Genomic DNA, 58,880 nt, shown 5'->3' with positions numbered 1-58,880 from the left:
TGTAGGGTGTGTAGTCAGAAAATCTGAGTGAAAATTGAGTGCATAACTAGTGATGAATTGAGGGAATTCTCTAAGGCATGTTACTACATTCAAAATGTGTTTTAATTGATTAAGTGTGAATTAGTGAATGGTGACTATGATTAAGTATGTGCTCGAGGGGAAGGAAGACTAAAGGCTATGTGAGTAATGATCTTTGACATGTCATGTTTCATTGGAAATCCCTGAGGCAAATGTTGGAAGGGTTAGGTTATGTTTCGTTTGTTTACTTTAGTTGTTTTGTTTTGCTCGAGGACTAGCAAAAGTTAAGTGTGGGGGAATTTGATAGGAGCATATTCATGCGACTTAATTAGCTTGTTCTCGTGCATTTATGTTGTGTTTACTTAGCTATTTTAGTGTTTAAGGCTACTTTTGTGTATTTTCAGATTATAAGGCCAAAGTGTGCAAGAAGATGCAAATTGGAGTCTTTTGGAGCGAAAGAGGAATGAATGAGTTGAAGACTTGAAGAAATGACGAATTCCTACTCCAACGATGAATTCTTACCAAAACGAGGATTCCTACTCAAACAAGGTTTCCTATTTTAGGAAAGTTAATCCTAAGTTTCCCGTTTTGGTAACCTTTCCTAATCTTAAACGTCCGTATTTTCTAGCCACTTTGAAGTCCTTGTAGGCGCTTTAGGACACAAAACGAAGGCCCTAGCCACTTTGTAACCCTTTGCCGTGCCCTTTTATTTTCTCCCCTTCCCTTGCCGTGCAGGGGGGGCATTTGTGTCCAAAATCATTCACTTAAACCCTATTTCCTTCACCCTAACCTAACCCTAGCCGTCACCCCACAACAATCTCAGATTTTCACCTTTTTATTTCACCCTAGCCGACCTAATTGATTCACTTTAATTCATATTTTCAGCCACCACCCTAATTCCTTCTCTAGCCGTCACATTCCCATCCATTTAATTGATCAAATCCATTTATCTCCACCTTTTCCCTTGTGCCGCAGCCACCATAAGCCTAATAACCCTATTTACCAAAAGCCACCATCCCATTCTTCTAAGCCGTGGCCCCCCCACACTTTGGCACCCTAATTATCCACCAAACAGCCGCAGCATCCATAAAAAAAAACCATTTATTCACCCTAAGACACCTAAAAACTGTGGCAGCCACCACCATTCCAATATATATTATTTTACCCTAATAAACCAAAAAACCACGGCCGCATCCCACCATTCCATAATTCCAGCTTTTTCCCATCCAAGCCGTCACACACATCCACCCTATTTTTCCCTTAACAGCCGCCATATTTCCTCCCTAAGCCGCAAGCATCCCATCACCCTAAAATTCTGCCATTCCAGCCGCACTTCTCCCTGCCATTCCAGCAACTGCCGTGCCTTTTCCCACACCATTCCACCACCATTGCCGCCCACTTTAACACCCTAAATCCATCCCAAAGTCAGAAAAATCACCCAAATAAACCCACACAACATCTCTGCCGCAGCAAGGAGAAGAGGAAAGAGGACTTAGACGCGCAAAAATTCAAGTGGATTCGTTGGGCGTTCTAGGTGTAATCCATCCTTTGTTCTTTATGTTTAAATTCAATTTTATTTTTCTTGTTGTGAACATGAGAGGCTAAACCCCTATTTAGCTAGGGGGTGATTCGAAACCATGTTTATGCTTGCAATATGAATTGATTACATTTGGTTGGAATTTCATGAATGGTGAATTCAATTTGTTTAACTGCTTGATCGATAACTTATTTGTGTATGTTTATTGAGAGTGCACGCTTAATTTTCATGCATGAATATGACGCAAGAATATAAGTGAGTTTCACCTAATAGTTATGAACTTATATTCACAAGTAGTGGAGGTTGCTTATAAACAATCGCGTTAAATAAATTCTTGGCATAAGTTTCATGCAATCATAGTAACGAATGCCTCGTCAACACTTATAGTTTTCATGATGCTTAATGATTCTTGCTTGTATCTCTATTATGCAATTCATGTAGGGAACTTGTGGGGAATGCTTTGGGTTGTCGCATGCAATCATCCAATTCATTAACTTAAGGAAAACTTGACGGTTAATTTAAGCGGACCTAATTAACCCGGGGTGTTGAGTTTCATAATTTATCGAAAGACCAACCGAAAATCATCTTGTATGCAAGTGTAACATGTGTGGAGAAGAACCTTCTAGCTAGCATTCATCCCTATTTTCATCACATTCATATTTACATTCTGCCTTTAAATTACAATCTGTGTATTTAGTTTCATTTCGTCAAAACCTCAATCCCCCCTTTACCTTAGTGTCTAATTTAGTTAGAAAGTGTTTTAGGTTTGTTTAAGTGTTTTAACTTTTAGTTTTGCATTCTTTGAGTCGAGTTTAGTGTTTTAAAATTTGTTTTTGAGTTTTTAAGTCAGTTTCCAAGTGTTTAGCAATCCCTCCTAATCCCCGGTCTAGAACGATCCCTACTTGCATCTTTACTACAATTGTCAAAAGAGGGTTTTAATTTGTGTGCTTAATTAGTTCGCATCAATTAGCTGAGTTATTTATATCAGGGATTGTTAAATACCACGGGGTTTTGGTTAGTATTATTTCTGATCGGGATCCTAGGTTCACTTCTAAGTTTTGGGTGGCTTTCCAGGAAGCTCTTGGTTCGAGATTGTTCTATAGTACGGCGTATCATCCACAGACAGACGGGCAATTTGAGAGAACTATCCAAACACTAGAAGATATGCTAAGATCTTCAGTATTGCAGTTTGGCGACGTTTGGCATAAGCGTTTAGATTTAATTGAGTTTGCCTACAATAACAGCTACCATTCTAGTATCGGTATGTCACATTTTGAGGCACTCTATGGTAGATCATGTCGTACTCCTCTTTGTTGGTCAGAAGTTGGTGAGAGGGTGTTAGTGGGCCCAGAGATTGTTGATGAGACTACCCAGAATATTCAGGTAATTAAAGCTAACCTGAAAGCGGCCCATGATCGACAGAAAAGCCTTGCTGATAAATACGCCACTAATAGGGTGTATAAAGTTAGAGATTGGGTATTTATGAAGCTATCCCCGTGGAAGGGCATTGTACGATTTGGTAAGAAAGGTGAGTTAAGTCCTCGCTACATTGGATCGTACCATATCACTGAGCGAGTCGGTGAAGTCGCCTACAGACTTGAGTTACCTCTAGAATTATAATGGGTGCACGATGTTTTTCATGTTTCTATGCTTCGTCATTATGTCTTTGATCCATCACACGTGATACCTCCTCAGCCTTTGGAAATTAATCCAGACTTGACATATGATGAGGAACCAGTGATAATTTTAGACTGGAAGGATAAGGTTCTTAGGAACAAAACTGTACGCATGGTGAAAGTTTTGTGGAGGAACCACTCGGTGAAGGAAGCCACTTGGGAGACGGAAGATCATATGTGAGATATGTATCCACGCTTATTTTATGGATATTAGTGGTTTGTTATGTTAGTGTAAAGAAATTTCGGGGACGAAATTTTATAAAGGGGGTAGGTTGTGACGACCTATCCCGAATTAATATATATTTTATCCTCGATTGTGTGAAAATGATGATTAAACCCTCGAGTCGTAGTGATGTGAATGTACGTATATGGTTTTAAATTATTATTTTTGTTAACGTAATTAAATCATACTCGATGTCACAAGAGTGTTGACATGATTTAGAGCCGAGTTGGGTTCGTAACCAAAATATTACGAATAAATGATTGTGTAATTGGGCTTTGTGTGAAAATGACGATTATACCATCGAGTCGTATTGACGTGAATGTACGTATATGGTTTTAAATTATTTTTTCCGTTGATGTAATTATGATTTAGGGCCAAGTTGGGTTCGTAACGAAAATATTACGAATAAACGATTGTATAATTGGGCGAAGGAAATGAACCAATCACCACACCTCCTACTTTCTTGGGTCCAATTAGAATTTTAGGTTTGTTTTGGGGTCAATTGTTAGCCCTAAACATGCAGCCCAATTACGGCTTAAGATCCCTTTTATCTATGCCCAATCCGGACCACACGGACACACTCACACACACATACATACCCTCATCATTTCTCTCGATATTTCATTCGTTCGTCCAGTCCGTATACACACACACCCAACCATCTTCATCTTGCATAGATCGAACTAGTGGAGGTCACTTTCGAGTTCCTCGCAAGGTCAGGAACCTTATCATACGCTTAATTTTGTGAAAGAACCTTGAAAACCCAGGAACTCGCGAGCTCCGGCGAGGTGCTCTTTTACTCCATCATGATCGTGGATGTTTCATGGAGTTTCAGGGCTCAAGGGAGTCTTAAAACAACTTCAAATAGATCATAAAGAAGTTTTGGAAGGTTTTGGACGTCGGGATAGGTCAGTTCCTCGAGTTATAGTTTTGATCGGAATATCGAAGGATTTTTCGACTAGTTCTTGTCAGTTTTCGGACTTCAAAGTGGTAAGAACATGTTCTACACGTTCAGGGTTTCAAATCCATGTAAAGTTTGTGAAGTTTGGTTGAGATTTGAGTGAGATATTTAAATTTGAATTTTTTCCAGTTTTCGACGACGTAACGACGATCGGCGCCAGAATTCGGTGAACCACCAGAGAAGGAAGGGGAATATTCCGTCAACTTTGATGGAACATACTAACGGTGTTAGGTAAAGTTAACGGAATATTATATTATTTAGCGGAATATTCCCTAACGGCGTTTAAAATTTCGTCCGTGTGCCAGGCACGTGCCTGCGCGTGGGCAGCGCGTGGGACGTCAGAAAATTATTCTAAAAATATGGGGATGCTCGTGGTGTTGAGTATGCCATGATGGTATATCAAACACCCCAATTAAGCAATGTTTGAGAAGTTGTTACACGATTTTGGTTATGTACTTAAAATTAATGTTAAGATAGTGATTTCACATATAGGTAAGACGTTTTCGAAGGACGAGCCCAGTCAGGCGAGACTCGGGGGTTATGATCCAACTACATATCAGTGAGTGGGCTTTTGGTTTTCTATATATACGTATATATGCTTTGCGTTTTCCTAGAAATTTGTTTTAAATGAAATTATGTTTTAAATGCCATGTCAATTACATTATGCTTTAGAGTATGCATTAGTATAGATATGCATATTGTTGCTTGATGTTGCGGATGCTCAGGTAAGCTTTATGTGAATATATATATTGATGATAGTGGATGCATTGTTTGTGGTTATACGTAGACGTATTTAGAACTCATTATCCTACACCTCGGTGCTAGTGCTCCCGCCCGTGGCCAGGGCACAGTCCTTCACGTGAAGTTCACCTTCCACACCGCACGCCTACCTTGGATCCAAGTTTGGTGCACATCCTTGTCGTACATACCACATTAGGTTGTTTCGACTCGTAGGTGATCTGAAATTATTCGCACAACCTTCACATGATTGTACCACTTGAGCGTACTTATTTACACCCAACCCTGTCATGTAGACCATAATAGGTGGTTCCGACTCGTGTGCAGGCATATTTGATGAGCTATAGGTTCAGTCGTATAGGTCACGTTAGGTGACTCCAGCTGACATATCATTTTACATTGATTTATTTCACCTAGTTACTTATTTCCATACTGGGATACTTGACATGGCATATATTTAAGCTTCACTACTCTTGAGCGTGATTTTTATATACGTATGTATTTTTATTTTCTGGGAAACTATATGGGTTTTACGGTGAGGGGTTGTTACTTTTGGAAAGAGAAATGGTTTTGAAAAGCTTTGTTTTTGCCCACTCACGCTTTCTGTTTTGCGCCCCTCCAGGTTCTAGATAGAAGTACGTGTTGGTGGCTCACGAGGACTCTACGGCGGTTCTGACAGACATCCATCAATGTAGGGTTTTCTTTCATACCCTGTATAATTAGTATTTAGCTTGCTGGACTGTGTCTTGGCACCTACGCTCTGACTATGTGTATCTACACTTTAACACTTATTCCCGCACTTATTTACTTGTCTTGTGTGCATTAGTTAATTGGTTTTTTGATTTCTCGCATCTTCATATCACTGTCACTTTCACACTACGCACATGGCTACGTCACCATCATGTGACAGCTGACATGCCTCGATTTAGGTTGGGGTGTGTCATTTTCAATTGTTTTTTAAATCAAAGGCACTAGATTGTGCCACGTGGCACAATCTAAAAATTTTAATTTTTTAATGTCGAAAATTCAACGATTGTGAAAGCAAGAGCAGGGTGGCAACACCTCTAGGTTGTGCACGTAGGTGGGTCACACAATAGCAATTTCTGTAGCTAATAGGCGCAAGCCTAGGCAGCTTCAGCATGGGTAGTTGAAGGGACAACAACCTTATAGGCCCAAACGCCGTCCAATTTTTCCTCTGTTGGAACAAATTTTTTTGGATTTGGGGCAATTCAACATTATTGAAAGGACAATTGGGGGATAGGTGGAGATGCTCTTATAGCCTTAGGGGAAAACTTGTCATGTTATGGTTAAAAATCATGTGGTGTGAGGCATTCTTGATTATAGTCCACAAAAGAAGATATTTTGGTGAGGATGATGAAGGCTAGGGGTTTGTGGAGCACTATAAATAGAAGAGTAAGGGGTTAAAAAAAAGACACTCAATCCAACAAACAACACTTCTCAAAATCCAATAACGGCATCATCTCTATTCAAAGCTTTATTCAATTTAGCAAGCTCCTTTTCAGTTCATCATAGCTTATGTCTTCACAAGTAATCCTTTTTAAATCATTGCTTCTCTAATTTCCTCTCAATATCAAGTAGTAGTTTACATTATCTCAACTCTCTCAAAATCGAAGCAAGCCACCTAAACTCCTTTTTTTACATATGTAAAGTCGTTAATAAGCAAGGCAAAGAAAGAATCTAAAGTTGAGCCACTCTCACCTAATGACGCAATCTATTTGTTAGAAGCTAAATAGTGAAATTTCTATCACACACTCACCATCTATGAGTGAAAACTAGTATTGGCACGCTCGCAATCTCTAATTTCATGTTCATGTATTCCAACCTACAAGCAAGGCCCATAACGAATTTAAGGGGTGAACATGACACACCCTGATCGAAGTTGAGACGTGCTGGCCGTCACGGTTGTACAGTCGGAAAGAAGAATTGAGAAAGAATGAGAGGGTCAGGGATATGTGTGTGTGTGTGTACATGTATGTGTGTGGTCACGGATTGGCCAAAAAAAAAAAAAAAAGAAGTAAGGCCCTGATTGGGCTGCCTTGAGAAAAAGAAAGAGAGAGAGTTTTAGGTTCCAATTAGCCTAAGGAAATTAACAATTCAACTAAAATCTGATTGGGCTAGACATGACAGGCACTAATTGATTAGTGAATAAAATATAGTCAACCCAACAATATATTTCTACCCTAACTCATTCTTTAATTGTTGTAACATTTTCATTAGGAATCCAATTCGACCTTAACTTGCACCGACGCGCTCATGACGTTGGGTACGATTTAATTATGATAGCGAGGAAGATTATTTAAAACTGCATATGTACATCCACGTCACTAAGCCACTGAGGGCATAATCGTCATCTCACATACTCGGGGAGAAAATTATAATGACAATTGGGACGGGTAGTCACAGTACAACATATATGTTGCATGAGTTTCTTTCTCTGTTTGATTTGATCATTCTTCAAAATAGTTCTAGGATGATCAATTCTTTGTTTACAAGTTTGGGTTTTACATACTTGGATGCTGGTTAATTATGTTTATTATTGTTGCAGTTTTGTGCAAATGTATGTTGAACAAGATCATCTTACTGGCTGTAGGTATTCTTCTTTTTCTCTTAATTATTTATTGATTCGGATCAAATTTTGATCAAGTTCTAGTTCATTGACAAGTCTAATTTGGAACTTGATCAAAATTTGATCCGAATCAATAAATAATTAAGAGAAAAAGAATATTACCTATAGCTAGTGAGATGATATTAACATACTGATAGGAGCATATTCATGCGACTTAAATGGCTTGTTCTCGTGCATTTACGTTATGTTTATGTTTCTTTAGTTATTTTAGTCATTTATGCTTCTTTTGTGTGTTTTCAGGTTCTAAGGGCAAAGTATGCAAAAGGATGCCTTTTGGAGCCTTTTGGAGCAAATTAGAGATTGGAATGGATATCATATGCTTGGAGCCAAGAGGATGGACGAAATTGAAGGATTCCTCCTCCATTGCAGCCACATGCACATTCAATCATTCACACCAAAACCTTGCACATGCTTTCCCATTTCATTATTCATTCACCTTGCAGCCACTCCACATGCATTTCTAGCTTTTCCTTTGCATTCCCCCTTTAATCAACACATGCATCCACTCACCAAGAAATCATTCATTCCACATGCACCCAAAACACCACCAGAAATCATCATTGCCGTGGGTACCTATCCCATTTCAGATTGTCATTCCACTTCATTGCACATGCATCTTCATAATTCAACACATGCATTCATTATTTATTTACTTTGCATCCTTTAATTTAATCACATGCACATTCAAACAAACACAATCATTCCAGCCATACCTTGCATTTTCAGATTGTTCCTCCATCATTGCACCACAATGCAGCCATATGCACTTGTTCCTCTAACATTTCAGCCACTTGCACTCCCATTCTCTCCCAAAACCGTGCACATGCCTTCTCCTTGCATTTCCAGCCATTCCACATGCTATTTCAGCCACATGCACTCATAATCATTCAACCAACATGTGCACATGCAACCTAGCTGTCATGTTCCCCCCATTTCACCTATAAATACTCATTCATTCACACTCATTCATACACAATTCATTTCACAACAGAAATTGGTCCCTTGGGGCCGTGCCCTTCACAAGTCCATCCATTCCATTCATAAACACTCATCCATTGCAGAAATGTAGACCATAAAACTCCCTTGTGCCGTGCTCTCCCTTACAATCCAAACACCATCCTTCCATATTCCACCACTCCTCTTCCATTCCTCCACCACTCCCCAAACCATTCACACCATCAAACTATCCCTAGACCTTGTGCTACAACGAAGAGGAAGAGAAGAGTGCCTAAACGTTCATACAATTCAAGTTTGAGTTGTTGGAATGTTTAGGTGTTTCTTTGATTTCAATGTTTAATTTCAATGCTCTTTGTTTTGTACGAATGAGGAATGGAAGATGAGAGGGCCTAAACGTTCATACAATTCAAGTTTGAGTTGTTGGAATGTTTAGGTGTTTCTTTGATTCTCTTTGTTTTGTACCATGAGGAACTAAACCCCCCTTGGTTAGGGGGTGATTCGAATATATGTTTATGCTTGCATTTTGATTTGAATACTTCTAATTGCGTTTCATAAGTTGTGGATTCAATTTGTTTAACCGTTTGATTGATAACTTATTTATGTATGTTTATTGAGAATGCGCGCTTAATTTTCATGCATGAATATGACGCTAGAATATAAGTAAGTTTCACCTAATCGTTATGAACTTATATTCACAAGTAGTGGAGGTTGCTTATAAACAATCGCGTTAAACAAATTCTTGGCATAAATTTCATGCAATCCATAGTAACGAATGCCTCGTCAACACTTATAATTTTCATAGAGCGTAATGATTCTTGCTTGTATCTCTTCTATGCATTCATGTTGAGGACTTGTGGGGAATGTTTTGAATTGTTGTATGCGCTAACCCATCCAATTCAATAACGTTAGGAAGATTTGAAGGTTAATTAGTGCATCACGGTTAACCCGGGGTGTTGAGTTTCATGGTTTATTGAAATGCAATTGGAAATCATTTTATTATGCAAGTATAACATGTATGGAGATGAACCCCTTAGCCATTCTATCATCCATTCATTCCATTCCATCAAATTCGTTTTACAATCTGTTTAGTTTATTAACTTGTTTTGTTATTTCAATTCTCGTCAATTTAAAACCCCCCTTTACTTTCTTGTTCTTTAGTGTTTAGAATTTGTTTAGTTTATGTTTTAAAGTGTTTTGATTCAATTTTATTTCCCAATTTCGTCCAAATTCACCAAAGTGCTCAAAACTGCCCAGAAAGTGATTTTAAGGCAGTTTTGAGTGTTTTGGGTGATGTTTGAGTCTTTTGGTTTGTTTTAATGTTTTAAGTGTTTAGTTTTACATTCTTTGAGTTAGTTTAGTGTTTTATATTGTGTTTTTACGTTCTTGAGTCAAGTTATTACTTAATTTCGTCCAAATTTGTGTTTGTGCTCAAATCTGCCCAGAAAGTGGTTTTTAGGCAGATTTGAGTGTGTTTGTGTTGTTTTGAGTCTTTTGGTTTGTCTTAGTGTTTTAAAGTTTAGTTTTGCATTCTTTGAGTCTAGTATAGTGTTTCATATTGTTATTTTACGTTTTTGAGTCAAATCCAAGTGGTTAACAATCCCTCCTAATCCCCGGTCTAGAACGATCCTTACTTATACATATACTACAATTTGACGAAAAGAGGGTTTAATTTGTGTGCGTATAATTCTCGCATCACATACACTTGCGCAAATCTTCAGTAATAATAAATATAATTAACCAACATCCAAGTATCTAAAACCAAAACTTTTAAACAAGAATTGATCATCCTAGAGTTATTTGGAAGAATGATAAAATCAAACAGAGAGAGAGAAACTCATGCAACATATATGTTGTTCACCCCTTAAATTCGTTATGGGCCTTGCTTGTTGGTTGGAACAGATCCTCCCAATGCCAGATCTTTTTTGTGTAGAAAATAGAAATTGGAGTGTTTTGATTCATCTTTTTAGCTTGTTCTTCTTCACACCTTTGTTTGTTGATTTGTTGATCTTGGGTTATTGTATAATTACACTATTGTTGGTTTTCACATTAGGAACCCATTGTGCCACACAGGAAAAATAACATATATTCAAGTGGTTTAAAAGCTTTATGGGCACCCTTTCTTTACAAGCTGGTTTTTAAGGGCAAGTTTATGCATCGGCTCTTAAATTGGATCTACTAAATTGCTATTCTCCATAACCAATAGTAATCAGTTATGCTTACTATCTAATTGCGAATCAGCCTAGACCATTAGATAGTTCATGAACATTGGAATTTTTTAGCTAAAATATACCTGTTATAGTGTTACAATTTTGTTTGGTGGATAAGTGCTGTTATAAATCAAAAGGCATGTTTCCTTGACCAATTTCCAGAAGCAATCTTTATGACTTGATAGACAAATCTATTTTGTTCATGTTTGAAAGTCATTCAAGTATCTAGTAAGTAAAAAAGGAACTTACCCTAACGTTGTTGTGATGTGCTTGTAAAAGCTTTCTGATATCATTAATTATAGTTTAGGGTAAAGTTAACTTTCACATTTGATTACTTTGTTCAAATCTTTTACTTAGGAATAGGCTAGTCATGGTCGATTTGTTAGTTCTTTGTACCGCTGCAGTCATTGCTGAAGTAGTTTTAGGTTATAATTATTCCTTGTTCTCACATTTGTTATGTTGTCCTTTTTCAAGCAAGAGATTTATATGTTGTACTGGATGCATGTTTCTGAAATTGAAGCTTTCTATAAGCTAAGAAGTTATAAAAACATATGGATTTTCTCATACTTGTCTTATTTGCAATAACACTTGTAGAGCCAAAAATAATCCAAAAAATTATGGAGGTGATATGTGAACTTTTGGGTGATAAGGACAAAATTACCCTCGAGGCACACATGGATTCCCACGTGCATGCAATGGACAATAACGGCTCAATCGAGGAAGAGTCAATGGTGATCAATATGGTATTTATTCAAATACCTCTCATCACTCTTTATCAATCCCTTATTGATTTTATTCAAAATGTAACTCCCAAAACTTCCTATTTAATTTAGGAATAATTGTCATGTTAATTGCAAGATGTTATTTCACATAATATCATGCAATTATTCTCCAAATACCACCATATATGGCTGACCATTCTCCACCAAAAGGGCCAACCACCCTTTAATAAATACCCCTTTTATCCCACTAAAGTCTTAAGTCATTGGCTACACACAAACTCCTAACACACATTCTTTTCACAATTTTAACTTTGGCATCGGAGATTCTTCGGCCAAAGCCCCTTCATTCATCATGGGCGCATGAGGCTTTTGGCCTTAATCGAAGATCTTATTATTTTGTAGGTGTATTTTCGTCAAAGGAAGAGATGGAAAAATACGAGGCTTTGCTAACAACCCCTATTAGTGAAAGACTTAGCGGTGAAGAAGCTTGCAATTCATTCAGATTCTCAGTTGACGATCAACCAAGCCTTAGAAGAATACACGATGGTTCGGGAGCAGCACACCGTGCTTCCCACTTACATATTTACATGGGCTCTACAAGCAGTTCGAAGTCTTAAGCAGATTGTCGAACAAGACCTTACAGGCTGAGGATTATTTCAGTTGTCTAACAGTCTAGCTTTCCTCAGTTATGCTAACGACAACGACTTATATGCTCTTTAGTGCAAAAGGGTAAACTAATCCATCGACACCTATCTGGGTAAGCTCTCAAATGCGAGAAATTAAACTAATTGCTTTCCAATGCGATATGGTAAACCAATTCCCTGACACTCATCTGGGTATGCTCTCTAGTGCGAGAGGGTAAACCAATCCCCCGACACCCATATGGGTAAGCTCTTCAGTGGGAGAAGGTAAACTAATTGCTATCCAGTGCGAGAAGGTAAACTAATTCCCCAACACTTATTTGGGTAAACTTTCTAGTGCGATAGGGTAAGCTAACTCCTCGACACCTATTTGGGTTTTGTCCCCAAGGTGAGAGATTAAACCAATTTCCTGACACCCATCTGGGTAAACTCTCTAATACAAGATGATAAACCAATTCCTCAACACTCATCTAGGTCTGCTCTCTTATGCAAGAGGATAAACCAATTCCCCGACACCTATATGGGTCTGCTCTCCATTGTGAGAGGATAAACTAATTCTTTGTCATCCATCCGGGTCGTATATTTGAATGCCATGTGAAGTTGATTATTTTAAAGAAATATTACAAAAATAATTGTAGGTCTTTTGCTCCAACACCATGTTAAGTTGGAGTATTCACCTCAAAATTAGTTGACAACAAGTTGAAATGCTCAAATATTAAGACATTTGATGATCATTTTGTTTAGTCAGCTACCTTTAAGGTGGTTTTCTAGTGCTACCCAACTATTAGATGTGGGGTCTGCCCTATTAATCTAAGGGTTGAGGGTGAGTTGATACTGAATCTCTCACCTATTTGATTTATTCTCTATACATTTTTTTTATAAATCTACTACTATTCTCTCCCCATCTTTTTAATAGGATAATCTACATTACATTCATTTAAATTACACAATGGGGAGAATTGAATACTGAACCTCAGGAGCAAAGACAAATACTCTTAACTAACTGAGTTACTATCCACTTGCATTCTCCATCTATCATCAATTCCTCTATATACAAAGATGGAAATTAAGAACTAAAAATTAATAGTTTTTATTTTTTTATTTTTTTTAACAAACGAAATTATCTACACTAAGGAGGTCAGAGAGTGTGCTAAGCCTTACAATGGGTTACCAGTAATGTGGTTTAAATTTACCTTTGATTTTACCTTTGGCGAAAATTGAACCTAAGATCTCGTACTTACCAGTGAATATAAATACAATTAGATCGTAATACTAAATGACAAGAAGAAAAATTAATAATTAACAACCATGCCATAATAATTGTTCAATAAAAATGGGAGACTGAAGGAAATTAAACACTTTTAAAATACGAAAATTAAGGAAAGAAAATCGATCAATTTACTCTGTTCACACGTCAGATGAAAAGCATACCTGATATTTAAATCCAACATCAAACAATACGACACGTGTCACACATCATCGTCCCACCAATACCCATGCTTTCACGTGGCATCCAATCCATTAATCCAATATCAAATCAAATTTCCTTTTGTTTTGGGTTGGAGGATCATTCCAAAACAAACAAACAAACAACAAACTAGCGACGCCACTAAGAACTACGTCTAATTATATTTTATTTTACTTTATATATGAGATATGTTAAGTTCGATATCCCGTTAAAATAAATTTAAATTATATTATTGACATGTAATTTTGCAATGCTAAGTCTACTTTTTTTCCCGTTGGTATCGTTTGTTAAAAAAATAAAAATAAAAAATAAACTACTTTCTCCCTCCCTCGGGCCTCTGCCTCTAATTAGCAAACTGAATCGGAGGACTTAGCAACGATACCGCGTCGCATTGCAGCCATGGAGGCGGTACCCATCCCGACGGAAACATACAAGCTAGGGTTTATCGGAGCTGGTAAAATGGCCGAGAGCATCGCCAGAGGAATCGTCCAATCGGGCGTTCTCCCTCCCAATCGCATCGCTACCTTCCACCCTGACGCCAGTCGACGCCAAGCCTTCGAGTCCTTCGGAGTCCATCTGCACTCCAAAAACGACGACGTTCGACACCTTTCCCGCCCTCCCATTTTCCCTGTTTTTACACTTCTCTGTATCTAATTGGCCGAGTGACTGAAGTTGCGTCGTTGCAGGTGGTCGAAGAGAGTGACGTCGTCATTTTCTCGGTCAAACCTCAAGTTGGTATTTCCACTTTCCATTATCTCGGATTTGTTTGGAAAAATGATTTTAATCGGACGATTTGATTGTTCTTATATATTGGTTTTTTAATTTATTTTTTATTTTGGTGTTGGACGATTGAAATAATGTGGGTTGATTGTAGAGGTATATGGGCATGAATGTTTTGGTGGTGATTTTGTGATTGTTTACTAGATAATGATATCGTCGCGGTTTTCATTTCGTGCAGTTAAAGATGTAGTTTTGCAGTTGAGGCCGCTGCTTTCCAGGAAGAAGCTGCTTGTTTCAATTGCTGCTGGTGTCAAATTGAAAGATCTGCAGGTCTCTCACTTACAACTCTTTTTGCTTTTATCCACATTGACTGTATGGATTGGCCAAAAACACTCTGTATTTCATTTTTGAACCTCTATCTTCCAATTTTAGTGTGTCAATTTTGAATGTTTTCTATTCAGCTTCTGAAAGGAATCCGAAAGGAAAATGAAATCATTTTCTAAGCATTTTACATGTGTCAACTGCTGATTCCAGTGTTGCACATAGAATAACCAAGTTGTTGAATAAGCTCTATTCTGAGTACTACGTAAGAAAAGATTAACATGGTTGTCGGGCACAAAAAGGCAAGCGGAAACAAGAAAAATACGCAATGCAAGGCATAGCTAAGAGTTCGTGTGGTTATAACTGAATATTACATGTATAACTTTATTTTTTAACACATTATTGCAAGCACATTGGCTAGCCGTACCCCTTCTTCCAGTAAAATTAGCTCCCCTTATTCTCTGTTATTCAACACAGGCCAACCCTCTTTTGCATCCCTGCCCTTTTGCAACTCTCTAGATTGACTATGAGAGGGCTGGGTCAGAGGGTGTGGTCGCAGAATGGCAGAGAGTCAGAAATTAACTTTTTGCGAAGGGGAAAAGGGAGGACGAAAGAGCTGGGATGGGCTAATGTCAGTCTTTCATGCTTATGTAATCTTTTTGACTGCTGAGCGAATTCTTAGTTCTGCCTCTGCCCTATGGATCTGATTAGAAGATGACAGTAAAAGAGGACATTTGTTCCCAAAGAACATCAAGAGTCGCTCTTTTCTTTGTCTAGTTCCATAGATGAATATATCTATTGTTCTGTTCCACGTTTGGTTTCCTTGCAGTGTCAAGTGAATGGAAAATATGATGCTACTCTTCACCAAATTGTAGACATAGAAAACAAAGTAGGATGGGCTTTTTTATTTTGGAGAAATGTGAAGTCGGTTAACTATACAGAGGATGAAATAGCAATAAATAAAACAAAACATACACACTATAATTTGATGAACTGGAAGAGCAATATATCATGTGTGCATCAAATGTCATCACCTTATGATCTGTTATTGAATTAAATTTTGGGGACTTGTAGTTCTCCTCCTTTGCTTTCCTTGCAAGTCAGTGTCAATAACAGTGTAATAGTCATTAATCCCATTTTTGAATGTGCTAACAACCAGAAAGAGTATGTTGCTGTTTTTACAATAACATTGCTGACTCTGAGAGATATTGACAAGGCATTTCTCTCTTTCCACAACGTGAATCAATTGCCTACACTTACAACAGTTAGCCACTCCTAAATTTAACCTGTTTTCACCCTTCAAATTGTGACTACACAGTAATGAAAACTGAAGTTTCTTATCCCTTTACTTTCCAAATATCTAGGGCCATTTTAGTAATTTGGGGTTTCTACTTTTATGATTTCACGAACAGAATAATTTGTTTTGGTCCATTTATCTCTAAATAATTATTGGGTTGGAAGCTCTTAATGCTACCAGGAAGGCGTGATCCAGGAAATGACTTTGAAGTATCTAATTTGTTTGGAATAAATAATTTTATCTGTTTAAACTTTGCAAATAATAATGTGAATTCGTATAACTACAATATATTGCACCCACCATCTCTTGCTATTTCTTGACCTCTGTTCTCTAAGTTCTATAATACCTACCTGTATGAGAACTTCCTTTTCTGTCTTTCTTGATGTCCAGTTTTTCAACTATTTTTTCAACAAAATTGTTCCAACCTTTTCAGGAATGGGCAGGTCACAGCCGATTTATTAGGGTAATGCCAAATACTCCTTCAGCTGTCGGTGCAGCAGCTTCAGGTACTTCTGTTATCCTTTTAATATTTTAGTCTTTCATATTGAATGTTAAAAATGTATGATAATCGTTTTCCTTATGGCCTGTAAACTGTGCTTACAGTTTGATTTGTTTAAGTTAACATGTACAATGCTAACATACAATTATATGGTCCATATAGTTATCAGCTTTTCAGTGAAAGCCGGTAATTCCTTAATAGCAGCGGATTCGGTGCATCAATTCCTTGCCAGTGGCCCGTTTTGAAAAAAAAAAAACGAAAATTTAAGATATAGTGGCCGTTTATGTTGTTAATAGGTTGGTAGGATTTTTTTTTCTTTCTAAACTAATATTTTGTTTTTGGCGAGCCATTCTAAAGTAATATTTACTAAGCTTTATTGTATACTTTCTCTCGCCTATAGAACTCTCCCTTTATAAGCTTTATGTTAATACTTTTTCTCTCCTTTAGAACTCTCCCAATGTAAGCTTTATGTTAATACTTTCTCTCGCCTATAGAACTCCCTATATAAAATATCAACTTTTTGCATACTAAAGAGAAGTATATTTTTAGTATTAATTAGATAAAAGCTTGGAATATGATATCTGGCCACTGTAGATGATGCTGCTATGACATGTGATCGTGACAAGACTTGTGAAATGCTGATTAGTTATGTTTAGTCAATGTATTTTAGAATTCCTCAAGTCTCCCTCTATCTTATGTGCATTTTCCTTGGTTTGTTTTCATATTATTTGTAATTTGGTGTGCCAATATTTGTATAATGGATGAAAAATTTCACACGCCTCTATCTTCTGGTGAAATAGTTTTGAGCTTGGGAGGAGGTGCAACAGAACAAGATGGGGACCTCATAGCTAAAGTATTTGGATCAATAGGCAAGACATGGAAAGCTGATGAAAAATACTTTGACGCAGTTACTGGCCTGAGGTATGTGACTTTGTCTATCATAAAATGATTCTGATCCCTTCACCACTGTAAAACATTACTTATCTTCTACTGAAATTAGAGTCATTTTTTTGCCTTTAAAGTACCCTGGCACCCTAGCTTACAGAGAAGTTTTTAGGTTCGTCAACCATTAAGTTTTGTCCCAATAATTGTACCTGTAACGTGAGAGGTGGACTCATAAATTGTGGGTTGATTAATACATTTTATAAACATACAGTGGCAGTGGTCCTGCATATATATATTTGGCGATAGAGGCTTTGGCAGATGGAGGAGTTGCTGCAGGTCTACCTCGAGAACTTGCATTGGGTCTAGCATCTCAAACTGTAAGTCTGTTTGTATTGTTTGCTGGTTTAGTAATCAAGAAGTCATTTGCATCATCAAACCATCACACAATGTGTCTCTATTTCTCACAAACTTTAACAGTATAGATCTCGGTTTCATCAACATTTTGTCCATTTGTTTCTCTTCAATTCTGAGTTGTGAGGAGGTCCGATTCTTTGCGTCTTTTGCCAGGTATTCGGAGCAGCATCTATGGCTTGTCATACTGGGAAGCATCCAGGTCAGCTAAAAGATGATGTAACATCACCTGGTGGAACTACCATTGCCGGCATTCATGAGCTGGAGAAGGGTGGATTCCGTGGAATATTGATGAATGCGGTCGTCGCTGCTGCCAAGCGCAGCCAAGAATTTTCGAAGAGCTAGACATAGATAGTGACATTCTTATTTCAGCACGTATTCCTGTCATCGCAATGAAAACCAGTTTTTGTTCTCTTCCATAGCTTGGGGAGAAAACAGATCGTTTCCAGAGGTAAAATAAGATTAATAATAATGAACTCATCTTATTGATTTTGTGTTCATTACCGTAGCGCCACGGATGCAATTTCAGGCTCATGTCAGCGATTAGAGTCGAGATTTTTTCCGGCCAACATGTTATTTCATGGCCGACCCTAGGTTGTAGTGCCTAAACCAAGATAGGGTCGGCCATGAGATTTCAAAGGTTGCATCTTGGAGTTATGATTGATTTAGCAATGAGGAGTTATGATTTATTTCAAAGGTAGTTAGCCTTGAAAATCTTGCATTCAATATGGCGTTGTATTTGTTTCATAATTTTTCGTTGTCCTATTAACAAAAACATTGGTTTTAAAATATTTTAGTCTGAGGCCTAATTTAGCACTGTATCAAACACTTTACTGTTCTTATCTTGCTTGGTTTGAGCTAGGTAGGCCTAACAATTTCGTACACGACCATATAACTCGATACGAAATAACACGAAATTAACAAGTTTTGGGTCTACACGTTAACAAATTGGGTTGTTATCGGATAACTCGATAAGGACTTGTTAAGATAACGGGTTGGTTTAGGCATACACATGGGTAACCCGTTAACGATAAGAAAAATATTAATTTAATAATTTTAAATTACTAGAAAAACACACTATAAAATATATTTATGTGGCAATTTGAGAATAAATTGTGTTAGTACATGTCAATGTTTATTTTTAAAGAACGGTGGTACATTTCAGTTTAATCATACTTGAATTTATAGAGACGACAATAAAGAATGAGAAATAACCATTAACGATAATAGTGAGATATAATGAAGAACAAAGTTTGAGACGACCCTTTAATTTTAATTTTCTATTTTCTTAACTAGTCCTATCAGGCCGGGTCATTTTACCTGTTAATTTTAACAGGTAAAATGATATGACCCTTTAAGAATCCGTTATGATAATGAGTATGACACGACATGACCTGTTCAAATAACATGCATTACACAAAAATGACATGAACACGACAAACACGACTCGTTGGCCAGTCTTAAAGCTAAACTAATCCAGCTTGATTGATTTGTTAGTTTCTGTTGCCACATGCACTCTAATTATACACATTCCCTTTGCACTCAAGTTGAAATCTATGTCCTTTAATCGAAATAAAAATGGCTGAATGTAGTCCTGCTCAAAATTATAGCCTTGCAAAAAATTATTTTTAAATGAACAGTGTCAAGCCATACTCATATACTATCTCAAACCGAGGAAGGTAAATAAAACCCCCTCAATAAAGTATTAGTTTTAAGTTTATACTTTAAATTTTTTGATTAATTGAATTAAACTACCGTTCGATGTTTTCAACTCTAGTTGTTGAATTTGAATAAATTATTGCAATTGAGGAGTTGAACCCCAAAAAAGGGCTAAGTGGGGGCTACATTTGGTCAGCTTGATGCCCCTTTGGCCAAATAATGGTCTGATGAGCTCCATAAGTAACAACCTAACAATCGATTAGAGATGAATTTTTAAACAAATCAGACTATGTTTTGGTTTGAAGACAAGACCTTTCTCGATTAGAGATGGCCCCTAAAGTATTAGAGCTCAAATTGAGGAGGGAAATTTAAGGACCAAAATGAAAAAACAAGGACCAAACTAGGACGGAAAAAAGTTTAAAGGGACCAAAATGAAATAAATCCCAAAATTGTCGAGTGAAAATCATGCAAAAACCCAAAATTATAAGTATTCCCCAGCCCTCTCCCTTCAACCCGGTACCCTACTCCTGCAGCCTCCTCACTCGCTGCCTCCTTCTGTCACAATGGCGCCAGCACCTCTCTCCCGCGGATTGAAGAGAAAAGCCAAGAAGCAGCAAATTCAACAGCAAGACGCAGAGCTCGAGCGCTTCGATTCGCTCCCATGGAACCCCTCTCTCCCCAACGACGACAACGCCTTCACTCAACTGGTCGGCAACAACGAGCTCGAAGGAGGTTCGTCGTGCCATCTCTCTATCCTATTCCATTGATTGAATAGTGATAACGACTTGCGTTTTGTTTTTCTGTTTGGTTACTGGGAAAATTTGGAAAAGAAGATAGGGGAAAGTTGATTTCTAGGGTTTATGGGTTTAAGTTTGCTGTTGTTATATGAATGAATGCAGGTTTCCTAATGCTTGAGGAGATTGATGAGGCCGCATATGGGTTTCAAATTCCTGAACCACAAGTAGCAAATAGGAATAGCAAGGAACACTGTAAGCAAAGTGAAAAGTCCAAGAAGCGGAAGCGCAGCAGCGGAGTTAATGGGGGTGCTGGTGATGGGGTTGAGGTGGATGGAAAAGAGAGATTGGGCAAGGATGATAACGAGCTAAACAAAAAGAAGAAAAAGAAACAGAAAAAGAAAAAGAAGCCCGACGAAGCTCAGAGAATTGAGAATGTTGATGGAAATGGTGACAATGAGGTTGAAGACAAAAGTAAGGATGAGGATGTGAAATCTAAGGAGAACAGGAAGAAGAAGAGCAAGGCCAAGAAGACCCTGGAAAATGTGGAGAGTACAGCTGGTTAGTCCTGTATTTTTTTACTTATAGAAAATTTAGTGCTGATTTCGTTATTTTATTTGTTTATGTTTTGTTTTCTGCATTGGTGCCGTGCTGTTTGTTAGAGATTTAGCACTGGGCATGCCACGACAAACTTGATCGAATTTGTATGATTTTGGAGCATTATATGGTTCAAAATTGTTTGTGTTACTTATGTTGGGAAGGAGAGAGTGAGATGAGAAGGTAAAGAAGAAACGGGCGAAAGTACTTAAAACTAAAACTAAACAACTATTTGAAGTTGGTTTTGGTTTTTATTTATAGACCTTCCAATATGGTGTTTCTCCTCTTCCCCTCATCTTTGCCATCACTCTTTTTACTTTCTTCTTTTATCCATAATTTAAATAACAAAGAATTATGAAATGTGCCCATAATATGTTGATGGATTGGTGATAATCTCAATTCAATGTTATTGTCAAACATCACTTCATGCATATTAACTGCATTAATGATTATGGAATTAGGGATTTTTTTTTTTCAGAATTTGAACTGCACTTTCATTATCTTTTCTTTATAAGAATTGCACCTTCAAATTTCAATTGATTGATTTTTCAGGCAAATGCCATGGAGAATTTATTTCTTCTGTATAAAATTTGATGTGTCTTATACTAAGGCTAAACCTACATGCTAGCATGTGTAATTTATTTACTTTCTGGTCGTGGTTAGCCAGGTTGGGTGGTGAACCACCATTAGGTTGATCACTTTTTCCTGCCACTCTCTTCACTCAAATTAAAATATTCACACGTTTAGTTCAATTTTTGAACTTATTGTATATTTTCTTGAAGCACATGTAATTTTGACAATGCTTGTTGGACGTGCTATGTTAAGATACTCTCATCACTTTCTGCATTGAAATGTGATTCTAGATGACGATAGCAAAGGAAAAAAAGAAATTGACGAAGAGAGTTTCGATGAAGATGAGTATTATGCATGGCATGAGTTGAGACTCCATCATCTGATCATGAGATCAATATATAGGCTTGGGTTCAAGAACCCAACGCCAATACAGAAAGCTTGTATTCCTGCTGCTGCTCATCAAGGGAAGGTTGGTTAAGGTTGTTATGTAACATTTTTGATGGGCAATGATCATTTCTTGTTTGGTACTCATTAAATTGGTTTATATGACAGGATGTTGTTGGTGCTGCCGAAACAGGGTCTGGAAAGACCCTTGCTTTTGGTTTGCCCATTTTGCAACGCTTATTGGATGAAAAGGAAAAGGCTGTAAAGATGTTTGATGAAAAGGGGGTGGAAGCAGAGAAGTTTGCTCCAAAAGGTCTTCTACGGGCCCTTATCATTACTCCCACAAGAGAACTTGCACTTCAGGTAATTGCCAGTTGATTCTGTTCATATAATTTTCCACAAAACAACAGTTTTCCTTTTCTGGAAACTCTTTTTATTAAGCATTTGGTTTCTCTAATAAATGAAAGTCCATTCCTAGTGAATGAATGATTTTCATTCCCAAATCATGAATCAGGAATCCTACATATATGGCCGACATGTACTCCATATGTCTTTTTATTTCCTTATTTCAAGTTAACATTGAGGGCATGTTTACATACTTCTTTCTTTTATAATAAATGAGAAGGAAGGGATATATGATAAACAGCCCACCAACCTACCCTGACCCAGCCACTTCTTCATTCCGTGGTTGTCAGTAATTCCATGTAACTAAAACAAGACATGAGTGTAGGAACTACAAAGGCTTGTATATCAAGTGCCTGAAGTTCCCCTAAATTGTATATCTGAACTAAATGTCCGACGATATAGAAGAAAATGATAGTGTAAGTCCTATGTGCTACATGTGCTTGGTGGAAGAAGCAGACATAGTGGCTAAGTAAATTTGAAGAGAAGCCAATACAATTCGAAGACCCTTGATAATGGCCAAACAAGAAGTCTACAATTCTGCTGCACTCATGTTTAAGCCCAACTTGTGAGCCTAAAAACTTGAAAGAGATGTATCTCCTTAATAGTGTTAGATTTGATAACATCAGCCCTTACAATCTGTCATTCCCTTTGTCTTAATTAAGCCACCTCCATGACACAGGTATTGAGGATTTTGTTATTAGGACTAAAATCTTCATGCAAGCAAAGGAGAAGGGCATTACTGTGTTTTGAGGATTAAAGATTTTAGATGCCATTTGAGAACTAGTAAATACACTAAGCAGTAACCTCATATAATTTCTGTAGCTCTCTGTCCCCATGTCATTTTTAGTGACTAGAGAGCATATAAGTTTACCCTGTGAGCTTTCCAAGAGGGACTCTTCTGTATGGTAGCTCCTAAAATATTTCCTGATCTATGCACAATGTCTTGGCGAAATTTTTTCGCATTGCTCAATGCAACAGTGGGAACATGTATTAGCAACCGAAGAAACAACAAACTACTACACTGTTTGTTTTTCTTGCCACTGGTGTTCTTGTGTGTATTTTCATATCAGCATGTAAGAAAATGCAAAGTTTGGCTGCAGCCAATGTTAGGATTGTTTGGCACTTATATTAGCATGGCCACAAAAGTTTGTTAAAGGTTCTGAAAAGTGTAATGTATCACATGGCTATTTTTGCATTATTTGGGAAGCAACAGTTTACTCATGCCTTGCCATATTGTTTTTTAACAGCAATACTGAAATTTCTTTTTGAATCAGTTGAAAATGTGGGTTTTTGTGAACCTTGTTCGATTCAGAATCTGCATGTTGAGATTTTAATGTGAGATTTTTCGATTTTCCTTTTCCAGGTCTCTGATCATCTAAAGGCAGTTGCCAAGGATACTGATATTAGAGTGGTTCCAATAGTTGGAGGGATGTCAATGGAAAAGCAGGAGAGACTTCTAAAAGGTAGACCTGAGATTGTTGTTGGGACGCCGGGGAGATTATGGGAACTTATGTCTGGTGGAGAAAAGCATCTTGTCGAGGTCAGTACTGAACGAAGATTAACATTTGCTTAATGCAAGACAAGATGTTGTTTCTCACAATAAATTTTGCTTTTCCCTTCATTTTTTCCCGTTTTGATGCATGTCAGTATTTTCAGTTTCTGAATTATCATTATTGTGCAATGTGCTGTTAGTATTCATGTCTTGTTTTTGCGTGATGATTAAAATAGTAATTTCATTCTCTATAAATTGGACTACTAAAGACTAGACCTAGGAGTTCAAGATTAGTTAGACTTGTTTACATGTGTGTACTGATTGTATCTTCCAGTTGACCAGGCATAACTATGTTACCACGAAGACAAGTTTACCACTACAAAAAAAAAGGTGGAAGTAATTACTGAATAAGAAAACTGGAAACATCTTAGGAGGATTGTGAACTCTAGCAGAGCTTGTACGACGTTGAAGTTTTTCATTTGTTTGATCACTCTAAAGTAACTTGTGATGTCATACATGTAAGCTAATATTAATGTATATAGCCTTGATTGGAAGAGGCTACCCCGTTCTAGCTTTTTCACTGGTCCATATTTTAGAAAAACAATATGATGACTAGTTGCAATTGTGGTATCAAGTAGTGCTTGTGCTCAGGCTCATTCATGAGCTACATGCATGCGTACACCTTTGACATGTATAGATAAACTGATTTTTGACTAATTTTTTCTGCTTTTGCAGTTACATTCGTTGTCTTTTTTTGTGCTGGACGAGGCTGATCGAATGATAGAAAATGGTCATTTTCATGAAATGCAGTCAATAATTGACATGCTTCCAGTGAGGAATACATCAACTGAATCTCATTCTGAAAATGCACAAAATTCTGTTGCGATCTCCAACTTCCAGAGGAAGAAAAGACAAACATTTGTTTTCTCTGCTACTATAGCACTTTCTCCTGATTTCCGTAAGAAGTTAAAGCGTAGTTCACAAAAACCCAACCAATCAATGTCTGATGGGGTGAATTCTATAGAAGCTCTAAGTGAGCGAGCAGGGATGAGAGACAATGTTGCCATCATTGATCTGACAAATACATCCATTTTGGCAAATAAGCTTGTGGAGTCATTCATTGAGTACGTGCCTTTCACCTCTCCATCTATTATCTGACATGAGGAGCTCTTTTTCATGAGAACCTATCCATCTATTGTTTGACATGTGGAACTCTTATTCATGAGAATACATTTCACCTTACCGACTTTGTCATTTTAGAGTAGTGTTTTCAATTTATTTTTTTCCATTCAGCTCTCTCTCTCTCTCTCTCTCTCCAATATATATATAATAGTTATGTATATACTTTCATGCGTACTTCCGTAACATATGCACATAGGCCTGTTGGTGGTTTCGTTAGTAACTAAGTTAATGGTAGGACATCTTACACCTTAGATCCAATATGTAGGTTAACATACTCGATCCATTGTGCATCATAAGTAATAGATTGTAGTTTTTTTCTTGGTACAAAGTGGGGGGAGTGGGTTTGAGCTTTTACTGAAGGTATTAGGATATAAGTACTCACTCCTCTGGAGCTACAAATCTCCACGTAGTATCGTGTACTTAGTTATTAGATGTTTGACCAATAATAAGAACTTCGTTGTGAGATGGCTAATATAGTTTCTGGAAGTGTCTATTCGAAGTCGATTCACTTTATTAATTCAGCCATTTTACTTTTTGATTTTTTTGAAATTTCTGTTTGTCCATTGAATTATGTGAAGCTTAATATGTTTGTGTTTTCTTTATACCTTAACTTGTTTTCTAGTTATTCCGACAAAAGTTGGTCACACAATTTTTAACTTTTCCCGGAACACTAGATATCTGGTAATTTGTCCCCAAAAAAATATGTGATTGTACAATTGATGCCATTTTATTTCTTTCAGATAGGGCTAGTGCAAATCACTTCTATACCTTAGTTTAACTGGTTCATGCTTGGTGACTAGCTCCAGCTAAGGTTCAATGCCTTCATAATGGATGCAAAGAATGAAGGGAGTTTTAACGAAAAGCCTGCGGTATTGTTCACTTTAACAAAAAACCACATTTTTACACTAAAAAGTCAATCCTGTTACTATTCACTTTACCCTTTATTTTGTCCTTATCTTTAAAACTCAAAATTTTCAAGCCCTTTTTGTTAGTTTTCCTAAGAATGAAAGTATAGTTATTTTAGGCCTGAGCACAAACTTAATCTCCACGTCACAATTTAGAGTTGAGTCATTTCTATTACTATTTGTTATTGTGTTGGCTTTCAGTTGTCATGTTGTTCAAGTATTCCTTTTGGTGTATTTTTGGTGTCTTATTATTTTCAGATTGCTTGTATAAATTGTAGTAGGGTTGATGATTTTCACACATCATTCAAATATTGGTTTGAAGTTACTTATCCCAGTTTTTCTGTCTCCTTGTATTATTTATCTTTTTCTCATTCTGCCTTTTTTGTTTTCTCCTCCTGTAATCTTTTTCTCTTTATTTTTTATTTCCTTCATTCTCCTTTAGTTTATCTTCCTTTCCTGCATCCTTGTTATTTTATGATAGGAAGCAATAATATATTTTCCTAAATTACAAGAAGATATGGGCAATAGGTCTTTCAATGATCAGACATAGATGCTCAAACAGTGAATTCCTCTCCCTGTTTTCGTTCATTTGTACATGTGAAGCCTGGTCATCTTTTGCCTTGTTGCCTTCCTGTCATTTGCTGATATCCTACACTAAGTTTGCACTGTATGTATATGCTTAATAGTAAGATTGTGAATCCCAAGAAAAGGTCCTTGGAAGGCGAGGATTGCTCTTTCTGCTAATGCAGACCTCGGAAAGGTGGCTCCCTTTTTGGCTAAAAGAGGACCTGATAACAAACAATGATATCTCAGAAAGCTAATTCTCTGTACTTTCAGTCTGCTCTTGGCTCGCTATGATGCCTACAGTTTATGTTTACCTTTTCCTAAAAAAATAAAGAGATTTTTCTTCCAATGTGTTACCTAATAGCTTTAGTGGCAAAGTAGTGGTCTTCTTAAGACATGGACTGCTGTTTCCTCCAATGCAGGCCTCAGATTGTCTTCTTTCCTTTTTTAAGAGAGGACATGATAACAAATATTGGCATCTCAGAAAGCCAGTGCTTTGTATATTCAATCTGCTCTTGGCTCACTATGATGAGTACACTCTTTAGTAGTTTCCTTCATCTTAAAACAAGGGAAGTTTTGTTACACCAAGTTACTTTGTAAAGGAGTCTTCACAAGATACCGAGTGTTGTTTCCTCTAATGCAGTAATGCAGACCTAGGAAGAGTGTCCCTTCTTTTGACTAAAAACAGTGCTCTCTACTTTAATCTGCTCTTGCCTCACTATGATGCCTAGACTCTTCATATTTTCCAAATGTTTATAGAATAAAGAAAATTTTCTAGTACAGACATACGCAAGTGTTAAATAGGTCCTCTTAGGACACTAAGTGTTGTTTCCTCTAGTGCAAAGCGTGGAAGGGTGTCTACTTTTTTGTGGAGAGGACCTGATAACAAACATTGGCATATCAGAAAGCCAGTGTACCTTCAATATGCTCTTGCCTCTCTATTGTGCCTGCACTCCTTCGTGGCTTCTTATTGCCTATGAAATGAGGAAACTTTATTACTCAGTTGCCTAATAGTTGTATGTATGTAGTTAAATCTTGTATTATAGATTCATTTACCTAGGTGAAATTGTCAGATCTTGATAAGTGTCATGGGAGATTAATAGATTATGGATGTTTATGTTTCACTGAAGTCATATTAGTTACAAAGTCAAGTGATTATTTTTTATTTTATTGAAGTATTGTTGCACCCTTTTGCAAAATTTGGGTAGGCATTGGCTTTTGTTATGATACATCATGAAGTTTTCCTCAAAGCTTTTAACTCGGTGTTATTGTTAGCACCTAATCATGTGGTTGATATTCCAAATATCAATTTGAGTGAGATGACTACTTGGATTGTGCTATACAGTTGCTTAGCCATTTCTTTTTGTCTCTCCTGGTTTTAGTTCATGAGCCTTTCAGTGGAATGTTACTTAATCATTTTAGAATTGCAGATGCAAGGAAGAAGATAAAGACGCCTACCTGTATTATATTTTAAGTGTTCATGGACAAGGTCGCACAATCGTATTTTGTACATCAGTTGCAGCTTTGCGACACATATCATCACTCCTGCGCATTCTTGGCATCAATGTCTGGACACTTCATGCTCAGATGCAGCAGCGAGCTCGCTTGAAGGTTTGACTTTCACTTTTCCAATTAAGTTAAATAAGGTTGTACCAGATATATATTGCGAAGAAAAAGTTATGTTTAAATTTTATTGCTGAGAGACAAATTCAGATTTGCAGTGTAAGTTTTGGTGATGTGAATGCTTGATAAAGATTGTTTGTATTCAACACTACTAAAATGGTTATTTAGGAAAGAAAATTTGAATTTCAACATTTTCAGTTCAAGTTTTTGAGGACCTGAAGGCAGTAGGTATTTTTTTAATTATTTTGCATTTACTATTATTAGGGGAGGGGGAAGAGTTCGAAACTATTACAATAATTTAGGGGAGGGGGAGTTTCGAACCCGGGACACATGGGTAGAAACCCAACATCCTATCCACTAGGATATTGGACCACATGCCACTTGGTGTAATTTAAAGAGAGCAGTTATATGAATAAACAAATACCTATTTTAAATTGGTATAATTCCAATGAATCAAACTATGAAATGCAAAGGGATTCTTCTTTTGTTTTGTTTTTTTTTTTCTTTTAGGTACTTTTACAATCATCTTACCAAACCTGCTAGAGTTCGATCTGAAATGTGTAAGTTTTTGGCCTAGCCAACATGACTACGGACAGATCTGATGGCTTTTTTCCTTTCTCCTTTCTTTATGATAAACGATCGTACACGAATAGTAAACTGTTACCATTTGTTTTCTTTTTCATGCTTGGTAAAGAGAATGAAAATTTGAAAGGCTTCATCGAAAAATGTTGTTATTGTGAACTTCCTACATTGTACTGTGCTTGGAGCCACATGGAGATGCAGACATAATTTCTGTTTAGTTATGATGATGTGGTATTTTCTTTCTTTGGATACCTTTGATTTTGTGTCAAAACTCGAAAAGTATATCCTGATTCTAGATCCCTGGTTATGGACTTGAAGGCTTACCGCTCTTGATGGTGCTGAATGCAGGCAATTGATCGTTTTCGTGGAAATGAACATGGTTTACTTGTGGCCACTGATGTTGCAGCAAGAGGCCTGGATATTCCTGGTGTTCGAACTGTTGTTCACTACCAGCTCCCACATTCCGCAGAAGTAAACATCTGGATGCTTTTTGCCATGTTTGATGAGGTCCTTACATTTTCTGACTGGGCTGTTTTGTTCTTTTTCTGTTCACTAGGTTTATGTTCACAGAAGTGGTAGAACTGCTAGAGCTTCTGCTGATGGGTGCAGCATTGCACTAATTGCGCCAAATGAGACCTCCAAATTTGCTTCATTGTGCAAATCATTTTCCAAGGTAACATTACATCAAGGAAAAATTAAGGAAAAATTAAGTGCTACTTTGAATTTAGCAGTGACAGCACTTAATGTTTTCAGTCTGGTTTCTGTCCACAGTTGTCCTTATTATGTTTCTTCTTCTGTACCCAGGAAAGTTTTCAGCGATTTCCCATGGACAGTGCATACTTGCCTGAGGTCATGAAACGGTTATCTCTTGCACGTCAAATAGACAAGATTATGCGAAAAGATTCCCAGGTATTTACATCAATTTAGAATTTTACTGTGCAATTCTAGTGTTCAATGGGGCTGCAAAATTGGTTGGTCCTGTCTGACTTGGCCTGAGGCATGAAAGGCTAGGCCTTACCCACCCTAGATTTCCACCCCTAAAGACTTTGCGTCAGCACCCAACGCATTTATCCACTCAAGTGAACAGTAATAGACCTTAATGAATAGTAATAGGCCAAAGTATCTCCACCCCTAAAACAAAAAATAGGCTGGTCAATTTTATTAAAATATTATTATTTTTTATTATAAAATAATAAAAATTAATTATTTTATTTTTAATTTCTGTCTTAAATTTTTTTTTTTTTTGGTGAAAAAACATGGACCGTTGATGTGTGATCGGACGGTTCAGTTTAAAAGTGAAATTCAAATTTTTTTTACCGTTGGAAATCCAATGGTCTAGAATAACTAGCCGTTGGAAATCCAACGGCAGAAATTGGGCCACGTCGCCCACCCGGGGGAGATGTTAGTGCGCCTGCGCCGCTGGGCCCCGCCTCTAATTTTGTTGTCTGCTACTTGTGCCCACGCGCCACTCGTCAGGTGCAACAACACAAATGGCCCGGTCCCAAGGTCTGTCAAAAATGGGCTGGTTTGGAGACCAGCTTGGGCTGGGTGCCAGGCAAACGCACGGGCTGGAGTGAATTGACAGGGTGCCAGCCTGGTTTTTTGACTGGGTGCTGGGCTATTCCACCTCCGGTGGAACTGCTCTAAGATTCAACACCCTGTTCAGGCTGAAATTTCTGACCCAGATGAGGAAAAGCTTGGCCAATGCCCTAGTCCAAACGATTGAATGGGCCATAAGAACAAGCCTAGAACTCACAAAGCTTTACCTGACTTTTTAATATTTTTTTAATTAAAAAGTCGACTAGTTAAATAGTTAAATAATCTAGATTATTACTATGTGAACTCTCCTTAAACACCCACCCCCAAAGAAAACGTGAATCTTTTTTGTCAACCTAAATATCGAAAATGTCAGGTATATCATTTGTACATTAAAATTTATTAAATGATATTATTTTAAGATGAAGGCTAATATGGTATTAAACAAACTCTTTGCATTACTATCTCACATACCATATCCTATCTCTCTCTTATTTGTAACTTCCATCTCACTACAGAAACGTCTATCACATTGCTCATTCATTACATGGGTGTGAATGTGATGTTTCTAGTCTAGAAATAAGTTACTACTAATATTTGTTGAACAAATACAAATAACTTAAGGTATCACTGTAGAATAATTTATTCTTTAACAAAACTATATCTTATAATCTAAGGATAACGTAAATATAACATGTTGTAATGTAAGACTCAACCCAATAGGCACAACACAAGGCCCAACCAAATAGGCCTTGTGTTGTGCCTAATGCTGTTTAAGCTGGCTCTAGCTCAGTCTCAATCAACTCGATATGGACTGTCCTGCTTTTGTATGCCATTGGACCGGCTCCATGCATCATTCATGCCTGATCAATAAAATAACGTGGGTTGGAAATCATACCTTGGGTTAATTTTTAGTCCTAATGAAACCTATTATCTCGTAACTGGACACTGGTTGCGTTGATTGAAGAGGGTATTGAAGCATTGATTAGTTATTCCCACACAAGCTTCTTAACCGGTATCATTCTATTGGTCCTTTGACTTGCTGGGTGTTTGCTGTTTTTCTTTCTTAGATTAGAAGTTATTAATCTGCTAATTCTTCTTTCTTCTTTGTGCCTTACCTGCTCTGCTGTATCTAAATCATTACAATCATATTACTCTCTCTCTTTTTTTTTTTTTTTCCTTTCCTGTTTCTCTATATTATGTTTCATCTGCATGGCCTTAATTTTCGAGTCTGCTCTTAATTCCCCTTCATGTCTTTTATTAAATTTTCTCGTGATGACTTGTTTATTTTATTTTTCAGGAGAAATCAAAGAAAAATTGGTTCGAAAGAAATGCAGCATTGATTGAATTAGTTGTGGAGTATGATGACAGTGAGGAGGAAAGGGTGAAAAGTCATAAGCAAAAGAAAGCCAGCTCTGCGAGTTTAAAGAAGTTGCAGCAGGTTGCTAATAATATGAAGATTCTGATTTCTGAAAGTGCCCCTTATGATTGTTAAGTATGCATAGTCTACAGTTTGGAGCTATATCAGCTGATCTACTTTTGTTTGGAAACGCAGGAGCTCAAGATGTTACTTTCGCGCCCATTACAACCGAAGTCATTTTCACATCGTTATTTGACAGGGGTAACTATCTCAGGATCTTAAATGACTTTCTTCCTTTTTGATGGGAAATGATCTTATTCACTTTGACCTTTTCTAGAAGCAGTTGTTAATCTTGCCAGAATGAGTTTTTCCTGCTATCATTTTGTTTAAATGTAGAAACAAAAACTAATATCCATGAAAAGAAAGATGAGTTACAAGGAAAGATAGGATATCAGCCTAAAGCTTGACTGACAGCGAGAGCGTAACATTCAAATCAAAACACCCACCTAATAAGATTAATTGCATTAAATGGAGTATCCTCGAAATGGTCTGAAAATGAGTAGACTGTTTCGCGAAGGTTGGCCAAATAATGGTGACTCATAATTGAAAGGCCATTTAATGTAGAATTAATCACTTCTGTTTGTAACCTGACATTTCTTAATAACTTTCTTTTCCCCATTTGGGGTTTTCGAGAGCTTTGGAATTGAACTAATGATTGGTTGGCTCGACCAAATAATATGAGTATGATCTCCACCAAGGGTATTTTGATTGATACATATATAACTTTATAAGGGGATTCAGCATTGTTGTGTTTGCACCTATGGCCACTAATCACATTAGTTTTGAGCACATGAGATTGATCCTTTGTTTTATTATTATTTTCTTAGGCTGGTGTTTCACCTTTCCTGCTACATCAATTCGAAGAATTGGCTAAGCAAAAATTTGGCGATAGCAGTGACTCGGGAGATAAGAAAAGAAGCAAATTGGTAGTAATTGGTCAGGATTGCGTGGAACCACTCCAGGCACTTCGGAGTGCTGGGCATGAGGTAGTACCTAGATGCTATAGTCTGTACTTATTCTCCTTGTGATCTGATTTTAAAGTTTTATTGCATGAATAGATGATGCATGATAAAATATAATTACCATAAGATTATCGGCAGATGTATGAGAACGTGATATTGAAATTACTACATGAAAAATTATTGGAATTTACTTTCATTTAACAAACTTTATTGCGGTGAATAATAAGCCTTCAGAGTAAGATCTTTCATTTTCTATTTTATGTCCGTTTGGTTCCAGTATTTTATACTCTCTCTCTCACTCAGGTACACATTGATGGGAAAGAGGTGGCTCAAAAGCGAAGAAACATGGTGACTTTGAGGAGGAAAAGAAAAGAGGAGAAAACACGTACATTCTTCTTCCCTTTTCTTTCTGTGTGTTTTTGGGTGGAGGATGTGAGGGGTGGTTGGTGTTTAGCTTCTGTGGGCTCTGTTTGACTCTGTTGATATTGGTACACCTTTCAGGTTTGAAAGATCAACGGAGAAAGCGGAAGAAACAGATGAATGAAGGAGATTGAGCTGAATGGCTAATTGAAATTTTGTAGCTCTGACGCTGATAATCTAGGTCAAACTACGTATCGTAATTGTAAGTTCAGGAGTAACTTCCTGGCCTTATATCCTAGGACGAGTTATCATCTCAAATTTGTTCTAAGATTGTGAATTAAGAATAATGGAGCTCCCAGTAAACGACGGCAATTTCCTCATTGTGTTTTGGTAATGTAACGTGCTTAATGAGCATGCAATGCAAGCTTTTCGAAAGGCGAAGTGCTTTTAATGTCGCTATTCGGGTTATCATTTCAGCTTTCAGTTAGGTATTTTTCATGCTGTTACTTAAAGAGTTGTGGTAACAAAAACTCACGGTTCACAAAGGGACGGCACTAGAGGTACATCTCAACTGGATCTGCCAAAACTGACCCCACGAACAAGGTTCTAAAAGACGGTGCTAGTCAGGCGGTGGGTTGGGGCCTAGCGCCTAAGCGGGTTTAGGGTTTAGGATTTAGTGTTAGGCGTAATTTCTTAATTTGCAAACGTCTAAGGATTAATCGAGATAATGCCCAGCCGTCTAGGCCCCGCCTAGGCGAGCTTTTTAGAACAGTGCCCACGAACAATCAAAGACCTGCCTTCTTATGTTGCGCAAATCCTACCAAAACTTAAGGAAAAGATGAAGGTAGCTCACCCAGCCTTGCCCAAAGTCTAGGAACAAGAGATGACATTATAAGGCCTCGTTTGGTGTTTAGGTAGTTGATATCTTTCATTTTCGTTCAACAAATGAGTGAGTTATCCAGTTTAATCCTAAACACCACACGTCACCTAAGTATATAATGATATTTAGTAAATAGCGTCTTTTGTCATGTTGGAACTTATCAACAGGCTTTACTAGTACTTTAGGACAGTACTTGAAATTGAATAGTACTTGACTAGTCAAGAATGAGTAGGAATTTTTACTCAAAAAATTTTGTGGCCGATTCACAGGACTTTGTATTTATGATTAGAACCATTCATATTATAAATCACTATGTAAAGATTATCTTTGCAAAAAATTAATCAAAAGACTTTGTGTTTAGTCAATCAATTGTAGCAAATAGTTAGATACTTTGTTTGAAAATCGAGTTCACTAAGAAATTGATTATTTTCCTTCTCCAGACTTCCTTCGATAGATCATCAAACATCGTGAGCCGATTTTTCCTTGCCAACCATTCACAAAAGATTGAAAACTCAAAACATAGGACTTTGGGTGGAGAAATGTTTTTAATCACTCAAGAGAGCTACAAGCCTTTGTCGCAATAAACTGAAAATTATGCACATGTTTAATAGCTAGCAATTTTAAAAAGGTAATGCTAGAGAGATCAATTTTTTTAAGCTAAATTTGCAAACCTAATGATGTAGTTGTAAATGATTGAATTATTAATTACGTGTCGATTAACGTGATTTGTTTCTTATTGGTGACACTGACATATCATTTGGTTTATAAATTTGGTTTAAATTTTCTGTCTCCCTATCATTATTCATTTTAAAATTCCCAACATTATGCACATTTTGGGCTTTTATTTAGTTTTGCAAGAATTACGAGTAATAATAACGTAGTAATGTGGAAATAATAATTTATATTCCAAATTTTCACTGTAGACACTAGTATTTATAGATGCATAATTGCACCATCCATAAGCATACTTTTCTCCGATGTGAGAGTCATTCTCACTGCTTTTGTGAGACTTTCAAATCTAAGCATCTTCGGTGGAACCGACCCTAGCTTCGGTTGGGGTATGTTGCTGTGTCCTATTTTCCCTCTTTTCCTTCTTTTCTCCTTTCATCTACTGGTGATCCTCCCAATTTTTCAATATGGACTATACCTCTTCCCAACTCTTCCTTGCTTCAATATTCAACCATGTTTTCTGTTGAGTTCATGTGTAGAGTTCCAGCACTTTCACCAGCTCGGGTGTTTCCAACACCACCACGTTTTCCTTGTCTGCCGTTTCTGGCAGTGTCGCTCAGGGATTTCCCTGAGCTTCATACAGGTGGTTGGCTTCTTTCTCTTGGTTGCCGACTTTTTCTTGCTTATAGCTATGCACGGGTGGTGTCTGAGGAGGTGATGATCGGCTGTGGATGAAGACCGAATGGCTAGATGCTTCTCGGATTGGCGATGGAGAAAGCAGTGGATGCTTCTCGGAAGTTCTATTGTTTCTGGGCCTGTTGTTGGGCTCACTTTCTGTTTTTTCTTTGTTTTTAGGTCCTTTTTTTTTTTTGTCTGTTTATAGGTGTAAGTTGGGCCTTTATTTGTTTGTAAGTGTATGTTTGGTGTTTTAATAAAATCTTCCCTTTGACCCCAAAAAAAAAAAAAAGAAAAAAAAAATTGCATCATCCAAGTGGTGTATATCATTATGGCTTTGAGTATAGGGTTAAGTACACATAACTACTCAACCTTTGGGGTTGAGCCAAATTGGCACCAACCTCTAAAAATATTTAAAATACTTACATAACGTTTTGAAAATTAGACATTATTTTTAAATAGTTACATTCATTAAGCCATCAACGTTAAGGGATGATGTTACCACGTCAAGCGATGATGTCATTATTTTTAAATAATAACATGGACAAATTATTTTTTATTTTTTATTTTGTCAAACGTGGACAAAAGTTGAAGTTTGTCTTCATTGATAGTCATCTTTGAATCTCTAAATCCCTAAATCGGCCCCTTTAGCCAAGTTAAACACTAATTTTTGCTTGGCTAAAAGGGGTCGATATTGGGATTCAAAGCTCCACAAGTGAGAGAGTTCCAAAATGCTTCAGTATTTGTTTATATCATCATTAATTTAACGCTAATGACCTAATAAATATTCATTTTTCAGAACGTTGAGTAGTTATTTTACATGTTTTAAAATGTTTGGACTAATTTGAAATCACCCTTAGAAGTTGGGTAGTTATACTTCCTTAATCATTGAGTACAATTAAAAGACTACGTGTGGGTAGTTATTTTATGAGAAGAGCGATAATACTAGGGGTGGACACTTAAAATTGAAAACCGAAATCGAAACATGGACCAAATCGGACCGCACCAAATGGTTCGATTTTGCGGTTTTGAAACGGTTTCGGTTTTGGAACTGAATCACAAAGTAGGAAACGGTTTGGTTTCAGTTTTGGTTTTTAAAAACTGCACCGAAACCGAACCGCACTGTAAATATTAATAAGCATTTAATTAAATGCCCATATTAGATGTCATGTTTTAATTGGTTGTTTCTTAGAGTCCATACATTTAGTATGAACTGAACCACACTAGAATATCATCATTTATCACTTTCTGTCTCTTCTACATAATATCATCACTCATCAGTAGGGGTGGGTATTTGAGTGCATTGTCCTACACTGGATATGCGATCAACAGGTAAAATGTTCCACACAAAGGACGTTGAGAAATCGAAATTGCAAGGGAAATAATGCATAGCTTCCTCATAGATTTGAGGGTGCAACTATGCAAGTATGTTTGCTGGGCAATTATAATATATATCTGCCATGAGTCCATGACATTGGATCATTCATACATGTTATCTACTGCACAGAGTATGCATGTAAAGTTGCAAACTGTTCATTCATTTCTTCTTCCCAAGCCTTAAATTTTTGCATGGCAATTGGTACCTAGCTAGCTAATAAGGTTGCTCTGTGAGGACTTTTTACTGGTTTTTAATGAGGGATTAGTTTCATTTTATATATATATATATATATATATATATATGGATTTATGACATTTTGTAGCTGTTCTATTAGCTACTACTTAAGTTTAATTTATACCCTTTCAGATTACTCTCTAACATGTCTAGATTGGGAAATGCTTAATAATATGTTCTAATCTTTCATTTCAAGTTATGATTCATGATCTTACTAGAAACTACTTTTCTTCTAGATAAGTTTTCTTAAAAAAAGTTCTTTGTTGATTGTGTTAGACAAATAAGGAATATGATTGGAGTCCTTGTGTAATTGTATATAATATTATTATTGGAAGAATAAGCCGTCCTACAGCCGTCAAGCCGTCCTACAGCCGTTCCCATGGCTAGTGTGGCTGACTCTTCTTCTTCCGATGGTGTTTTTTCCCTTCATCATTCCGACCACCCGAATCTTGTCCTTGTATCCAAGAAGTTGAATGGTGATAACTACACATCCTGGGCCCGTGGGATGCAGCTTTCCTTGAGTGCCAAGAATAAACTTGGTTTCATCACTGGCGATATCCAAGAACCTTCTTCCTCCGACGACCCTGATGCTCACTCGGCTTGGCGTCGTTGCAATGACATGATTCTCTCTTGGCTTCTGCATTCCTTGGAACCTGACCTTCAAGAATCTGTGCTTTTTTCCACCTCTGTCCAAGCTGTATGGGATGATCTTCGCGAACGCTTCTCTCAGAGTAATGCTCCACGCATCTTCCAACTCAACCGGGAACTTGCTACAATTTCTCAAGGTTCTTCTTCTATCTCCGCCTATTGTACTCGCCTGAAAGCTCTCTAGGATGAGCTTGCTTCTTATAATGATGGCTGCACGTGCTCTTGCAACGCCAAGCATGACCGTCAACAACTCATGCAATTTTTAATGGGCCTCAACGAATCCTTTGCTGCTGTTCGTGACCAGATTCTTTTAATGAATCCCCTTCCCACTGTTCGTCAGGCCTGTTCCTCGGTGTCTCAAGCTGAAAAACAACGCTCCCTGGGCGTCCTCCGTTCTGTCGATCAACCTGCTGCCATGGCTGTTCGTGGCCCGTCCCGTCCCTCCTCTGCTCGTCCTCCCCTCCACTGCACCTACTGCAATTTTGATTATCATACCCGAGACACCTGCCATAAACTTCATGGCTATCCCGTTGGCCATCCCCTCCATGGCACGCCGTGCCACTGCTTCCAGTTCTTTCCGCAGCCATGCACCTTCCAGTCCTCCCCGGCAGCCACGGTTTTCTGCTTCCCGGCCCCATAATTTCACCCAGTCCCATCACGTGCAAGGCACCCAGGCCCCCGCCTCCTCTTCTACTCCAGCGACCTACCAAGTGCACGGGGCCCAGCCCACTTTGCATGACTTGTAGCTTGCCATGCCTGACCTCTCTGCTGAGCAGCATTCCCGTGTTCTAATTGCTCTACGTGACACCACCACCCCTCCTCAGGCCAATGCCGTGCTCACTACTGATTTTGCCCAAGGTTTGTTACCTGTCACCTCTCGTCATGGTCAATGGATTCTTGACAGTGGTGCTACGGATCATATTACTTCTTCCGCTTCATGTTTGGTTAATCGTTCTCCTTCACATTTGCCGCCTGTTTCTTTGCCTAATGGTGCTTCCGCTCCCATTACTTTTACCGGCACTCTTCCTTTAAATTCATCAGTTACTTTGAAGGATGTTTTATGTGTCCCTAATTTCCGAGTGGACCTTTTATCGGTTGGTAAACTTACAGATGGATTATCGTGTTCCATAACCTTCTTTCCTTCTTGGTGTGTTTTGCAGGACTTGGTTTCGAAGGTGATGATTGGTGTGGGTAAGCGACGTGGCGATCTGTATTACCTTGTGTCCCTTACCTCTTCTCTCCCCACCCGTCAACCTCTCTGCAACATCATTACCATCCCCTCCTCCTTCTGGCATAGGCGTCTTGGTCACCCCTCCTCCACTCGTTTGCAAGCTTTAGCATCTAGCTCTCTTAATTGTACTTTTGATTCTAGTCATATTTTTGATGTTTGTCCGTTGGCAAAACAAACTCGTCAACCTTTTCTCTTGAGTTCAATTTCATCAACTTTCCCTTTTGCTTTAATTCATTGTGATATTTGGGGCCCGAATCGTTAATCTTCTCTTTCTGGTGCTCATTATTTCTTAACCATTGTGGATGATTTTTCTCGCTTTACGTGGGTCTTCCTCATGAAACATAAATCCGACACTCAACAATTAATTAAGGATTTTTTTGCTTATGTCACTACCCAATTCCGCACTACCATCCAATGCATTCGTACTGACAATGGTGGTGAATTTTTATCTCTTCGTAGTTTTTTCTCTGATCATGGGGTGCTTTTACAAACTTCTTGTGTTTATACCCCCCAACAAAATGGCGTTGTTGAAAGAAAACATCGTCATCTTCTTGAAACCGCTCGCGCCCTTCGTTTTCAATCCCATCTTCCTATCAAGTTTTAGGGGGAATGTGTTCGTACCGCTACTTATCTCATCAATCGTCTCCCTACCCGTCTTCTCCATCATAAATCCCCATTTGAGGTTCTCTTTTCGAAAACCCCATCTTATGACCACTTCCGCGTCTTTGGTTGTCTGGCATATGCCACCTCTGTCACTCCCACCACCAAATTTTCCCCTCGGGCTCATCGTTGCATTTTTCTCGGTTATCCTCATGGACAAAAGGCCTATACCCTTTACGATCTCGTCAATCACCGCATTTTCACTAGTCGAGACGTCATCTTTCACGAAACTACTTTCCCTTATGCCGTTTCTCACCCTCCTATCCCATCCTCTTCGCCTACCCTACCCATCCCACCCCCTCTGGACTTTACATATAACCCACCCCTTCCTGCCCCGACGCCTCACCCTCCTCCACCTTCCTCCCCTTCCACGCCTCCCACAGATTCCCTTGCTGCCCCATTACCCGTTCCTCCCCATGCCCCTGCCCTCTCGGTATCCCCTTCTCCCCCCCCGCTACTTCCTTACCTTTCACCCTTTTACCCACGGACATCCCTACCCCCCCACTACTTACCAATCCTCCCCTTCCCCGCACCTCTTCCCGTGCCCATAAACCTCCATCCTATTTAAAAGACTACGTTTGCTCGCAGGTGATTCTGCCATCCCACCCATCTTCGACTTCGCAACCCGGTTCTACACAAGGTACGTGATATCCACTTTGTAATTTTCTCTCTTATCACCGTTACTCTCCCAGGCGTTTTTCTTACATTAACTCTGTCAGTCGGACTGTGGAGCCTTCCTCCTTTGCCGAGGCTGCCACTGACCCCAATTGGCAACGTGCTATGACTGAGGAGCTTCAAGCTTTACATGCTAATGGTACTTGGACTTTAACTTCCTTGCCCCCTGGCAAAATTCCCATTGGTTGTAAGTGTGTTTACAAACTCAAGCACAATTCCGACGGCTCTATTGACCGCTACAAAGCTCGTTTGGTTGCTAAAGGCTTCACTTAGGCTGAAGGTATTGATTATCATGACACTTTTTCTCCTACTGCTAAGATGATTACGGTGCGTTGTCTTCTTGCTCTTGCTGCTAGTCAGTCTTGGTCTCTTCATCAGCTTGATGTTAATAATGCTTTCTTACATGGTGACTTACATGAAGAAATCTATATGTCTCCTCCTCCCTGGTCTTCGGCGACAGGGGGAGAATCTTGTGTGTCGCCTTCACAAGTCACTTTATGGTCTTAAGCAGGCTTCTCGCCAATGGTTTGCCAAATTCACTAGTACCATCATTTCTGCCGGTTTTCAACAATCCAAAGCTGACTATTCATTGTTCACTAAAAAGTCTGGTATTTCTTTCACAGCTTTGCTCATTTATGTGGATGATATTGTGATTACAGGCAACGATGCTAGTGCCATTAATTCTCTGAAGTCTTTTCTCCGTGATCATTTTCGGATAAAAGACCTTGGTGATTTAAAATATTTTTTGGGTATTGAGGTTTCTCGTTCCAAACAAGGGATTTATATTTCTCAACGCAAGTATGCATTAGAGATTCTCAAGGACTATGGTTTTTTGGGAGCACGACCCATTGCTTTTCCTATGGATGACACAAAATTATCTGATAAAGGAGAACTTCTCAAGGATCCTGAAAAGTATCGACGATTAGTAGGTCGGTTAATATATCTCACTATCACTCGGCCGGATATCACCTATTCTGTGCATGTTCTAAGCCGTTTTATGCACGAGCCAAGGATATCTCATATGGATGCTGCGCTTCGTATTGTTCGTTATTTGAAGGCTACTCCAGGTCAAGGTTTATTATTTCGTTCTGACAACCAGACCAAGTTAACTGCGTTTTGTGATTCTGATTGGGCAGGTTGCCCTATCACTCGCCGTTCGACTACTGGGTATTGTGTATTCTTGGGCGGTTCTTTGATTTCTTGGCGGACGAAACGACAGAAAACCGTTTCGCTCTCTTCAGCAGAGGCAGAATATAGGGCCATGGCAGGTGCTTGTTGCGAGATAGTTTGGCTTCGTTTTTTGTTGAAGGATTTGAACATTCCTTTGGATGGTCCTTCCATTTTATTTTGTGATAATCAAGCAGCGTTACATATAGCTGCCAATCCTGTTTTTCATGAACGAACTCGTCACATTGAGATGGATTGTCACTTTATACGAGATAAGATTGTAAATGGCACAATAGAGACCAAGCATGTGGGTACGGCACAACAGTTGGCAGACTTGTTTACCAAACCTCTTGGGAAAGAAAAGTTTTTGGGTATGTTACGCAAGTTGGGAGTTCTTGACATCCACTCTCCAACTTGAGGGGGAGTGTTAGACAAATAAGGAATATGGTTGGAGTCCTTGTGTAATTGTATATAATATTATTATTGGAAGAATAAGCCGTCCTACAGCCGTCCTACCTTGTCCTACCTACACACTAGCCGTCCTACAGCCGTCAAGCCGTCCTACAGCCGTCCTACCTTATCCTACCTACACACTAGGACGACTACCTTGTCCTCTACAGCCGTCCTACCTTGTCCTACCTACACACTAGGACGGCTACCTTGTCCTACCTACACATTTGTATCATGTATATATATCCTTGTAATCTTGTAGAGAAACATAATGAAAAAAAGGCATTCTCTTCCATTTTTCCACATTCACGTATCAATAACAAATATATTTTTTAGCCTACATACCTTTTTCTACAGATTGCATTCATGGAAAGCTTGAGATAACGAGCGTTTCTTATTTTAAATTGTATATTTTTTCTTAAAAACTGAACCGATACCGTTTGAAACCGCACCAAACTGAACCAAACGGTTTGGTTTCATTTCGATTTTAACTTCAAAACCGCACCGCACTGAACCGAATCGTACCCACCCCTAGCTAATACCACACCATTCACATTATAATTAACTCGGTGGTAAACCAAATAACAAATCATACAAGTAGGCAATAACATAAAAACTATGAGAAGGCAAAGCATTTTCATGTCTTTATGGGAATAAGACGTGAGCACATAGCTGGTGAAGAAGAGATGTATAAAACAACAATGCCCTTATGCAAAGCATTCAAATAAATCAAATAGACTACTACCACGATGATAACGAGTTATGAATTAGAAAACAGAGAGAATTTTTACTGAGAATTTGTAGTGAGTGTGAGTATTGCTTTCTCAATAGCAATTTTTCTCGTACTCGTAGAAAAATAAGAAAAATTCATCACTCTTTATTGTTCTGGTGCATGCCATAAAGCGGAATACAACAAACTTTTCGAGTCAAAATATTAGTGCTTCCTATTTCTTCATTGTTTCAACGTGGATCATTCACATTAATTTTGATAAATTTCAGCCCTTCTTTCAAAAGACAATACCTAAAGACCTCTAAATATCTAAATTAGAAAATGATTCGAAAATATCTTTGGGGAAACCTATAGATAGCAATCCAATCCAAACCAATCCCCACGAAGTAAGACCATGCATGCAAATTGAGAGTCGACCATTTTTCATCTTTGACGTTCTCACAAAAATGGAACAGTTGTTCGACAAGTTCTTCGACTCCGTCGCTAACCTTTTCAGCGGTGGCGGTGGCGATGAGATCCCCTGGTGCGATGGCGACGTCATCCACGTGAGTTCATACATTACATTGCTCATTTTCCGTTTGTTTCCCGAGAAAATTCCCAAAGAAAATCCAATCAGAGATCTGGGTTCCTCTTTCTTTTGATTGTAATCTATTGGGTTCCTCTTTGTTCATCCAAAGTCGTTTGTTCTTTTTTATTTTTCTGAATTGATTAAAATTATTAGGGGTGTGAGAAAGAAGTAGCAGAGGCCAACAAGGGTGACTCGGATGAACACAAGAGCGAAAGCATTATGCGGTTGTCATGGGCGCTTGTTCACTCAAGGCAACCGGAAGATGTGCAGCGTGGAATTGCAATGCTTGAAGGTAACATTTTTGCTTATAATTATTATTTTTAATAGCCATAAGCCGCATTTCATCTAATTTTTAATTTAATTCTGCAAATTTGGCTTAAGCTATTAGCTTTTGTTAATTTAATTTTCTGGTTTTGAGCTGGTGTTTTCGATTTCTTCTTCGACCATTGAATTCATGATTACTTTCACGGTTGATCTCTAATTGTTTAAAAGTGTTTCCAAGGGTATACAACATTTTCCTGGGTTAATTTTTGGGCATGTTTGATAATTATCTCGTTTTCAGTTGTTGTGTTTGGGATATGAGAAAAGTATACGGGGGGAGGGATGAAGAGGGGTGATAGGAGAGTGGGGAAGAAATAGAGAACAATGAATGAAAACAAAATCTTGAAAAGTGAAAATAACGTAGAATAATTTATGGTTTTTTAATAATGTGCATTTCCTTATGTATTTCTTATTCATCTCTCGTACTATCCTTCCTCCACTCTTCTATATCCCTCATTTCTCCATGTATTTCCTTTGTATCTCAAACACAGAAACAAAAACAAAATGTTCATCAAACGGACCGGTTGTCTTTTGTTTTATGATTATTGAAGAGGGAGAGGGGAGATGGAAGATGAAAACGAGAAGAGAGGTGTGAAGGAGAAAGGGGGAAGAAGTTTTTTGCCTCGTATTTTCTGGATATGTTGGACCATAAATTAACTATAGTAATGTTGCTTTTTGCTTCTTTCTGTCGTAAAAAATTGGAACCCAACCATCCATGACACAACAAATTTTATAAACTACAACAAGCTGAGCCTTTCCCCGTTTCTTGTAATTGATAACTTCTGCATACCAAAATTCTACCAATCTATTATTTCATTGATTGTACTTTTCATTTAAAAAAAAAAAAAATTAAAGTATTATATATGGGTTAGGAGACACATTTTGACAATCATTTTGTTAAGCCCACTTTGCAATGTTTTTCAGCGATCCGAGCAGTTTATATTTTTATTTATCATTCATAGATCATTTTTGCAACAAATTAGACAAATACAAAACCATTGAAACATTCATTTGTAGTGAAAAAAATAGACGAATACGATTTTGCAAAGAAATGCTAAAATGACTATCATTTAATCCAACGGTCATATGATTTTGGATTTGGGTGATTTTTAGTAGACATGATCTTTGAAGGAACATTTAAAAAGATAAACGGTTCAGATTGTTGGAAAAAGTTACAGAGTGGACCCTACAAAAATGGGTGTCAAAATGTTTGTCATAAAGTGTGTCCTCCAATCCTGACCCATTATATAATTTCTCATATGACCTGATTATGTTTCTGTTAGTACAGCTTCATTGGCCAACGGTAGCTCCCCTTTGCATCAAAGAGAGAAGCTTTACCTTCTGGCTGTTGGATACTTCAGAACCGGGGAATATTCAACTTGTCGGCATCTAGTGGAGCAATGCTTAGAGGTTTGTTCTTAACTTTCTTTGGATTGCACCAAATTTTACTAGAAAACTTGTAGGGACATAGTCACCTCTCTTACCTGCGACATGTTCATGTGTCTTGCATTGATCATATGATTGGTGACCATCTTTAAGTGAAAGTCTGGCCAGAACAATGCTATTTGTACGTAGGATCTGTTTATTGAACCATCAATAAAAGTTGACATTTTGAAGGTAACCTTCAAATGCGTGGTCCGTTTCTGGAACGTTGAGTGTGCACTGTGTTTGAGCATCTTTAGTAATTAGCGGATTATTAGCATGGTGACATTTACTTGTCGTTTATTATTTAACTCAGTCTTGTAGTTAGAAACTTTGTGACTTTGACCTTTTGCTGGCTTAAAAATGAGTTTCCTGCATTTTCCTGCTTTTTTGATTTCTAACGTTCGTACAATATTCATGCTCGATTTGCAGATTGCCCCTGAATGGAGACAGGCTCTGACCCTTAAGAAGACCGTCAAGGATAAAATAGCTAAAGGTATTAACTAGAATTCCAGTTTATATTTTTGTGGCTGCATTGTAGCGTCAAATCAGATGGATCGTAAACACATTGTTTTAAATGCAGATGGCTTTGTTGGAATCGGCATTACTGTTAGTGCTGTTGGGCTTATAGCAGCTGGGATTGTTTCCGCATTGGTTCGCAGGTGATACTGATAGCCATAAGCCAATAGTGTTCATAATGACTTGCTATCAATTACCCTCATCAGACTGAGAATAGGGTAACAAATTCTCCAGCTCCACACCTTTTATTTTCTGTGGAAAAAATAGCTTTAAATCCAATGTATTTTGTGGGGGAATTAATAGGTTCTTTCCCTCCTGCTATGTTAATCATTTGATAATGCTTACTATGTTTTGCCATCATTTCGGCAAGTTTACACTGCAAATATATATGGAAAGTTCTGCTATCTTGTTATTTTGGTCAGTTGGCTGGTTGCTATTGAAGATGTCCGATTAATATTCTTTTATGTATGTTGGCGTGAATCTGGTTACTCTATCAATCTAGTTCAATACTGTTAATCATCTGGTCTTCAACGGTTATAATGTCATACCGGATGGAGGTCGATAAGTTATCTCGTACGTTTGTGGGAAGCTTGGTAAAACTTGGTTATGCGGCATGAGGGGACTGGCTTAGTCGGCTCGAGTTAAATCAAACTTTTCCAACATTTCTCCCTTTGTGCTGCTTAGGCATAAGCTCATTACTGTATATAGCTTGGAAGGAAGGTTACACCATGAGTGGATCATGTAGGAAATTTTGTTTTGCTTGATCGAAAAGAAAAAGAATCGGTTACTTAGAGGTAAATGAACATTTTTGTTTTTCACATTGAAGGTTGGGAGGTATGTGTCTCTTATGAGAAAGACTTTCTTAGCATCGATAAGTGGTGTCTCATGTGAATCATTCGTCACTTATGAGTTCTTCACATGATGCTTGATTGACACGAGATGCCACTGTTCGAGGCAAAAGGATGGATGGCCCCTCGCATAGCTCCCTTGGGGTGAATGGCACTTGGTGTGTTTGTGTTGGTGTCTGTTGGCTTCTTGCTGCTTGGTATGTTGCAAGAAGGGTACAAAGTTAGTTTTGAAAGGTGCCTTTGTGGGGCCTTAGGTATAGGCCTTAAGGCTCACAATCAAAACTAACAACAAGCTTGGCATGCCATTGTTATCTCAGTATAACAGATGTAGAACAAATTTGGTTTAAGTCGATTACTTGCGCCCTAAGTTACTCAAACTTCTTGTTATCAAAGGATTGTTGCAGATGGGTTAGGTTTGCATCAAGTTCTTTTTTTTGCCTTGTAAACAAGGACTTTTAGTTCATGATCTTGTATGTTCGAATGAAGGGAGTCCAGAGCCATTTTATACCATTTGGTTGATTCCAGATTGTTCTTAATGAAAACAGGTTCCTTAAGTTAACCAGATCTGGATGCAAATGGGACACTTAGGTAGAAAATAACTAGGAATAACTTGAATACATGCCGAAAAGTACATTTAGATGATAGATCTACTAATTTAAAGGACAAACAAAGAGACTCGGGCAAGATTTCACCTTGTCTGGCAAGGTTGAACCTCCTGTAGCCACTTCTCTTTAAGTTTACAAAGGTTGTGCACTAAAAGGCATGGATGGTAAACAAGTTTTACACAAGGGATTCGATACTACAACACTAGGGAATGTAGCAGAGCTTTTACACTAGACAAAAGATAGCTTTTCTAAGGAAACTATTTCTAGAAGGACTGAATCTGGGTTAATTTCAGCTTTCTGGATGTAAATCTTGCTTGAGAGCAGAGTTTGTATGTTTGGTTGTTTGATTGGTTGAGTGTCCTTGTCTTAGATGCTTGCTTCCCATTTTATAGGCAATTTGGCCCGACTTCTCTTAGCTTTGCTCTTGCCCGAAAGCTCTTGGAGGGTAGTGAGTCATCATCTTTTTACTTGTAGTGCCACTAGAAAGTGCTTTTTGGCTGATAGTAGGTTGAGCTCCATCATTTGTCACTTCAGTCATAGGCACATGGCCTATGCCTTGGCTGAGAAGGCTTTTAATCCGCATTAGGCTTCAAGGTTGGGCTTTGAGCAATTGTGACCCCGTTTTAGCGCCCTTGGGTTTCATTTCTATTAAGCCCAATATTCAAATATTAAACCCAAACAGTACCCGCTTTAATCATTGTTAAGTCTGCAATCCAAGGCGTTAATAATGATTAAAACGAACTGCATGCTTTTACTTAGGACTTGCACCATTTTAAATAGCCTTTTTAACTAAACCTTTGCATTAACCCACGATCCTTAACGTTTACCATATAACCTTCACTTAAATCCTTCGGCTAAATACCTTAGCCATTCTAATCATTCGAATTTCCAGAACTTCCTTGCCTTCACAGTTCTTCTTTCTTTTTGTCTTCGATTCTCTTCCATCCTCTTTTCACAAATCATCCAATGGCTCCAAAGACTTCTTGCCCTGCATATGAGTTTGGCGAAGGCATTGTTAACATGCGTCGCCTTCTTAATGGCCTTCATAGCCCTTGGGTAGGCCTAAATACTTCAATTTTCTTCGAAGAGGGATGAATACACTCCCTGGGGCCTGCTTGGACTTCCAGGGTCCCTATTGCTAAGGAGAACAATATGCCCAAAGCTGATTGGTTCACCCCTAACTCATATTCGGCCAAATTTGGCATTTCTTCTACCAAGTGGTCATCCCACAGAAGAGGCTTCCCTCTTATAAAAGATGAAGCTTGGTCGAAGTGGGTAAGTGAACTCAAGCCTATCTTAAAAAAAAGTGGATGGACAATGGCATCTACGAGCTCATCTTGCTCTCTAAAGTCACGGTGGTTGCCAAGCTTGAGCTCCTTACCACATCTATCTTTTTTTAGAACACTGGGACCAACACATTTGACTTTCAAATGGGACATATGTCCCTAATCATCCTCGACATGGCTCAATTCTTAGGGCTAAGGCTATGGGGTAGATACGTGGATGTGACCCATGACTGGTCTTCCCCTTCTTGCCCGACTGTTAAAGGTTCGGGCGACCCTGACTCCATCATTCAATTAGAGTACAATTCTTCAACTTTCAAGAGCTACGAGACCTTATTCATAGGCTTCATCGCTTTTGCTAAGAAAACCTTCAGCCCTCTTTTAGCCACCACAAATAAGGACCAGGAGCACATGTACTTTCTTTTGTATTGACTCAACAAACACATCTTTCCCAATAAATCCAAGGAGGTGAAATTGGAGTGGATCCCCTTGGTGGAAGCCCTCAATTCCTTCAACGATGTGGCCATGGGGCACTTTCTTCTCGGCCATCTCTACCATTTACTCTTTGAAATGATCAAAGGCGAGCCATTTGAGACTAACCTCAATTGGCCAGCCTGGATGGTCCAGTTGTGGCTACAGTGGTACTTCCCTGAGCTTCGGGCACCCAACCTGGAGTTCCCTGAGGGAGTAGTTCCTACTTGCATTTTGGCTGAGGCATGTCCCACTAATCACTTAACATTCTTCTGCCTCTATTTTTTTTAAGTTTGTAGGACTTGGGCAGACTTGGAATGGGGTGCCTCGGTCTTGAGAAGATACCCTTGGTTCTTAAACCTCATTCACGGGCTTCATCCCTTTTGCCAAGAAAACCTTCAGCCACCGCAAATAGGGATTAAGAGCACATATACTTTCTTTTGTACTGGCTCAACAAACACATGTTTCGCAATAAATCTAAAGGGGTGAAGTTGGAGTGGATCCCCTTGGTGAAAGCCTTTAATTCCTTCAACGATGTGGCCATAGAGCCATTTCTTCTTACCAATCTCTACCGTTTACTCTTTGAAATGACCAAATGCGAGCCATTTGAAACCAACCTCAATGGGCCAGCCTAGATGGTTTAGTTGAGCTGTAGTGGTACTTGCCTAAGCTTCGGGCGCCCAACCTACAGTTCCCCGAGGGAGTAACTTCTGCCTGCATTTTGGCTGATGCATGTCCCACCAATCACTCAACATTCTCCTACCTCTATTTTTTCCGAGTTTGTAGGACTCGGGCATACTTGGAATGGGGCACCTCGGTCTTGAGAAGATAGCCCTTGTTCTTAGACCAAATTTTTCAGGATGCATTCGGGGATGATGCTAGCCAATTTTGCAAGGAGAAGTTCATTACCTGCATCCAACTGAAGGATATGGCGGAGGGAGTTCGAAGCGACTGTGGTTATGAACGTGAGCTAGAAGTTTACCTCCCGAATTTCTGTGGTAAGCAGCTAGGCTTCAGGTAAGCCATCATAATGCCCTTTTTTTACTCTATGCACCGTGGCATTTCCTACCGCCTCCATTTTCCCCAAGAAGTCACTTTTCGGGTAGCCTAGTGCAGCCTTGAAGTGATGAGCAAGATCGCTTGAAAGCCTGTGGTGTTAAATTTTGAATGCACTTCTTCTTTTTCCACTTCGTGGGAGGCCAAATGGACTAAAAAGTATGGGGGAGACTTGCTGGAGGCCCACGACCATCTTTTCAGGCAGCTTACCATTAAGTCTTATCCCAAGCCAGATGAACTTGAGAACTAGAAGGAGATGGTCCACCAAAAGAACCAACTTCTTCTGATAGGTATCTTCCATTTCTTTAACCTGTATTTTACGATGTTTCCAAAATCTGTCTTCTCTCAACACTTTTTGGTTAGCTTAATCTTTACAGCCTAAGGAAACACTGAAGAAATGGACATTGGGCTGGATGAAGAAGCTACAGATGCCTTGGTCGTTCAGAAGGCTACAGTTGAGGCCGCCAGACAGGAAGCTGGGTCTAGTCACGTTGTTGGAGAGGACTCGGGCAGCTCGGTGGGTAAAGGCGACTGTGGTAGAGTCATTTGAGTCCTAGCTCAAAGAGCAGCCTCAACCTCAACTCACTATTGCAGGTCCTTGGGCAACCCCCACGAAGAAGAGAACTAGGGCCCAAAGCTTCCAAACCCTTCCTTGTCTCTTCAGTTGAAATGGGCAGGAAAAAACAGAAGTCTTCTAGTAAGCAATCTTCTTTTCTTAGTTGTAGTTTCAATTTTTCTTGGGGTATGAGCTAATACCTTATTCTGTCTTATGAGTAAGGCCTCAAGCAACCAGAAGGCCAACTTTTGCTCAAAAGATGAGCCATTGGCTGTAGAGATGCACCAGAGGGATAAAAAGTTTTTTGAGCACTTAGCTCTTCTTCACAATCATCTCCCTCAATATTTGTACTGATTCCTAATTTATGTTTTGAAATAGGACACTAGAGGTGAAGGGACCACTCAGCCTGAGCCTTTTTCTCCTCTTGCCCAAGCAGTACATGCTTCCCCTTCTAGGGTTAAGTCTTCAAAGGTATACCTCTTTCTTGCTCTTGGCTTTAGGCTTATGACTTTACCACTTTTGAAGTTAATGATCAACTTCCATTCTGTTATAGGCCAAGGTTGGAGAACCTGTGCCTTCAGCCGGGCAAAGCTCTGCTCCTACTCATTTGACTCCTCCGTCTGCACTGGTGGTGACTCTAACTTCCCAGTTTGATCCAAGGATTGGGGAGATGCTGCACTTTGTGGAGGACGACAATAACTCAGTGAGTGGGACCTTTTTATCTTTAAGCTTTATCTTTATTTATACTTATCCTCTACTTTGCCATTTTCAGTCTTCTTCAGCACATGAGACCTATCAACAACCACCAACTTCATTTGGGGAGCCAATAGTCCTTAAGATCCTTGTAGTCTCAGATGTGACTAGCCCAAGGGTTTCCTAGATTTCCATGGTAACATAAATACTTCACCAAAAATCTTAAGTTGCATATCTGGTATACTAGTTTTTAAACTTCTATTTTTTGCTTTGTACAAACTAGCTCACTGACACTTGTCTTTTCTTTTGATGTTCATAGGCCTCTGATGAGGGCTCGGGTCATTATTCCTCATTCAGCAAGCATGGTTAATCATCCTCAACCACTAAAGGAAACAACACCTCCTCTACCTCATTCCAAGGCTCCAGGCTCAATTCAGGTAAACCAAGTTTTCTTTTCTAGTTTTTCTCTAACTTCATTCGCGGACCATCCCCTTAACGCATTTTTCCTTGGTTTGTAACAGTGTTCTGGCGATGGCTCGGGCCACTCTCCTCCGCCCTTGATGTGCAAAGTAGATTTTCCTAGGCCACCTGGGATCATAGGGATCTTTATCCCTCGGCTAAAGAAGAAGAAGACTGCTACTGCCATTTCCATTCTTACTACTGGGCCTCTTCATTCTCTTCCAACCATAGCTGCCCTCTCTGTCACCATCGAAGGTGTTGGAGTGATGCCCCTACCATTTTCATCCATTCCTGTGACAGCATCTTTGCCCGAGCGCTTCAGAAGGTTCGGGCAACTTAAGATAAGGCTAAGGTCCCCAAGGCATCCCTTTGAGCCTCAAAGTTTTCAGGATCAACGTCGGTTCTTCCAAGAGTGGTCTTTGAGGGATTTCTCAACTTCCTTTAGTCTTAGGGCTCTTCATGATGTAGAGAAGGATATTACTAAATTGTACAAGCCAATCAACTGTTGAAGGTTCAATACTAGTCTTTCTTTTCCTATTTTGAGAACTTGAAAGCTCTGAAGGATCAGCATCAGTGGGTTGATAGACAAGCCAATTGGGTGAAGTGCTTCAAGGAGAAACATTCTAGAACTTCGGCTTCCATACAACAGCTGGTGGATGAAAGGTTCAGTCATGGAAGATAGGATCAAGGTGGTGACTTCTGAGATCCAGAAGTTAGATGAGTAGCTCTCTGTGCTGAAGATTAAACAAATGACCATTTCTTGTAAACTTCACCAAAAAATTGAAGAGGTGAAGAAGGCGAATATGGAAATAGAGGATGATGAATCCCAATTGACTAATAGCAGTACTATCTTAGCTGAACCTAATAGAATCTTTACAATTCTACAAACTTATTATTCTAGAATAATCACTTTGGGTGAAGATGTAAATCTGTTAGGCTAGGGTCATTGTAACTTCCTTTTTTTAATGAAATGACTTCCTTTTTCAACTTCCTTATTGACTCACTTTTTACTTTACTTTGAAGTTTAACTTATGGCGACTGCACAGGGTAACCTTAACCCTTTTCAATATGCTTATACTTCTTCAATATATCAATCTCTAACATCCCACAGAGAAGACTGAAAAAGGGAAAGCTTTTCATTATGCTTATGTTGATAGGCCTTCTGTGCTGGAGAAGACTAAAAAAGGGCAAACTAGAGGATAAGTAAAAATAAAGAGAAAGCTTAAAGACAAAAAAGGTTCAAGGAAGAGGTACTCAGCAAGTTATTGTCGTCCTCCACGAAGTGTAGCATCTCCTCAGTCCTTGGATTAAACTGGGAAGTTGGAGTCACCACCAGTGCAGAATGAGGAGTCGAATGAGTAGGAGCAGAGCTTTGCCTAACTAAAGGCGTATGTTCTTAAACCTTGGCCTATAAAATAATGGAAGTTGATCATTAACTTCAAAAGTGGTAAATTCATAAGCCTAAAGCCAAGAGTGAGAAAGGGGTATACCTTTGAAGACTTAGCCCGAGAAGGGGAAGCATGCACTGCTTGGGCATGAGGAGAAGAAGGCTCGGGTTGAGTGGTCCCTTCACCTCTAGTGTCCTATTTCAAAACATAAGTTAGGAATCATTGCAAATATTGAGGGAGATGATTGTGAAAAGACCTAAGTGCTCAAAAGAATAGAGGCCATACTGTTAACTCGTCAAGGATAGTGTCAAGAAGCTTTTTATCCCTCTGGTACATCTCTACGCCTAATAGCTTATCTTTTGAAGTAAAAGTTGGCCTTTTGGTTGCTTGAGGCCTTACTCATAAGACAGAAGAAGGTATTAGCTCATACCCCAAGAACAATTGAAACTACAACTAAGAAAAAAAGATTGATCACTAGAAAACTTCTGCTTTTTCCTTCTTGCTTCAACTAAAGAAGGAGGGGAGGGTTTAGAAGCTTTGGAGGTTTGGGCCTTAGTTCTCTTCTTCATGGGGGTTGTCTGTAGACCTGGAATAAAGAGTTGAGGTTGAGGCTACTCATTGGGCTCAAACTCAGAGGACTTTACCACAGTCGCCCTTGTCCGTCGAGTTGCCCGAGTCTCCTGCGCTTGGCTTTATCCTCAGAGTCTCCAAATAACTCAGAGACATCTCTAGCTTATTTAACAGCGTGACTGGACCCAACTTCCTGTTTGGTAGCCTCCTGAATGACCAAGGAATTCATAGCTTCTTTATCCAGCCTGACATCCACTTCTTCAGTGTTGCCTTGGGCTGCAAAGATCAAGTTAACCAAAGAAGTGTTAAGATAAGACAGATTATAGAAACATTATAAAATACAGGTTAAAGTAATGGAATATACCTATCAGAAGAAGTTGGTTCTTTTGGTGGAACATCTCCTTTCAGTTCTCAAGTTCATCTAACTTGGGATTTGACTTGATGGTAAGCTGCCTGAAGAGACGGTCGTGGACCTCTAACAAGTCTCCCTCATACTTCTTGGTCCACTTGGCCTCTCACCAAGTGGAAAAAGAAGGAGTGTATTCAAAATTTAACACCACGGACTTTCGGGTGATTTTGCTTAACACTTCATGACTGCACCAGGTTGTCCGAAAAGTGACTTCTTGGGGAGAACAGAGGTGGTAGGAAGTGCCACAGTGCATAAAGTAAAAAAAAGGCACTGGGATGGCTTGCTTGATGTTGGAAATGTGCCCTAAAGCCAATCATATGATGATACTTTACAAACATTTCACATCTTAAATTAATCTAGTTTAATATATGAAGGGCAAAAATTATTGTTTAAAGTCGTCTCATATAAATGTTATATGCTTAAACAATAAGTCCAATGAATATGTAATTGGGAGAATGTGATCTAAATAAGTTAGATTCATGAAACCATTCTCTTTCGTATACATATCCTAAACGTTCCTGATCATAGGATTGCCAATTAGGCATTGACAGTCCATTAAGATCAGTACGTGCTATGTCTTCTCTTAGGGAGAGTGACTAGTCTCGAGTCATTAGTGTGACTGACACCAAGACAAGCATGTATATGCTCAATAGAGAATGAGTCCACTGAACACGATAAACGAGGAGTTCTCATACTCATGTCACATGAGAACTCATGGTTGGGATAATGCAAAGTAGTCGTTTGACCTGAGGCATCATAGTTGTCTTGTGGTTAGGTCCTTGATCTTTGACTATGTCAAAGTCACTCTGTCAAAGGGTGTCCACGGCATAGTTGGGGTTAAGCCACTTAGCCATAGAGGCAAGTGAATGCGCAATAAGGGGTCTTTAACCTTCAAACCGTTTAAGGGAGAATACTCCATGATAACATTAAGAATCTCTGGCCAGAGTATGAATGAGATTTAGGAAGTCGTTCCAAATCACATTCAAGGTAACATATAAGTAAATGAATTACATTGGATAGTAGACATGAATAAACTATTAAACCAAACAATGTGGTCAAGAGTATTGTATTAGAGAAAGACCGTATTGCATTGTAATCCTAAATTGAATAGGTTCTCCACCTATTCTGATTAGCTTGGGTAGCCATGATATACTGCTAGGTGTCACTCATGGTTTGTGGAAGCCCTAAATGTGTATTATCACTAAAGGGAGAATTAAAAGTAAGTTTCAATTCACAATTGATTTGAAGAGTTCTAATCGCCCACTGCCTCGCTAAAAGGAACCTAATGGATTGTACACCGAGTAAGGAAGAGATTGAAGAAACAATGGAGATGAGTAAGGATAATTAAATGGTTTAATTATTTATGGTTAGGATTAATTAATATGTTAATTAATCAAACAAATATGTTTGTTATAGACCTCAGGTTAGTTTTGGGCCGTAAGGCCCAATGGGATTTGAATGTCAAGTCCAATAACTCAAGTTGTATGACAACTTGAAAACACAAAGGGCTTCAAAGCCCAAATAACCTACAATGGCCGACCGTATAGAGAGAGGTAGTGAACTTGCCTTAATTGCAAGTTTGCCACTCCATTGTGAGGTGGTATAAAGGCAACTTTATAGCCATTTCATCCTTAGGGTTTCTTTTGGAGAAAAGATAAGAACACAAAGCTCTCATTTGTCTCTAAGAGGCCGGCCACCCTAGAGGAAAATAGCTAGCAATCTTACTTCCTCTAGGTTGCTCATCTCTTCATCAATGCTCTCCTTGGTGTAGAGACTTAGAGGTTCTCTATTTTGGGAACTTGGAGAATCCATTCACCATCCTCATCCAAGAAATCCATGGAGGTAAGAAGTAACAAATGAAGACCCTATCTCTTGGGTGATTAGCCTTTGCTTATGCGAAGAGGAATCAACAAAGGTATAATATTTCTCAACTCCCTTTGTTCTTAAGTTGAGTCTTCGTTCACCTTAACTACTAGGCTTTGAATTTCATGGGTAAAGTTTTGTTTTTGAGTGCATACAAGCATGATTCCGCCTTTTAATTGTTAATTGCATGCATAGATGTTGCTCAAATGAACTTGTTTTCACAAATTTTTCCTTCACTTGAAGCCTAGATGCCTACCACAGAAATTCGGGTGGAAAACTTCTAGCCCGCGTTGATAACGACGGTCGCTTCGAACTACCCATGCCAGATCCCTCAGTTGGATGTAGCTAATGAACTTCTCATTGCAAAATTTGCTAACATCCACCCCGAATGCATCTTGAAAAATTTGGCCTGAGAACTAGAGGTATCTTCTCAAGACCGAGGTGCCCCATTCCAAGTTTGCCCGAGTTCTACAAACTCGGAAGAAATAGAGGTAGGAGAATGTTGAGTGATTGGTGGGAGATACCTCAGCCAAAATTTGGGCATGAGCTACTTCCTTGGGGAACTCCAGGTTAGGCGCCCGAAGCTCAGGGAAGTACCATTGCAGCCACAATTAGACTATCCAGGCTGGCCCATTGAGGTTGGTCTCAAATGGCTCACCTTTGGTCATTTCCAAAAATAAATGGTAGAGATGGTGAGAAGAAAGGGCTATCCTTGAAGGAATGAAGGGTTTCCAGCAAAGGGATCCACTCCAATTTCACCCCATTGGATTTATTGGGAAAAATGTGTTTGTTGAGCTAGTACAAAAGAAAGTACACGTGCTCCTAGTCCCTATTTGCGGTGGTTGAAGGTGGGCTGAAGGTTTTCTTGGCAAAAGGGATGAAGCCGGTGAATAAGGTCCCATAGTTCTTGAATGTTGAAGAATTGTACTCTAATTGAATGATGGAGTCAGGGTCGCCCGAACCTTTAACAGTCGGTCAAGAAGGGGAAGACTAGTCATAGGTCACATCTAAGCATTTGCCCAAGGGCCTTAGCCTAAAGATTTGAGCCATGTCGAGGACAATTTGGGACATATAACCCATTCCAAAGTCAAATGTGTTGGTCCTAGTGTTCCAGAAAAAGGAGAGCTGTGGTCAGGAGCTCAAGCTTGGCAACCACCGTGACTTTAGAGAGCATGATGAGCTCGTAGAGGCCATTGTCCATCCACTTATTTTTTAAGATAGCCTTGAGCTCATTTACCCACTTCAACCAAGCTTTATCTTTCATGAGAGGGAAACCTCTTCTGTGGGATGACCACTTAGAAGAAGAAATGCCAGATTCGGTCGAGTATGGGTTAAGGGTGAACCAATCAGCTTTGGGCATATTGTTCTCCCCAACAATAGAGACCTTGGAAGTTTAAGTAGGCCCCATGGAGTGTACTCATCATTCTTCAAAGAAAATTGAAGTATTCAGGCCTGCCTGAAGACGATGAAGGCCATTAAGAAGGCGACACATGTTAACAAGGCCTTCTCCAAACTTATATGCAGGGCGAGAAGTCTTTGGAGCCGATGATTTGTGAAAAGATGATGGAATATAATCGAAGATAGAAAGCAAGAAGAACTATGAAGGCAAGGAAGTTCTGGAAATTTGAAGGATTAAAATGGCTAAGGTATTTGGCTGAAGGATTTAGGTGAAGGTTATATGGTAAACGTTAGGGATTATGGGTTAGTGCAAAGGTTTAGTTAAAACGGCTGTTTAAAATGGTGCAAGTCTCGAGTAAGAGCATGCAGTTCGTTTTAATCACCATTACCACCTCGTATTGCAGATTTAACAATGATTAAAGGGGCCACTGTTTGGGTTTAATATTTGAATATTGGGCTTAGTAGAAAGGAAGCCCAAATGCGCTAAAATAGGTCGCAATTACCCGAAGCCCAACCTTGAAGCCTGATGCGAATTAAAAGCCTTCTCAACCAAGGCATAGACCATGTGTTTATGAAAAAAGTGACAAGTGATGGAGACCAACCTACTATCAGCCAAAAAACACTTTTTAGTGGCACTACAAGGAAAAAGATAAAGACTCACTACCCTCAAAGAGCTTTCGTGCAAAAGTAGAGCTAAAAGCAGTCGGGCCAAATTGCCTATAAAAAGGAAAGCAAGCATCTGAGACAAGGACACTTAACCAATCAAATGACCAAACAAAACTCTACTCTCAAGTAAGATTTGCATCCAGAAAGCTGAAATCAACCCAGATTCAGTCCTCTAGAAATAGTTTCCTTAGAAAAGCTATCTTTTGTCTAGTGTAAAGGCTCTGCTACCTTCCCTAGTGTTGTAGTATCGATTCCCTCATGTAAAACATGTTTACCATCCATCACTTTTAGTGCACAACCTTTGTAAACTTAAAGAGAAGTGGCTGCAAGAGGTTCAACCTTGCCAGACATGGTGAAATCTTGCCCAAATCTCTTTGTTTGTCTTTTAAATTGGTAGATTTGTCATCTAAATGTACTTTTTAACATGTATTCAAGTTATTCCCAGTTATTTACTTTTTAGCAAGCATCTAAGGAACCTGTTTTCATTAAGAACAACATGGAATCAAGCAAATGGTTTAAAAGGGCTTTGGACTCCCTTCATTTGAACATATAAGATCATGAACTAAAAGTCCTTGTTTATAAGGCAAAAGAAAAAAAAAAAAAAAAGAACTTAATGTAGACTTAACCAATCTGCGACAATCCTTTGATAACAAGAAGTTTGAGTAACTTGGAGTGTAAGTAATCGACTTAAACCAAATATGTTCTACATCTGTTATACTGAGATAACAGTGGCACGCCATGGTTGTTGTTAGTTTTGATTGTGAGCCTCAAGGCCTATACCTAAGGCCCCACAAAGGCACATTTCAAAACTAACTTTGTACTCTTCTTGCAGCATACCAAGCAGCAAGAAGCCAGCAGACACCAACACAAACACACCAAGTGCCATTCACCCTAGGGGAGCTGTGCGAGGGGCCATCCACCCTTTTGCCTTAAACCGCTGCAATGAGGGTTTATCTTGCCATAGAAGTTGGTTCTCCTTTTGCAGTCTCACTTACTAGCCTACTTGAATACAGCTAGCTAGGAGATCATCATATGGAAAGCTCAGCTATTTAGTTCTGAGAAGGGACCGCTGATTAGTGATTACCAACATCTGTTGTGCTGATGTGTTAGCATGGATGACCTGTTACCTTACTGCGAGAATTTATCAATAATAGTCAAATTTAACACCCATTTTCACAAAGGTCACCTTGTGTAAAATCTTTCAAATATAACAGAAAATTAACATGAATAGACCTAAATGTCCTCAATATCCAAAACCACATAGAAAAACCAAAACAATTGAATAGATCTCCTCTGCATCTTTGTTTGGGGAACTATCATCGCCTATGATGCATGGATACTTTACTTTGGTTGCATATCCCATATTCGATACTTTTCGAATATGATACTTGCCGGATACTCTCAGATACTCATCGGATACATATCATGGTTAACAGATACACTTTGGATGGATGGATACACGTATCCCACATTTGGGATAAA

The 58,880-nt window shown here is 38.7% G+C and overlaps 3 protein-coding genes across 3 annotated transcripts; all 3 read left to right on the top strand.

Moving 5' to 3' along the window:
* Nucleotides 1-14,098: 14,098 nt before the first annotated feature.
* On the top strand, nt 14,099-18,422 carry LOC137713097 (pyrroline-5-carboxylate reductase-like). The gene is made up of 7 exons (XM_068452353.1): nt 14,099-14,392; nt 14,482-14,530; nt 14,754-14,845; nt 16,567-16,639; nt 17,433-17,553; nt 17,789-17,894; nt 18,085-18,422. Exons 1-7 carry the CDS (start codon nt 14,195-14,197, stop codon nt 18,271-18,273), a joined length of 828 nt encoding a protein of 275 aa, XP_068308454.1. The 5' UTR covers nt 14,099-14,194; the 3' UTR covers nt 18,274-18,422.
* Nucleotides 18,423-20,099: 1,677 nt separating this feature from the next.
* LOC137713250 (DEAD-box ATP-dependent RNA helicase 13) lies at nt 20,100-33,361 on the top strand. The gene is made up of 15 exons (XM_068452542.1): nt 20,100-20,319; nt 20,487-20,882; nt 21,782-21,960; nt 22,044-22,238; nt 23,644-23,820; nt 24,508-24,896; nt 27,854-28,034; nt 28,977-29,099; nt 29,185-29,301; nt 29,433-29,537; nt 31,465-31,605; nt 31,720-31,785; nt 32,412-32,570; nt 32,850-32,931; nt 33,048-33,361. The coding sequence occupies exons 1-15, from the start codon at nt 20,151-20,153 to the stop codon at nt 33,098-33,100; spliced, it is 2,532 nt and encodes an 843-aa protein (XP_068308643.1). The 5' UTR covers nt 20,100-20,150; the 3' UTR covers nt 33,101-33,361.
* A 9,333-nt stretch (nt 33,362-42,694) lies between these two features.
* Nucleotides 42,695-45,537, top strand: LOC137711970 (mitochondrial fission 1 protein A-like). Its single transcript, XM_068451119.1, has 5 exons — nt 42,695-42,848; nt 43,025-43,163; nt 44,481-44,602; nt 45,047-45,110; nt 45,198-45,537. Exons 1-5 carry the CDS (start codon nt 42,702-42,704, stop codon nt 45,278-45,280), a joined length of 555 nt encoding a protein of 184 aa, XP_068307220.1. The 5' UTR covers nt 42,695-42,701; the 3' UTR covers nt 45,281-45,537.
* Nucleotides 45,538-58,880: the final 13,343 nt, after the last annotated feature.

Source organism: Pyrus communis, chromosome 13, assembly GCF_963583255.1.
Source record: "Pyrus communis chromosome 13, drPyrComm1.1, whole genome shotgun sequence".
NCBI lineage: Eukaryota > Viridiplantae > Streptophyta > Magnoliopsida > Rosales > Rosaceae > Pyrus > Pyrus communis.
The sequence above is the reverse complement of the archived record's forward strand: the minus strand, read 5'-3'. Positions and strand labels throughout refer to the sequence as shown.

Excerpts from the sequence above, each read along its gene's own strand:
- LOC137713097 (XM_068452353.1), top strand. The coding sequence starts at position 14,195 with ATGGAGGCGGTACCCATCCCGACGGAAACATACAAGCTAGGGTTTATC. Across the intron at positions 14,846-16,566 it reads TCAAATTGAAAGATCTGCAG|GAATGGGCAGGTCACAGCCG; the intron begins GTCTCTCACTTA and ends CAACCTTTTCAG. Across the intron at positions 17,895-18,084 it reads TGGGTCTAGCATCTCAAACT|GTATTCGGAGCAGCATCTAT; the intron begins GTAAGTCTGTTT and ends GTCTTTTGCCAG.
- LOC137713250 (XM_068452542.1), top strand. The coding sequence starts at position 20,151 with ATGGCGCCAGCACCTCTCTCCCGCGGATTGAAGAGAAAAGCCAAGAAG. Across the intron at positions 28,035-28,976 it reads AGCAGCGAGCTCGCTTGAAG|GCAATTGATCGTTTTCGTGG; the intron begins GTTTGACTTTCA and ends TGCTGAATGCAG. Across the intron at positions 32,932-33,047 it reads AAGAAAAGAGGAGAAAACAC|GTTTGAAAGATCAACGGAGA; the intron begins GTACATTCTTCT and ends TACACCTTTCAG.
- LOC137711970 (XM_068451119.1), top strand. The coding sequence starts at position 42,702 with ATGCAAATTGAGAGTCGACCATTTTTCATCTTTGACGTTCTCACAAAA. Across the intron at positions 43,164-44,480 it reads TGGAATTGCAATGCTTGAAG|CTTCATTGGCCAACGGTAGC; the intron begins GTAACATTTTTG and ends CTGTTAGTACAG. Across the intron at positions 44,603-45,046 it reads TAGTGGAGCAATGCTTAGAG|ATTGCCCCTGAATGGAGACA; the intron begins GTTTGTTCTTAA and ends CTCGATTTGCAG.